We start from the raw sequence: 72,089 nt of genomic DNA on the forward strand, positions 1-72,089 counted from the left end.
GAGTTGGTTTTAGTTTCCTCATGCATTGATCAATATAGTATTGCTTTGAGCTTCTCTTGGATCGCTTGTTGATGAGTGTAGCTTGATGGTCCATAATGATCCTTGTATTATTGTCAAACCTGAAACATCATTATTCAACCAACTCAAGTTAGATTATCCTTTGTTTGTTATCACCAAAACTGATTGAAAAGCCCAGTTAAGCCAACAAAATGGAGCATAGCACCCAAAGAACAAATTCTCTCTCTCTCTCTCTCACTCTCACCCTCTTTCTCTCTAATGCAGGAAGGTCCGTGGGAAACTCCAAAAATGCCATCACCGGCGAGCTCCCTAACGACGACCCAATTCTCAAAACAATTCTCCCTGTCTATCTTACTCATCTGGAAAGAGAAACAGCCAGAAGGAACAGAATCAATTGCATAATAAAGGAAAACACCAAGCACCTGAACCAAAACATAATGCTCTGTTATTTGCAGGGGCGGCTGGGTCGGAGTTTGGTTTAAGTCCAGTCACTAGTTCTGAAGGTTGTTCTCCGGAAAGAGAGGGTGGTGGCCGGAGGTGCAGGTGGAGACGATGCGACTGCTCTTCCCTAAGATGGGAGTGATCTATTGATGTAAGCTGCTACCGTGAACAGAGATCAGAGCTAGACGTGCTGCTAGCCGGTGTTGTTTCCGCGGTGAAACAGAGAGGATGGAGTTTGAGTGCTCAGCTGAGTACCGTGGAGGCCTGTGAGGGTTCAGCAAGATGGAGATGTGTGGACGGAGGCAGAGAGAATCCCAGTATGGAGGGAGATTGAGAGCTGGGAGAAATATGGGATGCCCAGAAGGTGGTCGCGGCAGAGTGACGAGAGGGTGAGAGAAAAGAGATGTGCCGAAAAAGCTCTCCTGCGTGCGTGAATAGTGATTTCCTCCCTTCCCCATTTCCTATGCGCTGAGACTCTCCTTATAGAGAGTCCAGCCATTCATTTCGCGCCAAAAGGCTTGTTAACAGAGGAAAAATTCCCTGCGCGTGGCCAAAAAAAATCCCAACAGAAGAATCTTCCCCCCGTTTTGTTATTATTATTATTTTTTTATTGTCTCCCTCCGGATGTACCCCCGAGTGGTCATGGGTGACCTATTGTTTGAAGTGTACAAAAAAAGAATTCTAAAATAAATACATACATAACACGTATATATACATATGCACACATTTTCCTTCTTATATATATATAAAAAAAAAAATTTTGCTTTTTTTTTTGTCCAATGTTATTCCTCCCAAAATGAAAATTAAAACTTAGTCCCCGAACAATGAAGGACCCGGACTTGACTACTTTAAAAAAAAACATGACTCAATTGAAATTTAAGTGGATTTAATTAAAATACCGGGACTCAATTTAAGACATCGGGACTTAAATAAACATACCAGGACTCAAATAAAAATACCGGGACTCGATTAAAAATACCATAACTCAATTTAAAATATTAGGACTCAATTTAAAATATCGGGACTCAATTTAAAACATCGGAACTCAACTTGAGACACCGGGACTCAATTAAAAATACTAGGACTCAAATAAAAATACCGAAACTCGATCGGGACTCAATTTAAAACACCGGGACTCGGTTAAAAATATCGGGATTCAATTTAAATTATCGGGAGTCAATTTAAAATATCTGGACTCAGTTAAAGTCATCGGGCTAGGGTCCTCCAATTTTTGGGATTCGAAGACAACTTTTATTACACCGAGTCTCTTCAAGGTATTCTAGTTAAAATTGGGATGTCGACAGTTTTTAATATATGAATGTGAGTTATGCATGTGTGTGTGTGTGTGTGTGTATTTGAGTGTATATATAATATAAATGTGTGTATATGAGTATTAATATATGTATATATATAGTGTGTATTAATATATATGTATGTATTTGTGTATATATTTGTGATAAGTATATTATATATATGTGTGTATGTGTGCGTGAAGTATATTATATATGTGTATGGTGTGTGTATATTTTTTATAAGTATATTATATATATGTGTGCGTGTGTGTGAAGTATATTATATATGTGTATGGTGTGTATATATATATATATATATATATATATATATATATATATATATATATGTATGTATGTATGTGTGTATGTGTGTAGGTAAGCGTGTGTTTTACATGCGCATATGTTTAATTGTCTTCAATATGTATGCATTTTCATCTTATTTGAAAACCCAAAAAAATTAGAAAAATATTGAAAATCCCAAAAATATGAGTTTGTTGCTTGGTTCCCACATCCTATTTTTGGTTGATGATGTGATAAATGGAAGAATTCTAATGTATAGTGTTTTCTCTACCTTATCCCTAGATATGACCGAAGTCTCAACTTTCAAGAACTGATCATTTGAGAAAGATTTGGGCTCCGATCAATAGAATTAAACCGAATGAATCATTTTTAGTTTATTTAGCATTAGGGTCTTCTTTTTCTCAAAAAAAAATATTTTCAAAAATCTAACAAATATAATGTTTTTGTAGTATTTTATTGATTTTCAATAAGATCAATGATGAAACCCTAGAATTTCAAAACTTATGCATGTCACTACACATTTCAATTCAAACTCTCTCAATTTTCAAACTCACTCTTTTCATTCACTTTTTTCAAATATCAGTAATACAAGTCCGATCTCCTTTTCTAAAACTTTAGTTTTTGAAGTCGGTAATACAAGTCTAATTTTTTTTAAACCAACAATATTTATTTTCATCAATCACCATCACCATCATCATCTTTTTATAAAACATTTAGGGTTTTGAGACTATCCTTTTTAAGAACAATATTTTGGGCTTCTTAAAGTCAAGTTGGAGTTTTTGGATAGAGATTTCATCACTTGATGAAAAAAAAAAAAAAGGGAGTATTTTCTCTCTTTTATTCGTTTTTTTTTTTAATATTTATTTGAAAGCAACATCTACGTAATTGTGATAACCATTTTGTGAATAAGTGTCATTAGGGGTGCTGAGAAGTTTATTAATATTGAGATGATTAACCAATCACCTTCCCTATGCATAAATGTATTCCCCGACTCATTTTCTGGTTCTCACATACCTCTTACAGGGTTTTCTTTATTTTCCCTAGTTTTCAGAAAAGCAAGATGGTGACTCCGTTTTTTAAATGTTTTGACTCTTTTCCCCAAAACTCCTCTTTCTACCTCATTTGGGGACTGCCATTCCCACTTCGTCAGCACCAAAACATACTGTAATTTGTACTTAATCCACAATTTTATTTGTTTAGTGACAAATTTGCATGGTAAGAGTACACAAATTAAATTTATTTTGAAGATACAATAACCTTGCACATAAAAATGAGCTTAAAATTTGGAGAGTGTTGACTTAGTTAGGCTTACAAACTCTTGGTTTTGATGATAACAAAGTAAAAGTTATTTAATATATTTTCAAGTGATATGATTACAGGTAAAAATGATTTGCTCAAAATACATATACCCTTACAAGGATCAAGGAACAAGGAGAGGTTTATGAGAATACCAAAGATCTATAAATGAAAGCTCAAAAAGAAGTCTAAGAGATTGAAGAGCAGCATTGAAAGGACGAGCTCCAGCCTTACTCAAGGAGTGTTTGTGGTCTTGTTCCGCCTGGTAAAGGAACGGTAATAGTGAATCCTTTGGTGGTTTTGCCAAGGGCGAGGACGTAAGCTGTGTTGAAACTGAACCTCGTTAAAACCCTGTGTTCTTCTTTCTCTACTCTACTCTTTATTTTTTAGTAAAAGATATAATCTGTGTGGTTCCTTTAAAATTCAATTTTGAATGTTTGGTTGTTAAATAGACCGAAAGATAATTCGTTTTAGATTGATCAGCATTGATTGTGCAAATCGAAAAGGACTACGTTGGTTGATCATCCTTGACTTATTAATCTGAAAGTTTATTTAAAAGCTACACATTAGGAAGAAGAATAATTGTGATACAGAGCTTATAACAAGTTCAGCAAATTTTCACATATATACAGGGTTACTGTTACAAAGATTGAGTGATTGATCTTGTTGTGTTGATTGTGGGTGTATTTAAGTTTTGATTGTTGTCACAACTCAAAAAAACTAAGACTACAGGGAATAAAATTTTTAAAACTCAATTCATTCCCTCTCTTGGGAAGCTATTCCAATTTCAGAGAGTATAGAACTCAATGATTCAAAAATTTTAATATTAAAATACTATCTTGAGTTGGTGGATCAAAGGTGGGAAAAGGAAAAAGTAAGGCCCTATAGAGCATACAAAAACTTTGTAGGGCTCATAACTAAGCGACACACACTCACAGGCACAAGAGTTGCACCATGGGGTGCGCTCAATACCATCTTCTTCACATATTTTTCTAATTGGGGATCAATGATTCTTGCATCGCTTTTAATGATTCTTTGAGATTTTTAATTAGAATAACAATAAATTGTTTTCTTATCTTATAAAAAAAATTATTAAGAAAAATGATGACATTCAAAAACCAACCTTCCATGGTTGAATCCTTCATATTCAATGCATGTGAAGGATTTCTTCCAATTTTTTTGGGTTTTCTTGATCCCAAAAGGTGATCTAATAAATCTTCACAAAAAAAATAAAAAAAACGGCTTTGATTGAAAAAAAAAATTGAATAATAAATTTCCATGGTCAAAGGCTTTGGTGGCTTTCTTCATCTACTCAATCTAGTTCAAAATCACCACAAAAATTCAATTAGATGTATCCTAAAGTCAATTTAACAAAAATATTCTCAAAATTTGAAATTTGATGAAGAAATCTATGGAAAAAATTTGGAAACATTAATATATATTTTTTCCATGGTCAAAAGAAGAATGTTAAGTTACATATTCAATTTCACACAAGTCCCATATAACCTGATGTAACAATCCTATGCCCAACTTAAGTAAGGAATTGTCCGCTTTGACGCACTAGCCTCACGAGTATGTTCCATAAAAGGCGTCTCACTTAGTTGGTATCCAAACTCTTCTCATAAGTCAAGATCTCCCTAATACACATTCGATGTTGGACTGTGATAAGTGATTATGTTGATACAAAAATATGGTGACAAGAACTATTAAGATATTTATTCAACTTAATCTATATTTGTTCACAAAATTCTAAAATATTTGTTATAAACTATTCGATCATTCAGATGAACTAAATTAAAACTCTAATTTTCTTGTCTAAGCATCCATTTAATCTACCATGGTTTATCAATCCAATCCACTCTGCTAAGTATATGCACACATACAATTTGTTTTAAAAAAAAAATTACCATACTTCTCTTGCAGTGCATTTTTCCTAGTGTTTAGTGAACAAAGAAAAAAAAATCTTAGCTTAATTAGGCACTTAAAACAAAATTGCCACAAGTTAATCTATCCGTATGAAATGTTATTTATCATGAGAATTGAATGGCATGAGTAATACTCCATTGAAAGTGTAAATTTTGAAATTTGGATTCGCATTTGTGTGGATTTGGAGAAAATGTAATATAAAATTGTGTCCAATTTTTGTAAATCCACACAATTTTGAATTCAAAATTTGGAATTCAAATTGCTAAATAATGCATTGAAAATGTAAATTTTGAAATTTGGATTTGCATTTGTATGGATGTGGACAAAATGTAATATAAAATTATGTCCAATTTTTGTAAATCCACATAATTTTGAATTCAAAATTTGAAATTCTTACAGCCAAATACTACATAAATATTAATAAATTGAAATCTGAGGAAATCCTTATTATTTTGTTAATTATTTTATCCCGAACCCGAAGACTAATTAATAAAACTAACCAAAAGGCTTACAATTAATCTGAGCTGTCAATACAGGGTCAAATAGGGTTTTATACACACTTGGCTTTCAGCCCAAGTTGCCAAGTTGCAAAAATATATATGAATAAAAAATAAAATAAAAAACCTGCAAAAATCTGCCCCCATAAGTGAAAACAAAAGTCCACGCCCTCCTAAATTTTTAAAAATTTTAAAAATCTTTCAAATTATAACTTTTGCCCAATTTTTTTATGATAAATGAAATAAAGATATTAATGAAATCAATGTTTGAAGCCAACTGCCTACTTGAATGGTAACTTTAATTAGCTAATAACTTTCAATTTTTTTGTCATATCAATTTGTTTTTATTTGTTGATCTAACAAAAATTAATTAGATAAACCAAATTTATTGTTCCATTCCCCCATTTCTCTCATATTTGTTTTTTTAAAAAAAAATATATGATGTTAACTGCAACTTTCCACCGAACTAAGGCCGAACTCTACTCTCTATTCTTTTTTTGCTTACATACCAAATTTTAATTCTAATTAAAAACTCGTTAACTCCTAAGACTCGAATTTTAATATCTAACTATTGTCTATATATTACTTTTTACTTAAAAACTCATAATCCTAAGAAAAACTCAAAATTTTCAACTAAACAATCCTCATATAAAACAATTGTTATATAATGTCATATTCCACAATAAAAAAAAATACTATCTTTCTATGAAATGAAATGACCATTTATATCATTCCAACCAAAAATAAGTATACTCACAAATTTTGTGTGAAATATTGTAACACGAAATCGAAGAGCAAATATTCAAATTTTGATTAAATGAAAGAATATGTACTTTTTCTGTCTATATTCCTTGAATCATTATCTAGTTTATGTTGATTTGTACAACTATTTACCTAAAACTAGTGCCTTTTTTTGTTACTATTACATCACAGTTCTTACTTCGGAGGGTTACCAAGAAAGGATGGATAGAAGTTAGCGTTGATCATCCATTTCAATGGGTATATAGGTGAGTTTTAAAGAGAGAGATAAGAACCATCATAAGAAAGAGTTACATAAAACCCTAAATCTCCTAAAATTTTAATCATCGCACAAACCAAATAATGGTAGTTTATTTTGAATATTTTATTATAAGATTGGATAACTTGTAAAAGAAAACCAGACTCCTAAACAAATAACAAAACAGTTTCATTTGTATTTGACTAATCCATGAAAACTTTCACTTAAAACGTAATAGAGAAGCTTTTCAAGCCAACAATAAGTTGAGAAAATTGATTATTGAGGCGCCTGCTAAGCTAAGACAAGACTTTTTGTATTTATAATTGAGTTTGAATTTTATATACTAAGAGAACAGGCAAAGCTAATCTGGCCGCCGCATCAAACCCACCCTGAATAACCCTACTCCATAATTTGGACTCCAATCCACTGAACCAAAGTGGGGGTTAAATGAATACAGACATGCAAAAGCCTAGAAAGGCTATAGGAGGGATCTCTCTCTCTCTCTCTCTCTCTCTCTCTCTCTCTCTCTCTCTATATATATATATATATATATACATATATATATATCTCTCTCTCTCTCTCTCTCTCTCTCTCTCTATATATATATATATATAAAATATCTTATATACTTGCATGCATGCACAAGAACACCAAGATTTATTCTGTGGGCATGAAACATAAAGTCAACACATAGACAGTAACATTAAAATTTTCAAACTGATGCTGAATTGGGTTCATCTCAAAATGCATTTTACCATTCACTAAATTATGGCTCCAAACATGAACAGGCAGCGGCCAGGAGCTGCCTTGCATATACTATTTGATGGAAGGAAGCAAAACACATTATTTAGCATAGATCAGATCATTCACTCACCTATGGTGCATATTTAAACCAAAAAGTGTAGAGCGCCAATGGCCTGTACATATATATACCATACCACACTCCAGAAGGGATACTGCTAGTTGTGAGATGTATAGCCCAAAAAAACAAAAACCTGTGATATGGATAAATATATGACAAAAAAAGCATTTTCAGAGCCATAACACCAATCTCTAATCTGGAAGTCGCTCATAGTCCCCATTTTCTGGAGATTCCTGTGATCCATGAGCTGTTCTTCCTGCAAAACGACGAAAACATCCCATTTCAACCTCTCTCTGACATGCAAAAATGAAAATGGAAAAAAAATTAATAATAATAGTAATAAAAAGCAACACATTAGGGAATAATAGTTTTACCAGTGAACTCATAAGGGGCACTGCTTCTGCCGTCAATGCCACCTGTCCAACTGGTTGGATGTGAATGCGACATTTGCATGCCATGAGGTTCAACCATGAAATGACTTCCACCAATACTTTGATCATCATCGTTTCCCCTGATGGGGTTTCTTCCAGTGTGTTCAACAACTGGTTGGAAGTCTGCACTCGAAACTGATACCCCGCCAAACTGTGATGGCAACTTGCTGAGAGAAGCATCGCCTTTGACACCAGCACTAACATCCGTCTTGGCATCAATCAGAAATGTACCAACAATCACCTGTGACGACCATTAAACAGTAACTCATACAAAGTGCGGGAGTCAAGTTGCCCGCATAAAGATGGGGACAGAACAGGTGAAAATAAGGCAGCCATTGTCCGGCAATTAAAACTGAGGTGATCAAGCAAAAAACAACAAAATGTAATCGACGTGTTTGATGACTTTGGATAGATGAATGGTGCAGTTTAGTTCTTTGCTCTCTCTCACACACACAAGCACAAAAAAATACACAGAAAAACAAATGCCAAACCTCCAGCCACCACTTGCTTTCCCCTGTTTTAAATAGAAAGCCTTTTCAACTAGATTACAGTTTTGTTGGTACCTGTACTGGGCCTGCAGCTTTTAGGGGTCCACCAACCCCACCTCCAAGGACTTGGCCATCTGTGGTAGAAAGACATACGCTAAGCCCACCAGTTCTCCCCCCAAGCTCGGTGCGTACATAAGATCCTGACAGTGAAAGGATCTCAAACCGTCCCTAAATTAAGAGCATTCAGCACAAGATTATGTACTTAGAAATCAGATTTCTATTCATCAAGCCATCTTGGAGCAATAAGGATACGACCCATTCAAAGTTACAAGCATATGCATTTTCTGCTGGGATTTCTGTCCTTTACATGCACCATGATTGTTGGTTTATTTGGTTCTTTTTCTCCCCCACGCTAGGTGTATTGGGCAATCATTAATCCCATCAATCACAGAACTCGAAGAAAATAATGAACCATATATGGGGCATTCCTACGAAGTTTACTTGTCTACTCCTAATTCATTTAAAAAGAAAAATAAAACTGATCAATGAGAAGATGTTGAACTCATATATCTTGTCAATGATTCCTTAATGTATGGTAAAACATTTCCTTACCAATTCAATAGAGCTAAGTCATTCTCATCTCAAAAAAGTTCTTTGGCAAGCAATTTCCCAGTGTGTAATGTGTTATCTTTTCTTTCAGTGGGTCATTAATTCCCATACATGGTATGCAGTATTAGCATCAGAAAACACAATTGAATACCAACTAATTGGTATTTAGAATATACAGTTGTGTCCCTTTTTTCATAGTGCAAGATGAATCTTTCCTTCACTCCATCTGCACATATTCACTGCTCCTTCATGGGTGATTATTATTCCGTTTGTAAAACCTCTATTTCGTGTTCAATCCCAATAAATCTCAACTGTTTATGGCCCTTCTTAGCAATCATTGACAAGTCTTCTTCCCCCAACAGCATAAGTTATTTATAGATGGCCCTTCTTGAGAATCTAAAATAAATTTTTTTTCTGCTTCGTTCTAGTTCAAGGGTACAGTCTCCAATTGTAGCAGCTCATTCTTTTTGGGTCAATGTTCTGGACCTTAGCATTTCATTCTCTTTCAAGATGGTGTTCTGGACATTCCAGTAGGTACAAGCATCCCAGTTTCCCTGGGCTGGAATTGGTATTACACCCCACATTCCAGTTCAATGGGCTCACCCTAATGGATATATACCTTGAAGATGAACAACAATGCTACTTACAACTTGGATGCAGTTGTGCTTCCTGCCATAAAACAGATTATTTCCTTTTTTCCTAAATTCTTTATTTTCATTTTAGATTTATGTTTGCCACTCCCATTTAATTTTGACAGAGATTAATGAATGCAGTTGCAAAAAGAATTCACAAGGTTCACTACCTCAATTGTAACATTGCCTCCTGACATGGCTGGCTGTCGGAGTGAAGCATTCGAGATAGAACCAGATGCTGACAGAATACATAGTTCTCTTTTGCTCTGTTGCATGAAAAACATAATTTTCTGGGCCACGTCCTATTCAACATAGCCATATACTGTGTCAATGTACTCACAAATAAATGAACACGTGCTCCTATAAATATATCAAAAAGGCTTTTATAAGTGTGCTAAAATTGGCATCAAAAAGTGTGGGTAATAACAAACACATGCACATGCACAATTTATAATTTCAAAAGATTTGATTACGCTCGCTTGTTTGTCAAACAATCTAACAGAGAGTTAAAAATGGTTCCACCTCATTATTGATAAATAAAAAATAGTTTTGAATGAGTTATATTGAAAGCATATAAAGAACCATACTCAAATAAGTTGCTTGCCTACATATCTAGATTAAAGAGACATACACTGATGCAATCATGCAACAGAAAAGATATTTCAGCAGAAAGTTCAAATAAGATGGGTTTTCCATTTGCAAAGGATATGAGAAGATAATAATGCACAATCAGGACTTCATGCTGATTGTTTCCAGATACTGGAAGGTCCCTAACAAGAAAATACAGGAGACCTAATCAATATTCAGAAAATAATTCTTCAAGAACATTAATTTTTCCAACATTTTTTAATACAAAATACATGTTAAGTAATCCAACATGGTTCATTACGTTAACAAATCTTTCTACAGCTGGAGTAGTAAAGAAAACAAGATCCTTTGGATTGATTATATTATAATGCAGAAGATCTTGAAAGGAATGGGCAAAAACATCGAGAAAATATTTTTTTTCTGATAGATAAAGTAGTATGTATTGACAGGGCACAATTTTCTACCTCCAAACTTAATTCTGTTGTCCTTGCCTTCCACCCTCCTGTTTCGTTCCCTCCAAACATGCTCATGCATAAGGGAACATACCCCATATCCTCTTCAAACTAAAATGATTTCAATCCTTGTCCCTAAAAGTCCAGCTAAAAAGCAACTGGTTAGTGGTTACTGTTCTGAGGCATCCCTCAACTGACCTAGAGCAAAAGCCAAATGAAGCACCAGATTTCCCCAGTAAAATTGTAGTACAACAGGGATGACTTTTACACATGCAGGGCATATCCAATGCTTCCAACACCCCCCCCCCCCCTCCCCAAAAAAAATATTATCTCCTGCAAGAATTGTTTCCCAGGGGCATGTCAAGTGAAAAAAGCAACACTCCATGGGACTCTTGGTTTCCACACTGCCTTCCAAAGGGATTCCCTAATTCCATATGGCAAATAAAAGATAATTGAATTCAATGCTTAGCAGTAAACTTTGAGCTATTGCCTCCCCTCCATTTAAGTGAGTCAGTGTGTCCTTATTTCTGTTTACTCTCAGTATATACCATCTGTTCAGCAGTTCCCCTGCCTCAGTCCACTGACTCAGCTCCCAGTCCTGTGCCTGTTTTCCAAAAGTGATCTTCCAGGAAACCCCATTGTCTCCCACCCCCTAAAAAAAAAAATTCCACAATAGCATGTGTTATTGTAGCTTCTCTGTTAGTTTCTATGCAGTATAAACTCGGGGTCAACTCTCTATAGGCTGCGACTCCATACCAGATATCCAACCAAAACCGTATTCTATCACTATTCCTCCATATTTGTAATGTGCTATGTAAACTATATGGTCCCCCTAATTATACCCTACCACAAAATCCATGGGAAGATTGAACTCTTTTTCATCCACCCCATTTGCAATGCATCTTTTCCCTAAAAAACTTCACCAATAGCACTCTTTTCTAGAAGTAAACCTCCATAACCACTTCCCAAGAAGAGCTTGGTTCAATGCTTACAAATGGCCATGTGGGAACAGGAGAGTAGACTTTCTCCAAGCTAACTAGAAATTTCTCTCTTCTAACTAATTGAACAAAGGAAGTCTCTCTGCAGCTTCATCAAGCTTTTGGCAACTGACCCAAGGATTGTGAACGAGGACATAAAGTAAGTGTGTAGGCCAGCAAGCTTGCGTTTTATCACAGCAATTCAAACCCCCCTCCACCCAGGGCAGCATGACAGTTATTTTTCTGTCCCTGCCAACCTCTTCGAACTGTTTCACAACAGTCCCAAACAATCTTAGCCTTCTGACTAGCTCCTAAAGGCATTTAAACAAAAAAATAAAAAATAAAAAACAAACAAACAAACAAGATTGAGAGGCTGCCCACATTACCAAAAGATGCACATCCTGCTTTCAAATTACCAAACCCTCTGGCAGTGACTGCCTCAAACCTTTTTTTTTTTTGCTGAAATTGCCTCAAATCACACTAGCGCCCATTTTAGATACCTCAGTATTTTCTCTTTATTTCACCTGGAATAGAGAGAGAGAGAGAGAGAGAGAGAGAGAGAGAGAATAAAAGAAAATAAAAATAAGATAAAGGCATCATCTACAAAAAGCAATTGAGAAACCAGTAAATCTGTCTTGGCATTCAACCCAACTCTAAAGCCTTTCAAAGACCCTCTCACACTCCCTTGCCACCCCCAAAAAAAAGAAAGAAAAAAAAATGAACCAGGAATAGCCCCCATCATTTCCTAAATCTTTTAAACCAGTCCATAAGTTTCTTCTAATCCCATCATCTGTGGGTCCATAAATTCCAGTAAACCACCACCTTATTTTATTGTTCTTGAACTCCAATAGACAGGATGCTGAGTATTTCCCCATTCTCTCATCATCCAATTTATTCATGCCCAGCAGCCAAAGCACCACAAACCCCACCCCCCAACAAAAGGGGGACCCCTTTGTCATGAAAGAGCATTCCACCCTGCTTTTTTGTCTCCCCAAATATATATAACAAGTTGTGTAACGTCTCCTAGCTTTGTTTCCCAAAAACAAACTGCCTCTGCTACCATATTTTTAAACCTTTGATGGCCTTTATTTATATCAAGCTTGTTGAGGCTACCAACATACCAAGCAATCGTTTTGCACTTCATTGATAGCTCACAGTTTATTTCCTCATATGCTTCCTACACTGCCTCCCTATGGCCACCCCTACCTTTATAAATAACCAACAACTCCAACCTCTTAATTTCCATGCAAATGTGCTTGGGCTTCTTTTTGTACCTCTATCCTCACTGTTCTTCCATCCTCTTTCAACAGACATTCTTTTCATGACTCAATATAGATATTACCAAGTCAAATCCTGCTGTTTTTTTTCCCTTCTTCTTTCTATCTGTCACCCATCTTGAACGGTTCACATGTTGGGTCCTGCTTTCCCTTCATTCATTCCCTTCAAATATTCTCCCACCAGGTTCAAACATTGCCAGAGTTCGCACTTCAGAAGATCTTCAATGTTTGGAATCATATTTACAATTACAAGCTCGTTACCTTCCTCTATTTTGCTCAAGCTCCCTGCCAAGTGCCAAGTGCTCTGCTAAACTTCCACATTTTCTCACTTGATCAACCCAAAGCATGATCTCCCCAACAAATTCTAATCTTCCCTAACACTGCTTGTCACTTCTTCAAAGAATCCTTCCATCAGTTCCTTTACACCTCTAGATTTTTTTTGATAACAGACGAAGTTCATTCATAGAATGGGAATGTACAAATGGGAGAATAAGACATCTCCTTTCAAAACTCTGGGTTACCCTAGAAAACGTAAAAAGGGAAAACTAAAAACAGAACACTAGAAACAACCTAACATAATCAGCATGCCCTATCAATTCAACAAGGAAAGCCAATCATGCTGAATATCTGAAAAGAACGTCCCCTTGAAGTTCCAATTACCCACAAACCAAAGAGAAGCCAAATAGAGAATCTTCTCCCAAACCAATAAAAATAACGACTTCCAACTTCTTCCCTGAAAAATACGCACATCTCGTTCCATCCAGACCCCAAAATACAGCCAATAGGGCTCAATTATGTAACTCCTTACCTTCCTTTTTTCCTTCTAAAACCAACAATAGGAATTGCCAAAAACTCCTCAACTGTCTCTGGACGAGCCCAACATTCCCCAAAATAATTAAATAGCTTGTTCCAAATCCTCCAGGTGAATCACAATTCAAGAAAAGATGCGACGCAGTTTCGGAGCAATTAAAATGAAACACACATACATCCATAGAGAGAGCCTTTAACGGTCTACTAGTCTGTAACAATTTATTGGTGTTGATCCTATTAAGCACAACCAGCCAGAGAAAAGCTTTGATTTTAGAGGGGACTTGGGCTTTCCAATAGTTTTATAAAGAGGAAAATAAAAAACCAGTCAGTCAAGAACTCATAAAAAGATTTGCAGGGATAAAACCCTGAGGGATCCAAAGATCAAGAGCAGCTATCAGCTTCCAAAGAGTTCTTCACTCTAAAAAATGCTTTCGAATTCCCCTTCCATCTGTTAGACCCCCACTCCCCCCCCCCCCCCCTTTTTTCTCCACACAAGTCAGTTATCCTTTCCCAATTTGCTCCCTTTCTTCTCTTAGATCCTATCCTCAATGTAACAATATCATCTTTAGTCATTATATGGGCCATTTTTTTTTTCTTCTTCAAGCACTCCACATCTGATGGACCAGGCCTCCTTTTATTCTTCCAAAAAGCCACAAAATTAAAGTGATTTTTGATACCCAAGACTTTGGGCTGGCCTCCCCTTTAAACAGGCTAAAGGCTATCTCCCTTGCATGTAACCTTCATTTGTTTTGAAATTTGATTTAAGCCACCAGCCAACCTTATCACCATGAGTCATCTACTTTCTCATTCCCCATGAAAAGAATATAATGAACTGAAAGTCATGGCTTTTGTCGTGTCATTTAATAAGTGAGATTGTTTCTGGGATCCAATTTAGGTGGTTGAAGAATGAAGTCATGCTAAATTCTTCCTCCAAGTTAACAGGTGGAATCTTGCTTGCAAGATATTAACCCGAATAGTGCGGTCACCAAATGAAGCATCAGTACATAAACATAAAACCCCAGGGTATATACTGATGACACAAACTGAAATACAATACAAGATAGTCTCGTACCCCCTTTCTAGGTGTGGAATGAAGTCATGCTCAGGTGGAATCTTGCTTCTAGGATACTCAATGCACTCACCAAATGAAGCTTCCGTATGTCAACATAAAATCCAAGAGTTTATAACTTTATACCAATGTTTTAAAAGGAAAAGGTATAAAGCAGGGCGTTTTACCCTCCGGGAGGCGAGGCGTAAGCCTCGAGGCATTGAGGCATAAGCATTTTGGGACTGTATTTTTTAAAATAATTAATAAATAAAATAAATTTATATATAGTATAAAAATGAGAAAAAATTTAGAATAGTGGAGTAAAAAAATAAAAACATAATTCTTAAGTATCATATAGGCCAATTTTAGCTAACAAACTCAAACAATGCATGTTAAAAATAAGCATGAGCCATAACTTTACAAAAATAAGAGAAAAAGCCAAATTAAAGCATCACAATGTCTCATCATTCAAGATTCTAATTTGTAAGAATCTAAATCTAAATCAACAAAGTTCAGAGGGAACTATCAAGATCTTCATCAAAGTCCTCATCTTCATCAAACTCATCTATAGTAGGAGTTCTTCCACTTATGAATTCCTCCTCTCCCACTTCAACATCATCGCCTTCCTCAATTGTGACCAATGTTGGCCTCTTGCCTTTGTCTTAAGTGCTTAGATATTCAATAAAGCTATAGATTAGGAGTTAGGAGAAATGGAGAATTATAAATTAGTAGATTCAAAAATGACTATTGATATGTATGTACTCAAGTTCTCACAATAATCACTAATCTTCCTTTTGCTAGGAAGTATAGAATGCGAGCTACCAGAAGCTCGTGTTGCTTGAACATCATCTCCTTCAAAAGCTACCATGGGCAAAGATCTAATAGAATCAACTTCTAGGAGATTTTCATCATCAAACCAAGAAGTATCTTTTGAGAGGATAGTTTCTTCCTTCTCTGTGATCCATTCATCATTTGAAGCTACTTCCAGCACCAACATTAGATCAAAATTTTGTTTTCTTCTTAGAGCTCTCTCCCTTAGTTTGGTGTTGGACTTCACGTAAACTACAGCATTCAATATCTTGTGCTTTAATCTATTCCTCTTTTTCGTATGAATCTACAATTGAGTTTAAGCCATTTAAATTTTTAAAAATTAGAAGATATTTTCATATTTGAGTGAAACAATAATAACATGGCATTTGTAAGAACTAAGAACCTGCTCAAATGTGCTCCAATTCCTCTCACATCTACTAGCACTACATGTCAGGCTAAGAACACGAATAGCAAACTTCGTCAATTATGGGGTCTTTGTCCCAAAACGCTTCCACCAATCAACTACAAAAGAAAAAAACATGTTTAAGTTCCAAGTTATACGAAGAAACAAGGATAGAGTACTACTAATTTACTAAGTTTAACTGAAGTATTATTTTTACCTAGGCTTCTCAACATTTTGGAGTCAATAGCCACTCAAGTCCCGAAATCCCCTCGTGCATTATCAAACAAATCCAATTGGATGTCTGCAGCTAGCCTCTCCTCATATCTCAACATTCTATCCGTGCATTCAAACAGTCCTTTCTTCACTTCTCCACAATCAAAGAAGTTATCCTTATAACGCAATTGGGGATTTAACTACAGCATGTAAAGGGCGATGAAGTTGTGGAGTCCATCTATCATCTACTTTTCTCCAAATGGGTCCATACTTCTTGGCATTTCTAGAAAAAATTGCAGCAATTTTTCCCTTCACCGAATCCATCAACTCATAGAGAAACCCCATGGCTGGTCTTTCCTCAAAATCAACTTCCCTTAGAACATGCACAAGAGGAACAACACTCTTGATAACATAAGCCACGTGAGGCCAAAAATGTTGGTCAAACAAAACTATTGAGTGAGTCCTTATACCTTCATGCATTTTTGCTTATGTAGAAGTGCACCACATCTCCGAAGAGAACATAGATTGAAGGCCTTGCTTTTGTTTGTAAATGTTCTGAAGTGTCAAAAATGCAGTAGCAAAGCGCGTCACTGCAGGGTGGATGAGTTCTTTGTTGTTAGTGAAATGCTTCTTCATCATTGCAAGTACATAGGAATGATTATAAATAAACTTCACAACTTTCTTAGCCTTCAAGATTGTGGTTGCATGGATCCTCAATTTTGCAATATCATCCAACATGAGATCCAAACAATGTGCAGCACATGTAGTCCAATAGAGGTTCTCCCTCTTTTCCATAAGTTTTTTTCCACCATTTATCACGTTCTTCGCATTATCAGTTATCACCTGCACAACATTATCCTCACCAAATTCCTCAACCACCTCATCCATATACTTAAAACATTAAATCACCATTTTTTATAGAATCAAAAGCATCAATGGATTTTAAAAACGATGTACTAGTAGGACTATTCACAAGGAAATTAACCAAGACCCTTGAACACCCATCAGTCCATCCATCAACCATGATAGAACATCTATATTCCTTCCAAGCTTTTTTGTGGTCTTTCAACATGCCATCCATGTCTTTCACTTCATCTTTAAGGATCCATGTCCTCATCTCTTGCATAGATGGAAGCTTGAAACCTGGCCCGTAATTAGCAATACCATCCACCATAACACGCCAATATACGTCATCCATCAAATTAAATGGTAGAGCATCGTTGAACACACAACGGCCAACTTTCCTACATACTTCGTTTCTTTCTTCCTTCTTCCATTTTGAATTTAGAGTAGATTGTTTGGTCTGTGAAAATGAAAACTTATCCATTGGACCTTTAGCCATAGGATTAAGGCCAGTCCCACTGTTCTGCTAGACTGCTACTCAATATCTCCAACTAATGGAGACATAACACTCTAAGTCCCTCCTCCTGGACCCATCTCAATCTCTTCAAGAAGTTCATTTCTTTTACCCTTCTCTTTTTGGAATTTGTCGAGCAATCTTGCACTCATCTCTCACGTTTTGAGCAGCTTTTGGGCAAGGTTTCATTCCCTTCCTTGTACTTGCCAAATGATATTTAAATCTTGTGACAGTCCCACTACAAGTTTGATCACAAAATTTGCATCTAAAATATTTCTCCATCAAATTCTTTTGTATTTCCAAACAAAATCATTTTTTTGCCCCTTTGAATCACCATCAAACATGTTTTTGTTTATTGAACACGAACAATCAGCAGCTGCAGCAGGAAATTAGAACTGAAAATTGAAATCTGAAACAAACCAAAAGTGCTACAGCTACCTTCAATTTTAGAGATAGAGACAGTGGCAGAGAGCCTCGTGGGAGTCTGCTACGAACAACACTGGAGTGTGGAGAGAGTGAGAGTTGAATATTCGAGCAAAGGCCTCAGACTGAGATGAAATCTCGAAGCAGAGAGTTTGTAAAGGGTCGCTGTAGAGAGATGAGAGGTTCAAAGGAGTCGTCGGAGGCAGATCAAAGCTTAGAAGGGATCCTCAACTCGTTGGAGCGAGACGAGAAGCTTGGAGGAATTGTCGGAAGCAGTCGTCAAAGGGGGACGAGAAGCTTGGAGGAATCATTGGAAGCAGTCCTCGAGTCGTTGGGGAGGGAGAAGGAACTGGAGGAATCATCGAAGCTACGGAAGCTTCGTTGAGTTGTCAGAGAGGAAGAAGGCGCTGGAGGAATCGTCAGAGAGTTACGGAAGCTTCGTCAAGTCGTCGGAGAGGGAAAAGGAGCTAGAGGAATCGTCAAAGAGCTACGGAAGCTTTGTCGAGAGAGGGAGGAATGAAGCTTCGTCGAGGGGGTTTTGACGAGAGGTTCTGCGCTTGTTCCTTTTTTTTTATTTATATTTTAAATCAGGTCATCTAGAAATGCGTACACCTTCCAAATTGAGGTGTAAAATGAAAGTTTTTTTTCCCTGAGGCGTAGGCATTTGAGGCTTTACGCCTTTCCAATTATGCCTTAGGGCGTTTTAAGCCCAAAACGCCTCAAAGCGGGCCTTGCGAATTCCTTTTAAAACACTGGTTTATACTGATGACACAAACTGACAATGCAATACAAGATGGTCTCATACCCTTGTTGTGGATGTGTAATTTTTTTTAATTAAAAAAAATGATAAATATTATGAAGAAAGACACAACATGGAGAACAATGCGTCCTCTAACCAAACAGTAACAGAGTATAAAGCCCATGAAGCAAAGCATTTAGTCTTACTTGCATATTAGTGAAAGATACACCTCTAAAAAAATCATTACAGAGCACCATAGCAATAGAAGAAAAACCACCTTACTCCAAACCAAAGTTTTAAAAGGCAAAGAGCTAACGCAAATAGTTTTAACCCTAATGAGGAGAGGTGCAAATCTCAATGAATTAAGGCACAAGATTTTTGGGAATTTTATATGCATATAAAAATATATAAATGACTAGAAATTTATTAAAATAGGAAAAAGTAGGGAAATACAAACAAAATTCGGGGGAAAAAAGTTCAAAACAAGATTTGTAAACTTGTTGGTCGTTCTAAGCATACAAACTTAAATTTGTTCATGTAAACCATTCTAAATGATAAACCACTCACTTTGTCCAAACAAGACTTATACCCATTTATTCCTTCATTGTAAAGTCGCAAGATGAATGAGGACCAATCTGTTTTCGTTTTTTGGAGAGGATCGGGTGACTCCAAAATCAATTTTTCATTTTCTGATGATGAAGTTTTGGGGTCTCGGGAAATAAAACAGGAAAGATTTTTTTTGGGTCTGTGCAGTTTTTACAGTGCTGCAGGAACTCTGGCTTGAAAAAAGAATGCTAGAATTTTCAGAGAAAAAAAAGACTTGTCCATCTTTGCTTTGGGAGAAAATTATTTCTTATGTTGCTGTTTGGGCACACTCTTTTGGGGTTTTTTAGGGTCAACACTGGATGATGTCCAAAGAGAGTGCAAAAGTGCTTTATTTGTCTGTTAGTTCTCTGTTTTTACTGACAGGATTTACTATCCTCCCTTCATTGTAATTATTTCTTTAATCAATGGATTCAGTTTGTCATTTAGAAAAATTAAAAAAAATAAAAAATAAAAACAAAGTTCAAATTTTGTCCATGAACCAATATGTAATCCCAATTGTTTGGAAAGGTTTAGGGTCAAAAGTTCAGGGATTCAATTAATTTGAACGAACTTAATCTTTCCACACATGCATTTGACTAAATTTTTCTGTCCCTAATTTACCATCCCAATCTGATTTAAAACTCATAAACCCAAAATGCAGTAGCCTCAACTGTAAAATGCAAAAACTGCACATTTTGCACAAATGCATAAGCATTGCTATATTATGTGTCTGCTTTTTTCACAAATTTAGTATTTAGATTAAGCCTTAGGTTGTTGTAAGCGTGCTTTGTGTCACAGGCTGAACACTTCACACCTTGTGAAGGTCTGTGCTGCACTAGTTATAGCACTCTTGCTTAACTAGTCAGCCGAAAGTGTACCATGGTTTCACCACATGAACAAATTCTTAACCATCAAATACAAAATTAAGCAGAAATTGTAAACAAGCAAGAAGACAAGAGTCATGTGTTAAATAATAAAGCAACATAATTCATTCTTAATACCTCCATAGGCAGTGTGTGTTAGCGAGGGAGACAAGTAGTCTAAACAAGTTTACAAATGCTAGTGAGTTTTACAATAATTGATAACCCTCCTCTGAAGAGCTTTCTATGTTATTCTACCTCTGACACTAAAAAACATAAAACTGACTGAGGATTCAACATTTTACGCCAAGGTATTACCACGCTCAATGAATAAAACCTATACTACTATTTACATGATGGTCACCCATCCAAAGTACAATCACATGTAAGCATAATGCCTTGAACAAGCTCGAATGCTGACATTCTTCCCTACTTGTGAGATCAACGTCCTCAAAAACTTGGACTAAGTACTCAACTTTGTCCACGAATGGTTTTGTCTTCCGCTGACATCTAGCTCATTTCTTCATCTCTAAGGCCTTACCACTTCACCAAAAAATTGTGCTACTTCATCCTTGATGTGATTTTTGTTTGTCTAAAAGGATGACTTCAACTTCTCTTTGTCAAGTTGCGCCATCTTTAGTGGTGCTCTAGTTGATTTACTTCTGCTTGGATCTTCAGTGTCAACAATGAATAGGTTGAGGTAACTCATGTGAATCATAGGATTCATTTCATCCAAGCCAGAGGATCAACCTTGTAAAAGATCTTCCTGACTTAGCCAAGATGGGAATTGTTTTTTATATTTGCAAAATAATCTCCTACCTCGACCTCATAGTGACTAAATCTATTCAGGATGGAGCTTAATAGCAAGTGGGTACAGTCTTCTCCCTTGATCTGCTCACTTCTTCATTCACTTGGAACCTTTCTCCAAGTAAACTCGAGCGAACTCTGCATTTTGTCTCCATTCTTTGGTGAAGATGAATGCTCTTAGACTCTTCCCTTTGTATAGCTTGTCCACTATGTGAAGTAACAATGCACGTTGATCTGTTACAAGCTCAAAAAGACTCTTGTTAGTCATTGAGTTCTTTTGGGCATTGAAATAGAACTAACCCACATTGAATAGCAGCACCCAATTCTTCTAGTTAGCGGTGGCGAAATGATGCAAGTAATTTTTTAGAAGCCTACTGAATCTCTCCATATATCCATATGTTTGTATGTGGTAGCTCAAAGAAATGTGAAGCTATGAAGTGAGGATTTTGAAAAGCTCTATCCAGAAGTTCCTCATGAATCTTGTGTCTCAGTCACTAACAATGTCTTAGGAAAAACTCGAAAACTTAACCACATGTTTGAAAAACAAGTGTTATGTTTTCAATGCCAAACATTACTTCGGTGTAGGTATATGAAAAGCACCATACTTCATAAACCTATCTATAACCAACAAGTATAGACCACGCATTTCCGACTAGGGCGGTTGGTGATGAAGTTAAGTGAGACTCTCTCTTATGGTCTTGTTGATATTAGAAGAGGCTGCAGCAATTTTGTGATCTTCTTCCACTCGATCTAATCTTGTTGGCAACTGAGACAAGTTCGGGTATAGCCTCAACACGCATATGAGGCTAGTAATACCTCTGCTTCACCAATGCCAAAGTGTGATGCCATGCTAAATAGCCTACCCACATGGTGTCTTCCTCAGGTCTCTTAACTCGAGACACAAAGAATCGGTTACCATGTCTCATCAACAATCATCTTTTAATTAGAACTAGTGCACTTTGCCCTCTTCCACCAACATCATAAGGCTTTGTGCAACTCGAACATTGACAAGGTCCTCCTTAATGTGATCTCATGATAACTTTACTTACTATCAAATGTGTTACCAGCTATAAGGCCGCAAGCTCGGCCTTCCTGCTTGGTGCATCCACAACTCGGTTTGTCTTCACCACCTTGTGCTCAAGTGAGAAATCAAACTCCATCAAGAATGCTTGCTAATGGGCCTGCTTAGGTGATAACATAGGCTACCTAAAGAAATGATTGGCAATCAAGCTATTTGTTTTAACCATAAACTTTGATCCAAGTAGGTAATCCCGCCAAGTGAAGACAATGTATCACTGCTAACATCTCCTTTTTTTGAACACTTTCTTGAACTATGTACTTAACACTTAGCTTCACAAAGCTTGCGGCTCTCTTAGGCAATAAAATGCCCATTCATAAAGCCCTTCAATGTACAGACAGATGCATAATTCGATGCATCTGTCTTTACATCTAAAGGCTTCATGATGTCTAGAAGAGCAAGTACTCGATCTTGAATCATAGCTTCCTACAAGTTGTCAAAGGCTCCCTGGCACCCTCCGTCCAGTTCCATCTATGACCCTTATTTAGCAAATTTACCCATGGGGCAATTCTCTTTGAATACCACTCTATCAACTTTCAATAATAGTTGGTGGTCCAAGAAAGCAATGTAGTTCCTTCACTACCATCAAGATGTCTTGAATAACTCTCACTTTCCCCATATCCATCCGGATGCAACCGTGTTCAACCACAAGACCAAGTAATTTGATGCTCCTTTGAGTGAAAGAGCACCTTTCTCTTTTCAAGTAAAGGTTATTCTCCTTCAGCCTATCGAACACCTTTAGTAACTGCTTTTCATGTTCCACCAGAGTGGAACTAGAGACAACAATGTCAATAAGGTATACCACAACAAACTTGTCGAGGTACTCCTTAAACACCTAAGTCATCAATGTACTGAATGTTGCTAGTGCATTCATCAAACCAACAGGCATTACCAAGAATTCATATGCCCTGTATCATGTCACGCAATTAGTCTTCCGCTCATCATCATCTGCTATCCTCATCCTATAGTAGCATATGACTGTAAGTCAAGTTTGGTGAAGTACTTGGCATGATTTAGCTAATTAAACAAATAAAGGAATGAGATACTTGTTGCACACAATCACTTTGTTGAGCACACAATAGTCCACAAATATCCACATGCTCCCATTAGGTTTCCTCTGAAACAACACCAGTGCTCCAAACAGTGCTTTACAATGACATATATAGCTCGCTTACAATAACTCGTTAAAGTTGCTTCCTCAACTCTGCTAACTCTAGAAGCGCCATCAGATATGGACTTTTGGCAGAAGGCTTCACACACTATCATGGAGGCAAGTTGTGCAATAGCTTGTCCAACATCATGACTTTCTATTCATCAAACGCAGCTTGAATGGCAGTACGCACCCACACTTGGTCTACCTCTTCATTCACCACCTTCTTGGCCACATATGCCTATTCACTACTTCTCAATCCCTTCTTAAGTTGCATGGCTAAGAGGAACTCCTCATCGTTTCTTTTCTTCAAAACGGCTTGCACCATGCAGAGGTGATCTCCTATTAAAAGGAACCAGCAAATAGCATTGGTACCACCTTAGTCATTCTCAAGAATCCCATTCCATGTATCACTGGGGATGATTCCATCAGCACAACTATGAATTCACATGTCCTACCGACTATCCAAGCATCATAGTCACTTGCTTGGCTACCTTCACAGTAGGTTGAGCCGCAAACTTAACTACTTTCATGCATCATAAATCCTTCTTCAAGTTCAAGTTCTCTCTACACTTTTGCCTGTGAGACAAAATTATGAGTAACCCTAGTATCCACCATAGCATGAGTCTCTTCCCATTTATCCGCAAATCCACAAACGTTAATCCTTTCACTTTAATAACTTCTAATTCTTTTGTGTACCTCTCTAATGTATACAATAACTGCATTACACCTATCCTTGAGGTTTCCTCCTCATCCTCATATATCCTTGCGCCCTCTCTGCAATGGAAACTTGCAAGGCATTAAGTGATGACTTTTGTGGGCAATCAACAACTCTGCGAGGGCATCAACATAAGAAGCATGACAGCTTACCCTTACCATAAGATGCATTGAAAGATTGAGAAGATGAAGCTTCCTTTAAGGTTGATGCCTTGGTGTCGGCTCCCTAACTTTTGGGTTTGACCTTGAAAGACTTTCTGCTATTTCCACCCAATATGCCACTCTTTGGACATTGCGGAACTCTGTCCACGCACAGTCAACCAAGCATTCTATGGCAACCAATGCAAGAGGCAAGCCTTCAAGTCTTTGTATGACATGTCCTAAATAACTAACATCAAAGAAGAGAATCATCTCATATACTCCTTGACTCTACCAATAGTGTTTGAGATCTCACAATTTCCACCAAGCATACTCAACATTTGTACTCAACATTTTCAGGAAAAAACTAGGCCTTGAGCTCTCTCTTCAAGTCTACCCAACTATAATTACATGCCATCCATTCTGAATCCCATTGTTCCTGGTATGCCACCATAGTGTAGCACCACCACTCAAGTACACTGTCACCACGGATACTTTTTCCTCTTATGAGTCAATTCTCACAGCACGAAAGTATTGTTCCGTGTCAATAAGAAGTTCTCTAAGTCCTTAGCATTATGAGCATCCCCATACGACCGGATTCTAGCACCCTTGTTCTTCCATAGTCTACCCCCATAGAGTAGGAATTCCCAACAACATAAACCATCAGGTTTTCTTGGCAGGAAGATCCCTTATCTAGGTTTGTAAAGCTTCTACCACAGCGCATAAGACCTTTGAGATTTCCACAACAATATCTTGTTTGATATTGTTGTGATCCCTCCAATGCATCAACACATTAAGCAAATTTGGTCATCTCCACGATCACATAATTATGTTGGCCTGCGCCTTCAGCACCTCAATTCTCTCAATATTGGTTGGCAAGTCTCTTTACTTCACATAGTCCCACAATGTGAAGGCAATCAAATTCTTGAAGCAATTAACTAAGCTCTAATAACAACTGTCACGGGCCAAACACTTCACATCTTGTGAAGTGTGTCGATATGACACTATTTATATCACTCGTTCTTAACTAGTCAGCCGAAAGTATACTGCAGTTTCTCCATTTGAACAAATTCTTAGTCATCGAGTACAAAGTTAAGCAGAAGCTGTAAACAAGTAAGCAAGTAGACAAGAGTCACATGGTAAATAGTAAAGCAACATAATTCATTATTAAAGTCTCATTGGCAATGTTTGTTTAGCAAGGTAGGAGAGTAGGCTAAACACGTTTACAAGTGTTAGTGAGTTTTACAATGACTAATGAACACACACCCTCTCTTAAAGAGATTTCTACGCAATTCTAACTCTGGCACTAGGAAACATAAAACTGATGAGTCATACTCAGCACTCTTGCTAGAGATATAACTACTCTTTGGCACAATGAACAAAGAAAGGTTCTCAAACTCTCTTAACATTCAAATCCCAAATTAAATAAAAATCCAAGAAAGAGAATCCCTCACGAATAAAAGAGGGAACGTCACATCATTGTAGCAAGAAGAAAGATGATATAATTGAGCAAAGGAATGGGATAATGAAAACACCCCCACCTCACAATGCAAACATCTTCCTGAAACCTAGTACGATTACCTTACCCGATTGAAACTTTGTTCTAGTGGCAAAAAAAAAAAAAGGAAGGGTAAACTTGTGAAGTAAACCACTAAGGACTCTAACGAACCTAAGTTAGCATTTCGCCTATTCTCTTCCAACTTTCCTAGCCAAATTTACTTTCCATAACTTTGAGCCAAAGGGAATTTAACTTCAAAGGAAAGGCCATAACGTTAGCCCAAATGATAAGAGTTTTTAGACACCATATAACCAAAAATGAGCCTCTCAAGCTTTTGCACTACCCTCTAGGAATCCTAGAAATAGATAAAAATTATAGAGGAATTAGGAAAGCTAACCTCAATTAATATAATTCTACCCCTAAAGAGAATAAATCCCTTTCCAAACAATTCAACCGCTAGGCCTAGGTAAACCATTGGATCTCAAAAAGCTAAAAAGCAAGGCTTTCCTCCCAAACTCTTAAATAAGTCAAAGGCCATCCTAAAACACTACCTACAGCTAGGTAGGGAGGTCAGCTCCAAACCTTCTTATAAATATGATTAATTAGCTCAACGCCCCTCTTCTCCAAATTAATTCTACAACTAGAGCCCACCTAAAAAATCCATAGAATAGTAAGGATGTTAACAAAAGGGCCAAGGTCATCTGAAAAAATAATGGAGTCATAAGAAAACAATAAATGTGAAACTATCAACCCCTCCCTTCCCACCTTAACCCTCACAACACCTATCCACAACCCTATCTAACATCCTACTTAATGGATCCATCACAAGGCCAAATAAGAATGGGGATAAAAGGTCCCCTTGTTTAACCCCCTATATGACCTTAACCACTCTTTAGTTTTCCTGTTAACTATCATTGCAAAATAAGCATTACATAAACACCCCCAATTCAATTCCTCCACTTATCTCCAAACCCTCTCCTCCTAAGCACCCTATCCAAGATCCACCAACTCACTCTATCATAAAAAAGGGTGTTCCTAGAGCACAAGGATCCCCACTTTGTGAGATAGGAGGAGGATTGTTACAGTGTACGCAGCCTTACCTCTGCTTTTATGTAGAGAGGTTGTTTCTTTGGACTCAAACATGTGATTAACCAATCACAAAGGAGCAACCGGTCACTTTATCATAAGCCTTCTCAAAATCTAATTTGAAAATGAAAAACATCTCCACCACCCCTTTTAGGAACGAAAATAACATCCGCAATCCCCCCCCCCCCCAAAAAAAAAGAAAAAAAGGGAAAAAAAAAAAACAACAAGAGTAGTCTAAGCCAAAGAAATAAGTGTCGATAAAAATGGAACTCAAACTTATTATCAAGAGCTATGATCTCATATATGTTAGATGCAACTAATTGGCCAAAACTCTAACACCTTAATCAACCTACTTTGCTTAGGCATTAAGGTGATAAAGGTAGAATTAACACTCTTCCCCCAACTTTACAACCTCATTAAAACCTCCATCGGTACATCCAACATTCCTAAAAAAAGCTACATTAAACACATTCAATCCTCAAGCCTTACCACTCTTCTCTAAACTAAACAACACCGCCCTGACCACCTCCACCTTAAAAGGCCTCTCCAACCAAGATATTTGTGTCCTTGAATTAGGACTCCACCCCAACCTCTCAGTCATTGACATTTCTAAATCTTCCTCAGTACACAAATATTAAAGAAATTGGCTGCTTCTTCTACTATCAACTAAACAATACTTACTACCTCCCTACTTCTCTCAACTCCATTTTCCTCATATAGTTACGTTTCATTTGCCCATTCACCACTTTCTAAAAGAACTTTGAGTTACAATCCCACTCCCCTGCCCACTTATACTTAGTTTTTTGCCTCCAACTCCTTACCCACTTCAATATTAATATATTATACTCTCTTACTCGTCCTTTGAACTAACTTGCCCAACACCCTCCTCAATTAAAAGCCCCTCTTCTTCCCTATCCAGCACATTCAACTCACTCAAATTACTCACTTTTTTTTAACTCTTAACATCTCCAAACACCTCGAAGTTCCACTTCTTTAACACCTCTTTAACCCCCTTCAGCTTCTTCATAAACCTAAAACCTTCCAAAATACATCACAACTGCCCCCCCACCCCAAGTCTCCTTAACTAAATGACAAATGCCAAATGATGCATCCACATGTTCTCGAATTGAAAAGTACGACCCTACTTATTCTTTATAGACTCTATCCAAACAGGATAATGGTTTGAAACGTGTCTAGCTAGAATTTGTAAGACCAAGAAAGCATCCTCCCACTCATTGCAAAAATGGAAGCAATTTAGCTGACTAACTACCACCTTTCACCACTACTAACAAAGTAAACATAGCAGTCTGCAAAGGTATATCTCGCAGCCCACACTCCCTAATGAACCTGTCAAAAAACCGCATGCTAGAAGAAAACCTGTCACCCCTTTTTTTTTACTCTCTTTTGAACTTTTTCTAGGAACCTAACTACATTAAAGTCACTCCCAACTACCCACCTAGGGTCATGGTCTTAAATTTCTATAAATTTTTTGAAATTTCCATCAAAATTTCCGCTTTCTATCACCCTTGAAATCGAAATAGACTCAATTTCCATTCAACTAAACTTCCACCAAAATTTATAGAGACCATCCAAAAGTTATTAAAATTTAGAGATCTCAATTTTTTAAAAGGATCGCCTCAAGACAAGGCATGCCTAGAATGGCTTGAGGCTCAATCTAAACTACCAAACCCAAAAAGTACAATGCATTGGACACTAAGCTTTACAAAAATATACGAAAGGCACACCTTTTGCACCTTTTTGATTGAGGCTTTTGCATTTTGGTTTGGTGAATCTCAAGTCAAAGGCACACATTCTGCACCTTTTTGATCGAGGCTTATGCATTTTGGGTTTTTGAATCTCAAGTTAGATTTGGCTAGAAAATATTAACTATATGTTTATATGAAAGGCATATCATAATATGAGTTGATTTCTATAACCCTTAAACCTCAACCTTTCTAAAATAATTGAGAGTTGCATTTTAGATCTTGAAAATAATTTGGACTTTGTAATGTTATAGCTATCTCATGACATGATTTACTAAATGAATTCAAGTTAGTATATTTTGAATGGCCTCAAAGTTGTTTACAAATTATGATTTATTTAATTTTTTAAAATTTAATTTGTAATTTTTCCTCATGTCACAAAATTATCTAAAAAGAACATTCTTAAAAGTGCACTTTGACACAACACAATATTTTTAAAAGACTTACGCCTTGCCTTCTTATAGGTTCTGATCCTTATTCCCCAAATACCTGTTCTTTTCGTAAATTGACAAAAAAGGATTCATGTAGCCGACCCCACCTAATGAAAATTAAGGCTTGGTTTATTGTTGTACCTGTTCTTTGTGTATTTTATTTATAACATTCTAGTGCTAAATCATGTATCATTCTGTATAGTATATTGATAGTTACTAAAGCTCCATAAAAGAATTCCACAATTATTCTATACTTTATTACTAATTTCATCAGTTTTTAAAATCAAAATCAAAACTGAAATCAACATTGAAATTTCCATCAAAATTTTCGTACTTTTGAAGCCTCGAGACTTAGTTGATATTCAAATTTAAGACTTTCCCTACAACAACACAAGGCATATAGTCATGCACAACCCCCAACTCCTCCCAAAGTTGGGACCTAAAGATAGGCCTAGAGCATAGAATGTAGATCGGGATGGGTGGCTTGTCAAAGGGACTTAGGAAGGACATTGTAAGGATTGGGCTTCCATACCTTCTTAAGGGTCGACAGGAGGCATTCTTGTGTTGCGGAACATTCAATCTATTTCTAGAGTGGATAGTCGTAATGTCTTGGGCCCAACTTCAGTGAGGTATTGTCCACTTTGGCCCACTAACCTTACAGATTTTTCCTATAAAGGTGCCTCATATAGTTGGAGCCCAAACCATCCTCATAAGTCGAAGATTTCCCTAATAAACATCCAAAGTAGGACTTTGACATTCCCCCATCTAATCTCTAACGTCCTCATCAAAGTGCCCCTACTTGGTCCCACATGATAGTACCCACAGGGTGGCTCTAATACCAAATATAATGGTCTTAGGCCTAACTTTGATAAGGTATCGTCTGCTTTGGCTCACTAGTCTCATGGATTTTTCCTATAAAAGGCACCTCACATAGTTGGAACCCAAACCATCCTTACAAGTCCAATATTTTCCTAGTACACATCCAATGTGGGATTTTGACAATAATCTAGAATGCTTTTTCTGTCTCTTTATCTTGATAGAAGTAAAAGGTCAAGGTCCATGGTGCGTGCCTTTAGTGTATGGTCCTTCTAGACCAACCCTTACAGGTTCTTTTCGTGACAAGCTTTATTCTATTTTTGGCTTTCACACCCCTAATTGGATAGTTGGGGGTGATTTAAATGTTGTGGCATTTACTCAACAAAAGAAGGGCCCGGGTAGGTTTATTGCTGGTCGGTAGACCTGGAAAAATGGGTCATGACCTGACGGGTCACTCGTGACCCGCCCGATTAAGACGGGTTTGGGTCTATGAAAGTCAACCCGTTTATAAACAAGTCAACCCATAACCCACCCGTTTATAAACGGGTCAAACCAGATTCGAGTTGGGTCACCTGCCGAGTGACCCGTTTATTTACCTATATATACCTAACACCCATTTAAAAAAAAACCCTAATCTCTTATCTCTTATTCTCTTAGTCTTACCACTGCCCTCTGCCCAGACTCCCAGCATTGCACGCCGCACCCCAAGCAGCCCAGCACTGTAGAGTGCAGCAACAGCACTCCATCGCCGTCCCTCTCACTCCACCGTCACCGTCGCCGCACGCTGTCCCCCTCCCTCTCACTCTCATTCTCCCTCAGTCCCTTTCCCTATCACGATCTCACCCTCAGGTAGTCAGGCCTCAGTTTCTCTCACATGTTAGCAATTTTTCATGGTTAATTGCATAACTAGATGAAGCCCAGATTCATCACATATTATATTATATCTCGGTTATTTCTTCCAAAATGATTCATTGGTTATTTTCAACTACAGCATGTGGTTCTTCTGAGTTCCTATGATGCCAAAATAAATTTCATATTCCACCATTGTCAGTGCCTGTGCAAAAGATGGGTAAGTGAAAAGAAAAAAAGAAATAAAGCAAGGAAATATATAATTTTTTTATGCCAAAATAAATTTCATATTCCACCTCTTATCTGCATTTTTTTTATTTACATTTGACGTTTTTTTAAAAGATTTAATAAATAAAATGAGTGCTTTTCTTTAAAAAAATTAAAATATATAATTTTTTTAAACGGGTAACACATGACCCGCCCGATTAATAAATGGGCAGGTTAGGGTTTACATGGTTGTGACCTGTTTAACATTGACCCATTTTTGACCCGCTCGGACCAGGCCCGTGAACCCGTTTTGCCACCCCTACTGGTCTGCTACAATGCATAATCTTGACACATTTATTAGAATGTGTGGTTTAACAAATCTTCCTTTAGATAATGCTAATTTTACATGGTTGATGAGAGAAGCTACGGCGGGATGGCAAGCAGGCTTGATTGATTCTTGTTGTGCAACGGGTGGGAGGATGAGTTGCCTAGTCTCCCATATTGTTTTACCTAGACCTACTTTTGACCACTTCCCTATCATGACGGAATTGAGGAAGGTTTCTCAGGGTCCCACCCTCTACTAGTTTAAAAATATGTGGATAGACCATGATTCCTTCCAACCTCTACTAAGGAACTCTTGGAGTGAGGATGTGGAGAGGACACGGGAAGGGTTTAGGTCCACGAAGAAATTGAAGAGGTTGAAAAAGAAGTTGAAAGAGTGGAATAAAGAGGTGTTTAGAGATTTAAGGTTTAGAAAGGCTAGTGTTTTAGGCAAGTTGGATGAGCTAGTTAGGAAGGACAAAGGTATTTTTGAAAAATGAATTGGAAGAAGTGATTTTCAAGGAAATGAGAATTTGAGGGGCAAAAGACAAAGTTTAAATCGGTTTGAGACTGTGATGCTAATTCTAGAGTTCTTTGTATAATAGCTAATGGGAAAATGAGGAAGAAATTGATGAGGGAGTTAGATGTGGGAAGGGGGGAGATTATTTCTGATCATAGTCAAATCGTAACGAAGATTAGTGAATTTTATTCTAATATGAATTTCGAGGAGGATATCAGTAGACCAATGGTTGAAGGTTTAGAATAGGATCCTTTGTCTGGTGACAAGGTAGCTTGGTTGGAAAGACATTTTGAGAAAGAGGAAGCAAGGGTCACTGTCTTTGGGATGGAGAGGGATAAAGCTCTAGGGCTGGATGGGTTCAATCTGGCTTTCTTTCAAGATTATTAGGAGGTGGTCAAGGGTGAATTGCTTAAGATTTTTAGTGAATTTTACACGAGTGGGATTTTAGGCAAGAGTATTAACTTCATTTTCATAACTTTGGTGCCGAAGAAGAGTAGATCCATTAAGATTTTTGACTAATAGAACTATTAGTTTAGTTTCTAGTGGTTATAACATTATCACTAAAGTTTTAGCTAACATGTTGAGTGCGGTGCTTGATAAACCTATCTATAAGGCTCAAAGTGCATTTGTGGGGATAGACAAATTGTGGATGCCATTTTGGTTGCTAAATGAGGCTGTTGTGAATATTCGAAGAAGGGAGAAGCAAGGGCTCATCTTTAAGTTGGATTTGGAGAAAGCTCACAATAAAGTGAGTTGGAATTTCTCGGATAAGATTTTTGTGAGGAAGGGGTTTGGAGAGAGATGGCATCAATGAATAAGAAGTTTCTTGCTTGAAGTGAGCTAATTCAATTTTAGTGAATGGTAAGCCAAAATAATGGTTTAGGGGCTGCAAGGGGAATTAGACAAGGTGACCCTCTCTCCCCGTTTTTGGTTTGTTTAGTGGCTAATGTTTTGAGTAGATTGGGGATAGGGCTATGGATAGAGGTTTAATGCAAGGGCTGGAAGTGGGGAGGGAGGAGGTGATGGTTTTGCACCTTCAGTTTGTTGATGATACCATCCTCCCCCCCCCCCCCCCCTCCCTTTTTCTCTCTCTCAGGCCAAATAAGGGGGCGGGGGCAACTAGCATAGCAACCCTCCCCAGTGGGAGCTTTTACCATAAAGGCTCCCCCTGCTGCAGAATGTTCGATTTAAGCCATAGCTCCTCAGCCTAAAGGTCGGGCCCCTCATCGTAGCACCAAAGTGCCAGTGATCCAGAAGTAGAAGATCCACTAGTGTGGATCCCCACAAAACCCCACCACATGCACTGCAATCAGGTAGTACTTTCACAAGCAATACTACTACTTCTTGTACGACTATACACCTTCCTTTTTGAATATTTTGGATCTTCTCCATATTTTGAGAGGGTTTATGGGCTTAAGATTAATATGGGGAAGAGCGTTATTGCGGCTATTAATGTGCTTGTTGCATGTGTTAGTTGCCTTTGGAGGTTGGGGTGCAGTGTTTTGGATTGGCTGCTGCCCTATTTAAGGATTCCATTAAGCAGTAATCCTAAATTTATTAGTTTTTGGGATCTTGTTGTGGAGAGGTTGTCTAAGTGCTTAGATGGGTGGAAGGGTGCTCCTTTTTTTCTCTCGGATTGCTAGCAAGATTGAGAAAATAATGAGGGACTTCCTATGGTCAAGTGTAAGGGGCTTTAGGGATCATTTGGTGAGATGGAAGGTGGTGTGCATATCTAAACAAGAGGGTGGTTTGGGTCCTGGAATGGTGTCTAAAAACACGGCTCACCTAGCTAAATGGCTTTGGCGGTTCCTAATAGAGAATTCTTCCCTATGGCATAGAAAGTATGGATTAGACAACAATGGGTGGGATACTAATTTGGGATCTAGATGTTTTTCATAAAGTCCCCAAAAAAAATAATCTCTCAGATTTATCCCCATTTCATTCCCCATACTAAATTCCTATTGGGAAAGGGTTGTAACATCCATTTCTAGAAAGATCTTTAATTGGGGAATGTAGTTTTGTCCTCCTTTTTTCCTTGTCTCTTTCACTAGAGACAGGGAAGGAAGCTTGATTTCTTCTTTTGTTGTTGATCCAAGTTGTCTTTTACCTTCTTCGGATTTTCACTTTCAGGGGTATTTGAATGATATGGAGACAGAAGAGTTATCTTCTTTGCTAGTCTTGTTGAATAAGTGTCAGGTTTCTTTGGAAGATGATAGTCAGTCCTAATATTTGGATCCTTTGGAGGTATATTCTTGCATATCTGATTTTTTTACCAGCTCTAATTCTTCTTTTCCTCCCTTCAATTCCATCTGGAAGGCCAAAGTCCCCACTAAATCAAGGCTTTTCTTTGGTTAGTAGCACTTAATAGAATCAATACCAATAACTTGTTGCATATTAGGAGACCTCTGATGGCCCTCTCTCCAGATGTTCATATACTTTGTTTTGACTGCTTGGAACCTGAATTGCATCTTTTTGTACATTGTGATTTTGTCTGAAAGGTATGGAATAAGTTATTTGGTTTTTTCAGTGAATGTTGGGTTTGTCCAGAGATAGTAGAGGAGTCTTTGGCAGTTTCTTTTGTCAGTTTTGGCAGGAAAAAATAAAGGGGCAACGCTTTTGAAAAGTGATTTTTTTAAAGGCTGTGGATGGAACACAATGCACATATTTTTCCAGCGTAGTCATCATCATATTTGTTGGTCCAGGAGAAGATTCATTATTTGGCCTCTCTTTGGTGTGTGGGTCATGGTAAGTTTAAGGGGGTGAGCTTTTCGGATATTCAACACAATTAGCAATATTTGTTGGATTGTTAGGGTGGACTGGTTTTGATTTGTTTTTTTTGCTTTTTGGTTATCTTTTCTGTTTTTTTCTGGATTTTTTCAGATTTTTCTAAGGAGATGTCTCATTCTCCTGGTTGTACATTCTTAATCTATTAATAAAATTCTTCTTTTGCGATCAAAAAAAATGAGAAAAAGAAATGGGAAGCACATATCCTTCCCCCTCCTGTGTAGTATCATCCCAAAAAAGGATCTAAGGATCCATTGCTGACAACACAATTTCCCTAAAGTTATCAAAGAATAAATCTGACAATACTCTTCCAAAAAATCTTCAAAGAACATCTTAAACCCCCATTAGTATCCCAGCCACTAGTATGTAAGCCGGATTTACTTTTCATAATTTAATGCAAAGGGAGTTCTCAAAAGGATGCCACAGCCATTTACCCAATAAGGCAGTGTTCTTAGATACCAAATTTCCAAGATCCAACCTCCCTCCAATTTAGATCTAGAAACAATCTCATGATCAACAAATGATCTTCTCCCAACCACTGATCAAAGGAAATCTCTCATTGCTTTGACTATTTTTTTAGCTACCCCTAGCGGAATTCCAAAAATGGATTAATAATTGAGAGATACAAGAGAGCAAGCTGGGATAAAGGGTGATACGGCCACCTAAAGAAAAAAAAGAAAGAAAAAAGCACCCTTTCACCCATAAAAACCCTTAGCCATCCTCTCCATCACAAGATCCAAAAAACACAAACACCTTTTTCAAATGGAACTCTTAAATAAGACAAGGGCTACTCAAGAATACAACATCCAGCTAAGAAAGCTGGTTCCAAGGACTTATCACTACTAAGATTAACAATAGCAAACCCCACTCTTTCCCGAATTTATTTTTAAAGCTGAAGCATTCTCAAAAAACTGAAGACTTGAGAGAACATTCAAAAAAGACTCAAAATATCAGTATGGTCTGTTGCAAACTGGAGATGAAACAACCAGGGTCTTAAATTTTGATTTCAACTAAAATTTCGAAGCTTCAAAAATATGGAAATTTCAATTTGTATGTCAATTTTGATTTTGGGTATTAAAAATGATGGAAATTTGTAGTAAATACTGGAACTCTTTTGCAAAACTTTAGAAATTGTTAATAGACATAATAATGCAAGTTTTATAACTAATATTTTATAAATTAAATACATCAATGAATGGTATGTTGTGCATGAGGTGCAGACACTAATATAATATTCATATTAAACATATTCCATAATATAATAAATCAGTTAAGTATTATTTAGTATAAAACAAAGATAATTTAGACATAAATAGCTAAATAAAATGCTGTTGCTAATATCAAAGTTCAATTTTTCATATAATCTAAAAAACCCTTGTATCTTTGGTTTCAATATAAGAAAAAGATAAATTAAGAGAGAAATTTCACTTTGCATTTAAATCTCACATTTAAATTCCAAGGAAATTCCATTCTATAGTTGAAATTTCAAAAAGTTCTACCAAAATTTTGAGCTTTCAATAAATTTCAGATGATTTGTTGAAATTTGACAAAAATTTTGTAAGACGAAAATCGACTACCATTTTGATTTCAAGGGTGACAGAAAGTGGAAATTTTGAGAATGCCTAAGAAACCTTCCTAGATTCCATCATGGAAAGTGGTAAGAAGTAAGCCTAGGAAAAACAATATAGAGAGACTAGGGAAATCATCCTCCCACTCAATGTAGAACAAGAATCTGCCAAGCCTACTTGCCACTGCCCTAGCTCCTTCCACCAACCACATAAAATTAGCATTATCTAGAGGAGGATCACGCAAACCATGATCCCTAATATACATCAAAAATTATGCATAGTAGCAGCAACCCTACCTCCCCCCTTCTTCTCTCGAGGAAACCTAATGACATTAAAATTACCTCTCACTATCCAATTCATGGATGCAAAAGCCAAAAACATAACAAAACTCGTCCCAAAAAGAACTCCTACAGCTGGTCTAGAAGGGATATACTTCAAAGACACCCACCATTGACCCTGACCTTTCACTTCTACCAAGACACACAGAGAGAGAGAAAAACCACCAGACTATCCACTTTAGAAATAGAGCATCTGTTTCGCACAAGAATACTACCCACCAAACCCCAAGAAGGTATGAAAGCCCAAACAACATCCTTGCCAAATTCTCCCATTCCCTTACATTTCCAAGCTTATTCCCCTGAATCAAAACAATATCAGTGAATATCAAAGCAAAACCTCCCTGAATAAACCTTTATTTTTAAAGTTCCCTGAGCCTTTAAAATTCCAACTAACAATCTTCATAAACTCACTTGTTTCCTCCCTTCCCTTCACCCTTCCCTCCCCCATAATTGATAAAAGAGCCCAGATTCTTTTTAACTCTTTTTGAACCTTCTTCTTTTTCTGCTCAGTCGCTCTAGGACTCATTCCCAATCTCAACTTGACCTTAACAGGACTAACTAATTTTAAACCCATGACATCAAGGAGTTTATTTGGGCTTCAAAAGAAAAAAGAATATTGACAAAGTGCAATGTATCATGAGTAGGCTCACGAATAGGGGACAAAGACCTCTCATCAATCAAATCTTTCATCTTGTTTGAGTTGTGTATAATAGCATCTATACTCCCTTGCAGAATGTCAAAAAACATTTGAGCAAACTCTTCCCCAAACTAAAGCATATATCGTGTTAAGTCTCGCATCACCCCAATAATTCCTCTCCCTTGCTCTCAAAAAATGTCCCTCTAAGAGTTGTGCCAAGGCATCTTCTTCGTCCAACTCTAAGTCATCTCTCAATTGATCAACCAACAATTCCCTATCAGAACTGCAAAGCTGCTCTAGTCATCTTCCATATCAAAACCTCCTCTTCATCACTGTTGTTCAAAATATCTTTAGCTCTCTACACAACCACCCCTTTGACTAGTTCGCAAATCCCTTCCTCTATGCTGAGTGCATTAACCTCCTCCCTTTTAATTATAAGGAATCTCTAAAAGTTGTTTCTATTTCCACAACATCTGAATTTAGAGATGGCCAAAAGCCACTAACAGAAGAACTATTACCTTCTTGTTGTTTGATGTAGCTTTAACCCAAATTCTCCTTATTTAAATTCATATCTCTCGGGCATTGTATATTTGAATCCTCTCCATTTAGTCTTTCTTGAGAACTTTGCCGACATCCCTTACTATATTTCCCCCAATCTTTACCCCACCAACACCATCCACCAAGCAACTAGAAAAAGAGCCCAAATGTTTTGGCTCATTTCCTCAGCACTACATGGTCTCGGGTCCACCTCCTAGGTAGAGTTGGTGCCCAATAAGTTTTTACCCTTCTCAACACATTTACTAGCCACCCTTTTTGGCCCATAATGGAGAGGGCTCATGTCCTCGTACCTCCATTTGCACCATTAGAAAAGCAAAGTAATTCAAACTTAACTACCAACCGTGGAGACTCATTCCATTGGGGAGGAAAGATCCCCCTTTCTCTGAAAGCTCGGCCTACACTCCTCCTGAAGATCCTCCTTGCTGAAAAAGCTCTAACAATGTCGGCAAAGGGGCAATTTTTTGAAAGTGTCAAGACTACACTTGACTTCTTTGACTATTCCTTGTGATGAATGATGTTTGAAGAGCCACAATATGCATAACTCATGCAATAGTTTACTCCATCACCTTTGTTGTTGATCGACAACTTCATATGAGCTTCCAAAAACTTTTGCCATCCTTCATTCTACTTACCCTCTAGAGTACGAAGGGCTTGCCTTTGATCTCCATGAGAGCACTTGTTGATACATAGAAATTTTCCCTTCTAATTCCTGCACAAACTTAATTGAACCCAACCACCTCTTTCACTGAGAAACATGTCCCCCAAGTTCATAGTTGTTGCCCCTCAACAACCAGAACAAATCACCTCCAAGGATCTCAGAATCCACCACAAGTCCTCATTATTCAGCAAGATAAAAGACACATGTCTCACTGCAAATTCTGAGAGAAGGAACGCCATATGATCAAGGTGATTTGCATTAAATATTTTTCTCTCAATCTTCACATAGAATGGCCACCCAGATCTGCAGATCCGCAAGCATGTTCCATGCACTATATCTGGTTCAAGAGGCGACTAGGAAACAAGAAGAACCTTTAAGAGGCTCTTTTTTATTGTTGACTAAATGGTCTTCAAGAAAGAGCCACCGACAGCTTCCAGACTCAAAGTCGAAAGCAGGATGGAAATTCGAGAGGTTTGAGGGTCAGGATGGGAGGCTTCATTTGTGCTAAGGCTTCAATTTTCCTATAACAAACTTGAAAACTTGAGGCTGAGAGGTGGGCAACAACGAAATGGGTATAGTCGGCCACATCCAGCAACCATTTTACCTCTTCAACATGGCCATCCAGCATCCTTCTCATTCATCCAATATGATTGCAGCTTTCTCCTCTATTTCAAATAGAACCTGCACTTTCTTAACCTTATTATCTACAAAGACTTCCACTTTCCATTTTTCAAAACTCCTTTTAAATGTTTGAGAGGCCCTTCGACACTTTTGTCAAAGACAATAAAAACAAAAACCAGAAACAAAAACTAAAAACTGAAAAAGGGCAACCTATTTGGTTAATATTTCTAAAACTAAAATAAATTAAAACTTGATTGAGAAAATGTTCATTCTTGTCCCTTTTTCAATAAGCAAAGAAATTTATTAGGAGGAGGAGGATAAAAAATCCTCCCTTTACATCAAAAGAAACTAGTTACAAAGATCACAGCCTAAACCCAAAAACCAAACTCAATGTAGTAGAGCCAAGTCAACCAATCCCACTGCAGCTCTTCCAAAGAAAGACGATAAAAAAATTAACTGTTTGCTGACGCCCACAACTATGCATGATAAACCACACTACTCCAAAACAAATTGTTAGCAATAGCCAGACCTTGAATATTCTAGCGTTTCTCTCCAACCAAACACACCAAATAATAGCCATAACAGTGCATTGCCATAAAATTTTCCTATCCTTTACCAAAACCCCTAAACACAATGGTACAAAATGCCTTCAATGGGGAGGGACAAAACCAGTTTTCACCAAATATATCAAATAATTTATTCCATATAGCAACCATTAAAGGACAATGAAGAAACAGATGTGCACAAGTCTCTCCATTCCTCAAAGGACACAAATGTTAGGTGACATGTTCACTTTTGTCCTTGAATCAAATAACAATTAAAAAATATGATTAAAATACTAAAAAATAAAAATAAAAAATAAAAAAGAACACAAATTAAAAATATGATAATAAAAATTGAAATTATTAAAATTATTTTACTTAATCATTGTATTTCAAAACTCAATTTTTAGTGCTATAAGAAAAATCTTATTGTAGATGACATGACAATTGAAAAATAGTAAAAATATATATATACTTTTTAATGACTTTCATTATTTTTAAAAAATTTTGATGGATTAATTTAATCCACAAAAGTTAATTCTGGAAATCAGACATTCTTTTTAAGAAAAGAGAGACAACCCACATGAATAAAAGAAAAATAGCAATCATTCTTCAAACAACAACAAAAGCAAAGCACAAGAATTGTTGAAAGAATTTTCTATCAGCTGAGGCAAGCACAAGAATTGATAAAAGAATCACCTATCAGCTGAGTTTTCACCAGATGAAGCCTGATACGTTGTCCAATGGATGAGAAATGGGAGATTTCATATTAGAGCAAGTTCCCTCCTGAAATTGCTCTTCTTTTTCTTGGGGCAGATGAATTGGCGTTTGGAGAAGAAGTAGAGGACGAGAAGATGATTACAGCCATGACAAATCGAATCTACAAATCTTCCAGGGAGAATATGAAGTGTACAAAAAGCAGAAGAAATGCGAGGTAGTTTTCTTTCAGACAGACTTTGTGAGATTCCTGGTTCAAACACTTCTGTTCACTACAACCACCACCACACCTGCCCAGAACTCCCCTTCAATTAACCAAATTCTTGATAGAAATTTATGCCGTTTAATTGAGAGTTGAACATCCTTGAAAGTGTTCCAAGACAGAGAGGCAAAGCAAGAAAAGCCTTCAAAAGCACACACACACACATATATATATATATATATAGAGAGAGAGAGAGAGAAGCTTCATTGATTATTTCTAGTTTTCTACTAAAATCCAACCGCCTCTCTCCCTTCTCAATTAATCAAGGACGCAAGTTTGCGTAGTTCCCTACTCAATCTAGAAGGTTTTCTCCTATCTCCTATACCCACTTCTCCAATCCTAACAGCTTTCCAGTAATTCACCATACTAAGTTCTAACTCATCATTCATCAAGAAGATTTTGAGTCTCTTGGTCGCCCTTCTCTTCACCCAGACGGTCAAAAGCATGGACCCCCCCCCCCCCTCTTTGCTCAACTCCCTATGTCACATATGAGAATTAAGAGAAGTAATAAAATGCTTAGGAGTGAGAACAAGCCTATAGTCTTCACTCAACATCTTGCGTTTAAAATTGGTTCTTCACCAACAAATGGGCTCATGCTTGAGTTTTGGACTACAAAATATTTTTACTTGGAAGTTGTTTCTGAGAAGTTGCATTTGAGCCTAGGTTTCCAAGGGAGCACCCATTAAAGTTATTGTGCTCTAAATTAGTGGAGAAAAAATTTTAAGCAGGTTTGACAAGACACATAAGAAGACATAAAGTTCAAACCATTTAAAGCGAGAGGAAACAAAACACTTGCAAACTCCATAAGCACTGTGAAATATATCACATATCTAAATTCAAAAGTTTTATCTTCGAAACACAATAAAACGGAAACGAGTACCACATGCAAGTTACAAATGCAAATTTTGGAAGCCACATCCAATGTTTCTCATCCAAAAAAGCTCCCAGAGGTTGGGAATTCTATCTCAGAAGACCTATTAACTGATTCAAACCCTACTCTACAGTTAACCCTATCCAATATATAAACCCTAGCAGTCACTACCATCTTCATGAGATTTCCAGAACCAAAACAGAACCATACATTACATTAAGGTGAGAATACTCATCAGGGAATTCAAGCATTTAAAATTGTACAGCAAATCTTGAGGGCAAAAAGTAAAAATTTACACATGAATATGATGAAACCAGATTAGGAAATATGCAAGTGATAGCATGGATATCCATATCATCATACATATGCTGCACACTTGAACCTGTTTCTTTAGATACGTAGTGAAGAATATTAAAAGCTACCAACAAGAATAAGAGGACATACTTCTCCAGCAGAAACATTGATAATATGGGGTGTAAAACCTTGCCCTGCATTGCCTGCATCAAGTAGTCAAATGTAGGACCACATAAGCATATAAACATGTACTCAAAACTCAATAGAAACTCAAAGCAACTCAGAACTTATTCATATTATAACAACAAACAAGATAACTCTTATTATATTGAATTCGTATGAGTGTGTAAGTGTATCATAAACCACCATGACATTGAGGAAAAAAATGACATAAAGTGAATATAATAAGGGTTAAAACTTACAAAATAAATAGCAGAAATTAAAATCATGAGATATGGTACTCTTCACAGACCAGATAAAAGAACAGGTGGTCTGAACTCAGAAAATCAAAAAAGATATGATCATATCCTATAAGAAAAAGATACACTGGAATTATATTGATGAAATCTATTCATATTATCACCGCTAGCTGCTTGATCTGAACGCAATTCAAGGCTATGGAGACCTCTGATATTTCTATTAAGAACAAGTACTAGAATCTGAAACACCTCACATCTCCCATATTGATCAAAGAAACCGGCTCTTTCCTAGGTTTTCCCAATGGCATATTGCTTTAAAATTTTCAAATACTTTACTCATTTATCATTCATCTCTACAATTTTGCTTAGACTCACTCAAATATTAAAATAGAATGTCTTCCCAATGTTCCCACCAAACCCTTTTTGTCCTCCATAACTGCCATGATACAGAACAACTAATTTTGTGGCTCTATGGTCAGCAACATGGAGCTGCAGAAAAATATCTAGACTTACTATTCGACCATTAATTTCTTAAAGTTCCATCATCCTCAATCAATCCACATTTTTGGGTAGTCAAATCAAACTTACTAAATTGGTAATCAAAAGTCACACGTCCAAGTCAATGACCTTAAAATAGCATCATCTTGATGTTTTGTCTTATTGAAATTCCACTCCCTGTACCATATACTAAAAGAAGGCCATCATGGAATTACAGTCTAGTCAAGTAGGGGCTGGGAGGACCAGAGGGGCGATCTAAACATGGTCCCATCCAGAAATTGCTTAAATTGGACACTCACAGAACTTGTGCTTGTGTAGTTGTACTTGATTGCCGAGGCTTTTGCCACTGCACTAGGTGACGATAAACATGCGTTGTGAGTGTGCTTATTAAAAAATATATAAATAATAATGCTGTTTCATAGAACAAAATTTTTGGCAACCAATAGATGCCATGCTTCAGAGTTCAGACAATTAACTTCAGATTAGGGTGTTCAGACATGGGAGCAAAAAGATCACATAATACAAGAATACAAGCATGGTTGAGCATGATAACAATATCTCTGTGTATCATCTGTAGCAGATACGCCTACACAAAGGAACTGCATCCATGCCATGTCCATGTCAAATACCAACGCTTCTCAGGCACTCCCTAATAGAAGTGCATATGCATGTACCTTATATTTTTAATTCAAAACACTTCTTTGATACTTCTTAAACAGTTGCTTTCCAGATGCCCTTCAGAAACAATAATGAAATATTGTTGCACAGATTTCCTTTATACAGAAAGAAGAACCACTAAAAAAGGTCAGCTTAAAACTTATATTTAAATTGGCTATTTGCAAAATAAAATAAGGGATATAATAAATTTTCTACAGGGGAAGATGAAAAAGAAGAAACATACACAGACAGACATTTTATGTACTAGTCATTTTTCGAATGTGCAAAGATAGGAACTAATTAATTTGACATTTTTTTTATCTATAGAGTATTTTTAGTCAATGATTATTATCTTTTGAAGTTAAGTTTTCTGTTCACCTTAATGATATCATAAGCTGTACAAGAGTTTTATAAGGTGTAAAAAGGTTTATTTATTCAACATTTTTCGGATGCATCTTGTCTATTTTAAATTATTAACCCTTGCTTTCATTTTGTTTTGTGAATCAAACAAACTTCTTTTTTTATTTGTGCAATTGAGCTTTTGGTGAATAGCCATAACATTTGACAACAATTAGATGTTTCTTGAACTTACAGTATTACCAAACAATACCAAAATTTCAAATGTGAAAAATCTTTTACAGTTATGCAATAGAAACGAAGTCCTTCGCAACTACTACAGTAAGCAAATCAAAACCCGGAAAACAATTTTGTGTTTCACATCTTAACCTATCAACAATATATAGTTCCATGAAGTGTTATATTATTTTTTTTAAACTTAATTCCTCTTAAGAATGTTTTGACTTATTTTTAAAAGATATAGATTTTTTTGCCACAAAAGGATCACATTTGTACTTTTATACATACTGTAGATATAAATATGGATGACAGCAATTAGATATTTGTTGAATTTCAAATGGTATATTAAGCTTGAGTTGGGCTCACCCAAGTTTAAATTCAACTTGTGCTCTAAGCAAGCAAGAACAACACAAGGCGAAGCTTGATCTAATTAATATTAACAGTAAGATGTCTATAATGAAGATAAGACTAATTTCAGTAAATAATATCATAATAATATTCCTATTAGCACATTCAAAGTCAAACCAACAGTAAACAGACCACATATTACTAAATTATTTACCAAACTTTATTTAAACTTCATTTCTTTTTTAGATTTTAGAAGTTGCCTCTAGTTCCACCCTCCCCCCTTCAATCAACAACCAAAAATAATAATAATAAATAAAAAACACTAAACTAAATGTGAAAAAATAACTAGGGCATAAGAAAAAAAAACTCCGACTTTCACTACACACACACACACACACTTCAATAGCATCTGCTTGAAAAGGGAGAGCTTTTGGTCTGTTCCTACACACTTTCATCTCTCCTATGCTGTTCTTTATTTTATTTTTATTCTTATTTTTTAAATCCAGGCCAATAAACTCTCATTCAATTAAGCTGGCTTTAGAAATGAAGATTAAAGGAGGCAAAATAGTAAACATCTAACTGCTTAAACCTACTTACCCCACAGCACACATTGTTTATTCCCAACCTCCATGATATTTTTTAGAATGTTATGTGGAAAATGACCACGCAGGTTCTTGTTGCTCATACATGAGTTTTAACAATATATGCATTAGTTATAAAAACAATTCTAAGCATTCTTTCTCAATCCAATTTGCGTCAAAATCCCATATTAAAAGGAATTTTGGCATCACCAGAGAGATCGAAAACATATTCATTACAGATAATAAAGACAAAATAGAAAGAAAGATAACATTTAAGATCCAGGCGCCAATATCATGTCATAGACATATGGCTTAGGCTGATTAATCCTGTTTTAAATAAGAATACTCAATTCATACATAATTATGCTCAAGAGAAGCACTAAAGAACACATAACAAACAGTTAAACCATTAAGAAAGAAAACGGCATTAGACAATGAACCAAGACAATCAAAAAAATTAAAAATTAAAACCCAAAACAATATTAACAAATAAATAAAAAGTTCAAGAAAGGAACTATAATTTCTTAATGCACCAAAACTTTCCTAAGTTCAACAATTCATCCCTGGAAAAAAAAAGGGGCACGTGAAAGGGTGCTTCACAAACAGATCAACAATTCCCTGAAAAAACGGAGGGGTAAACATAAGGGGGCTTCACAAATATATCAAGCACAAACACTGATGAAGCAAGAACTCTTTCTTTTTTCTATTATTGCCGTTCTGCAATAATAGGCATTATTTATTCTGGTCAGGGAAGCTTTTGTTTTCCCCATGGGACATGGGGGAGAACATTACAAATAACTAAGATGCAAAATGCTTCCTCATTCTAAAATCCAAAAACAAAAGCATAAAAAATCCTTCAATGGTCAAGAAATTCACAACCAACCCCTCCATATGAACATTATTTAAAGATCCATCAAGCAAAGAGATCTAAAAACACGACTCCACTGAAACAAATAAGTCGAAAAAGGATAGCCCACTATTCACTAAAGCCCTCGTAAATTTAAGAAATTGAAGTAACCTCAAATTCAAGACACTGGAAACTACATTACTCAAAAATGGTTTTTGGAACTTCTCCATAACCCAACCCGTCAAGAACAAACAAATAAGAATCCTAGGAAAAGTACAAATGCGAACACAGGTAAAATCAAGGGTAAAGCAAGAACTGAAGAACTCAATACCACTCAAACGCGAACAGGAGGAAAAAAAAATTAATAATAATAATAATAATAATAATAATAATAGGATTACACACAATTCGTTAAAACTCTCCAAAAAACTCAGAAAATTCGCATCAGACAGAAACAACAATTCAAATTTTTAAAAGCGAACGAGAGAGAGAAAGCTTTAGGATAAAACAACAAAATTTCCTCAGCGGAATAAAAATTTAAACTTTTTATGTCAAATCAACGAGAATTGAAAAACAGAACACCGCCGAAACAAAAACAGAGAAGAAATTGTAGGCACTGCAATGAAATTTGAAACGCCCTAAATTCAAGCAATCCAAAACAAAACAAAACAAAAAAACCTCCGAGAAACAAAAATTCCTCACACGCCACACCCACCGAGCGCAGGAAGCTGAGATTTCTTTGAAGACCCGCTGGAAGACGAAACAGAACCGCCAGCGGCAGCACCGAACGATTGGTCCCTCCTCGTGGGCGAAAACGACGACAGGTGAACGGCAGAGGAAGGAGGAGGAGACGACGCCGCTTTCGTCCCACCCTGCTCGGAGGTTCCATACTTCCTGGGCCTCCCTCTCTTCCTCTTGCCGGGCTCCGAAGCGGCGGGGGCAGAGTGAGGGTACGCGGCGGCGTTGGGTTGGATACCATTAGGAGGCGGCGGCCGCGGCGGCTGGACAGGCGCGGCGGTGGGGCTCTGATGCTGCGGCGGCGGCGGTGGCGGTGCCTGCTGCTGCGGCGGTTGCTGGTAGTAAGAGCTGAGTGAACTTCCGTTGGGCTCCATTAGATTGCAGAGAAAGGGGTCTATGAGAGATGGAATATTTTTTTCCATTTTTTTTTTCCTTTGGAAAGATCTGATTTTCTCCCAAAGGAAATGAATTTTTTTATTTAGTTTTAAAATTTTTATAATATATATTTGTACTTTTATATATGCAAATAGGAACCTCAAACGTCTGATTGGATGATTGGACTTTATCTTGACCATCCTTTTGACTTTTCAACTGATCGTACGGACAGTAGCGTCGCTCTAGTTTGCTTTGCACGTTCTATATTTTATATTAAAGTATAATCATATACATAATATTTTAACAAACACGAATTAAATAATCTAAGAGAATGTTTTTTATTGTATTTTTTTTTTATTGTCCACTCAAGTCAAGTCAGTTTTCATAGGGCTTCAAATTAGGTTGAATTAAAAAAATTTTAAAAAAAAAACAAGCCTGAAAAAAATTCAATTAAAAAATTTTAATTTTTTGTTCAATTATATTTTGGCTCGGACCATATTCTATAACTAGATATACCAAACCTAAGCGAAAAAATTTTCATTTTTTTTTTACCTAGTTGTATTTTGGCTCATGCGATTAACGAATCAAATCGATATATTATAAACACATAAAAATATAAATTATATATTTAATATTTTAAATAAGAGAGTTTTCTTAACAGTTCAAATTGCAGTAATTTGGTTTCAATTTATATGTTCTTTTTATAAAATATAACTTTTGCTTAAATAGCAAATCGAAGAGGTATGGTTCGACTGATTGAATCACCCCTAATCTCACTTCAAATTCTATTTTAGTTTTAGATTATACCTTTATAGAGTAATCACATCGTATAATTAATTAGAATAACACCTATAGAAATTTTTGTATTGGTATTAAACTATTAATGTCACTACTAAGAATGATTCTAAACTCTCTAAGGTAGTTTCTTGTAAAATATTAAGGCTTATCTTGAGCTATTAAGACGGTGTTCGTTTGATCTGTTTGCCTCTAAATAAAGATTGTATTTGAACTAATTCCTAAATAAGTAAATAATCTAAAAGTAGAGCATTTGATTATAAGTCTTAATTTTCTTAAAATTCATCTGACTTTATCATGCTTAGAAACATTAATTATAATTATACAAATATTAATTTTACGACATAGGTCAATCGTTGATTTATTGAGGGAGTTGTAGGCTAGTTACGTCCTCCCTCGGTTTGATTCCACCTAAGAGAGTTAAAGGGACTTGTCCAAGTTTGGGGTTTCAAGTTATTAAAATAATAAATAATTTATTTTATTTTAATATATAAAATAATTGTATGACAAATCAAAAATCGTACCACAAATACCCTAGTCATATAGAGGTATTAGAAAAATTCCTTAAATACCCATGTCCACTCCGCTCCACTTCCGGCATCTGTCTGTTTTCTCTATACATATGTTCCACTCGATATGAGTCACATACTATAACAAAAACTCTTACCAATAGGTGTTGCTATCAATCAACTAGCACTATCAATTACCTTATCATTATTATTAGTATCTTCAAACTCTTCACCAACCTATTTCATTTATGTCTTTTATATACTTTCCCCTCATTAATTAGTTCATGCATACGCATATTTATACCTAATAATAAATTATAATGTTTTTATTTTTAAATTATTAAATAATATGTGACAATAAAAATACTACTTATATTAAATTAAAATTTTAATTTATATAATTACCTCTTAATTTTATTCAACAAATATTCATCCACATTGTCTTGTAACCATTTTTTTCTTTCTTCCAAATCTTCTTGAGAATGCCCAAGAGCTAAAGGGCCACAAGTGGCATGGGCTAATGCAGTTTTGCTTAAGAGACATATTCCAAAGCATGCATTCATTACTACTTAGTTGGCCATTCTTAAATATTCTTCTACTTGCCTTTTCTATCAAAAGGACTCTGAAAGCAAAGATCATTTTTTTAGCTGTAAAGTGATTCCTACAATATACTCTTAGGGTTTTGCCATCTGATGCCTGACAAGGCCTTCCTGTTTTTGAATTACTGAGCTGTCCAAGATCATTGTTATGACATTTTATAATTCATTCCTCTCTAGTTGCCTTGGCCAGCTTGATTTACCATGTAAGAAGAGAAAAATCTTTTGTTTGAGAGGAAGAGGGAGATTCATAATAAACATTTTCTTCATATAGAATTAGGAACCATCTAAAGAGATTAGGTGTATCGCATTTACCAAGTTAATTAGGAGAAAATGTTAGATGCGCCAGGCGTACCGGCCTATTAATACACCAAGCCAATAAAAAGTTAACACCCGTGTCAAGAGTGGCTCCTGTGCTAGGAAGTTGAAATCAAACCAAGAAAGCCACTTTGACGTGGCAACAGAGAATTCGTCGTCATATACAGCCGGTGCACCTAATGATGATGTCTATGCCACGATAGGAATTAAAGTCATACAATTAAGAGAAATATGTTGTGATGTGGGTTCCGAGTCACTTTAGGGATTTCAAACATTAATATACCATTTTATAATTTGGGATTCTAAATCATACGTGGAAAAATGATTTTACAATATATTTTTAATTTTAACTTACCATTTATATTTTCTAAAATTTTGAAAAAAAGCAAGTCATTCAAAAAAAATATTTTTATTGTTCAATTGTCATATATTGCTCTAAGTACTAAAAAGTGTGAACTGTAGTTTGGTATGCATCCCAATACTCAATTATGTGGGTCCTACACCAAAGAGCGATTCATTTACGTAAGATGTGGAACCCACCAATCACAAAATGACACATTAGCATTTGAATTCATACAAGTTATAGATATAACTAGTGTTGTTCCCAAACATGTGGATCCGGCACTTCTTTAGTAAAAACAAATATTAATATAACATTTTGTGATCAGGGAGCTCCAAATCTTGCATGAATTAAGGAACTGTTCCTTAAAAGTATTTCTCTCTCAATAGCAAATATTGTTTGAAAGTACTAAAAATTGAGTTTAAAAATATAATAATAAAGATAATAATCATAACTAATTCCTATTTTATTTGAATATTACATAGCATGAATTATTTTGCATTTTTATTATCTTAATCATATTTTTTATTGTTACTTAATTTAAGGATAGTCTCGTAGGAGACATCCTAGTGATCAAAACTTTGAACATTCTTGTTGATGTCTTAGGTTCGAATCTTAGGAGGGACGAGAAGGAATATGAGATGTGAGATGGGCTATCTCCCATTATATATCTCAAGTCTACTATGTGCTTACAATTAAAAAAAAATATTTTTGTTAAGAACAAAATGAGCATACCTTTGATTAGATATTTAACTTGTTCTAGGTAAATCTTATTAGTTGTTCGAAAAAAAAAAAATTTTTTTATTTAAATTTCTAATGTTGTTTCCATACTTTTTGGCACCAATGCCAAATGGCCCCTAACAAATTGAAAGAAAAAATTCTTCATAAAAATCTTGATCATTGACTTGAGTGCAAGAGGCATATGAGTGCAATTATTTTTTCAAAGAATTTTGTATATGCACTTTTTATAGGGGGCTGAATTATACCCATATTGAGTCTTGCAAATAAAGAATTTTGGATCACCAAGTTGAGTTTTGCAAAAAAAAAAATTTTTTTAAAAAGGCCTCTACAGTGTTTGGGTCAATAAAAAATGTTGCAAAGGCTTAAGAACTGAGATTAGTAATATAACACCCCGGACTCGTCACGTGGGCCCGGAGTATTATGAGACCAAACACGCGTCTCTAATACCATTCACGTAACGAAATTAATTAAATAACTTCAAACAAAATACCAGAGTCCTATATTTACATATGTCAACCCATAAAAAGGTACATCCAAATACCATATTACATAACCAAATCAAAATATCTATTAAACATAAAACTAAATACATATCTATTCTGGTATCCACTCATAAGAAAAACTAACCTTGCCCTAGAGCTATCTAAGCTTGATCACCTGGAAGACCTGAAAAGATTAAATAATCGATGGGGTGAGACACCTCTCAATAAAAAAGAAATAAGTTACAACAGTGTGTGGTTGAAGTGCTTAATATATAATTAAAATATACATACAGTTGTATTCCACTATCCATAGCAGCCAAGTAAACACATTCATAAACATACCATCGTCAATTTCTCTGTCACCCAATCACATACGCATATACATAATTATATTTACTGATAATTCCCGAGAATAGGGAAGTCTACCCGCCCATACAAGTAGATTCTCTCTGCTCTAGTACTAACACCATGACACTCACCTTTCTCAGTAAGCCCTCGGGTTATATATCCGGGTAAAGTCTCCGAGAACAGGGAAGGTGTGACAACCTGCTTATTTTCCACATTCAAAATATATATATAATAAGATCAAAATCACCGATCTCAGAAGATCATAGTCCACCTGGACCCGTGGGTACCAGGGATATATCAGAACATATAGCAGAAGCTTAAGCAGCAGGAAACATACAATCACATACATCTCATCATATCATACATCACAATACCAGAGTTACTACAATCACTGTATCTCAGAATATACATCCCAAAAATCATATCTAGGGACATTCCATACAAAATATATCTGTCCCTACAAAACTTACCCTTCAAAAAGGGCAGATAAACAGCACTATATCAGTGGGGCTTTTCTCGCTCTCCTATCTGGGGCTCCTAAAAAGTTTATAAAATTTAGGGGTGAGACACCTCTTAGTAAGGGAAATAAACTAATACTAGTGTGTGGCAACATGAGTATTCCGTGCTATACACATATCATACATAACATATTCAGTAATTGTTTTGTCAAATTTGGGAAAACATATATCAAACATGGCAGAACATACTGCATTTTCATAACATATCTCATCTCATATAATAATAATAACATAAAAACATCTCTGGTAGGTTAGCTGGCTGTTGTCATGTATTACCCCCACATGACTGGGTTGTGTGGCACGAAGGCGGGACCTGACAATGGTTGGCTGACCACTGCCAAGTCAACAGTACAGTCTGTAAGTCCGATGGGTCTGCCTGACTTGGTCCGTACACCAGGGGCGATCACACACTTCTTAAAAACCATATCGACCATCCAATCTCACCCCACTTCGTACAGCGGCGTTAACACAGATATCATGATCATAAAGACCATGGACACATAGCAACGGTACCGTGCAAGTGTTAGCCTAAACCAAGCCAACCAGGTTCTGATATCATATAACATATACTGAAAATGTGATACATGAATATTTCATATCATTAATTTTCACATCGATCATATCATTTTGCATATATACGTATATCATGAAAATCATCGGCCCGCACGCCGGTATTACACATTTTATCATAGCTCTGCCCGTACACCGGCAAATCATAGCACAGCCTGTATGCAGGCAAATCACATCATAGCACAGCCTGTACGCCGGCAAACATATCATATATATAAAAATCCCGGCCCATACGCCGGTTTCCCATTATAAAAATCCGTATCATAATCCCATTCCAGAAAAACAGTATCTCCTAACATTTTATACTCATCCCACACTGAACAGATTTTCCACATATTTAACATACCATCATGTTAACCGTATTTCCCAATATAAATCATATATAAATACAGTCATTTCCCTGAAATCAAATTCTATAATAATATACATACATTTTTTATAAAATGCTAGCTTAGTTTATCCCCTTACCTGATTCCTGAAAAACCCTTAAGAAAATCTGCCCTGCACACGTAGGGTTCTCAACTCAACACCCTGGAAACAACATTTCCCAAAATTGAAGTTCAGTATTTCTAAGCGTATAACACTTTTCTCAACTATCAAAAATCCAAATATTGAGTAGAAAGTCTTACCCTGGATTTGGGAAGGTTTCCACCTTACTTTCACCAATGATCCGCTCCGGCAGATTTGGAGAGAACTTCCCCAGGAGTGTCGTGGTGACTTCGGATTGTCGATCCGATGAAGATCTAGCCCAAAATCGACGAAAAAGAGAGAGAGAACCGAAGGGGAGGGAGAGAGGAGAGAGTTGGCTTCTTAGAGAAGTTAAAAATCGGATTTTTGATATTTATAGACAGGGGATTTGATCGACGAGCTACGTTATTCGTTGACGAATCCTTCAATAATTTCGTCGACGAAATTCGGTTGGCTCAAACCTCTCTCGATATTTCTTCATTGACGAGTCCCCTGTATTCGTCGACGAAGTCGACTTCCTCCTTCTGTAATTGTCTCCATTTCCCTTCCTCTTTATTATTTAAATCCCATTATTATTCGGGTCGTTACAGAAGGTCACCTAGTCATACAAGTGGCTTCTCTCTACTCTAGTATCTACAAATAATTACCAAAGTACTCGCCTTCCTCAGCAAGCCCTTAGGAGAAGTATTATACTTTACCATAAATACTTATGTAATTAAACTTACACACAACCAATGCCAATCATTTCACAGAGTTCCACACATATACACACACCACAATCAATCCACATATGATATACACATTATCCACTCTCACCCACACAAGGTCCATATTCACATAAAACGCGACATCCACACAAGATTCTAGTACACACAACATACATGTCCACATAGGATTGGTCCACACAAGACTAATCAACCACACAAGTTACACAGTCCACACGGGACTAATTATCACACAGATTACAACACAAACCACCCTATTCATGGTAAATAGGTAAACAAACTCCTTATACCATTGCCAATGTTTAACCCCCCAATATAAACGTCCATATAACGACCTCCTCATACCACTGCCAACACTATATGGCAATTTACATGAACCACAACACAAATCAAAAGCAATTCCAACCACTCAAACACATCCACACATCTACCATAGTATACACAATCAAACAGTATCCATAACCAATCAATATTTCCAACCAAACAGAAATCATAGCCCAAACAGTATTCACAATCACAATAAATTATCATCCCACAGTACTCACAACCATTTAATTTTCAAAGCTATTTTTGTGCCACAAAATTTTTCCCAATATATATATATATATATATATATATATATATAAATAGTATTTTCAATACCTACACGATTCAGAAAATTTACCTAAATATGTATAATTTATACCCAAGATTAGTTGATTTAAAATTAATAAAAATGTTGTTATAAAATATTTCCTCTTACCTGCTCATCGGGATAACTGCCTAAACCGAACAAAACGAGACCCTGTATTCCCAAAATCCCAACTTTCTCAAATCTCAGAAAATACCCATTTAATACTTCCTAGGCTCCAAATAATTATATTTGTTAAGAAAATTTCAAAATAACTCACTTACCCTGATTTTGAGATAATTCTCCAAAACCCTAAATCAACGATCTGCTTTGGTAGCTTTGTAGAAAACGGTCCCACGAATCCCGTGGTGGTTCTAGATCGTCAAACCAGGTAAAATGCAGTCCAGAATCGAAGAGAGAAGGCAGAGGGACCATTTTTTAGAGAGAGAAAGTGAAGAACCCCAATTTTTCTCGCTGAAAATGAAGGCAAACTCTATTTATAGGCAAGGTCTCATCGACGAGACACGTGAACTCGTCGACAAGACACGTGGACTCGTTGACGAGTCCTAATACACCGTTTGTGGACAAAACCGGAAGCTCGTCGATGAAATTCAGAAATAAGAAAACCTCTCTCGGTAAACCCTCATCGACGAGACGTGCATACTCGGCGACAAGGCTCAAAAGATTGCTCGTCGATGAGAAAATCCAGTTCGTCGACGAGTGCCTGCTTATTTCCTTTTTAAAATTTATTTTCCCTTTTCTTCTATTTCGCCTTTTTCATTTTATTATCTCCCTTATTATTTGAAATAGTTAAAATTTTTCAAGTTGTTACAAGCAAGTTAGGATAGACATATTTTTCTCCAAGGTCATTCTTCTATAGACAGACGATTTCTCATAGAGGTTATAAATGGTTTTCTCAAGCGATTACTTTGAGCAAGAAAAATGGATCTTAACTATTAGTAGAGGGCTTTGAGCCATGTCATTTGATTTGGGGGCAAGTTTTATATCTAGGTTGCATTTTTTATATTCTAGGTGGCCTATGGCTCTGTCAAAATAACCCACATTCATTACCCTCTTCGTAATTCAATTTTTTTTTGTCCAACCTATGAAATTAGGATCTCTTTGAATTTTATCATTCTCAAAGTATTCTATTACAACCTCGCATGTTACGTTTGGGAGCATTAATCTTAAGTTTTGAATTTAGATTTGGGTGAATTGGATAAATTTCAATATAATTTTGTATTGCATCTTATTTAAATTTATAAATATCTAAATCTAAGACCTCTCTCTGTTAGGTGACTTAGGGCCTTCTTAACCCCAAAAGTTAGTTCAAGGGGTGAGGTTTTCTCTCACACTTAATAACTGACCACTAGCTCCTTCCACAACCAATGTGGGATAACCCAACAATCTCCCCCTCATACATCAAGGTCTCTCCCGGCAAGGCAACCATTGGGGTCTCCCTCGATATGGCACACTAGGGAGAATGTTGGTGAATTAGGCTTTGATACCAGTGTTAGGTGGTTTAGGGTCTTCTCAACCCCAAAAGTTAGCTCAAGGAATAAGGTTTTCTCTCACACTTAATAATTGACCAACAACCCCTTCCATAACCGATGTGGGATAACCCAACAATCCCAAACAAAGAATTAGTATTTTCACTTCATAGTGAAATCTTTATATTCTTTCTCATTTTCTTTCATATCCAAATTGTCCCAAGTCCTAACCACCATGGGAGTAGAATCTCTTATCTTATTATCCCCTCTAAACACATATGGTTGTTGTTTTCAATTGGAAAAAAAAAATTATTTGTTTTTATTTCTTCATATTCTAGGCCAAAGCTTCATCAAGCTTATTCAATGGGCACTTAAGTATATAATTTTTCTTGTACACATCTTAGAGTTTTATGTTTGTGGAAATATTAAGGTATTTAGTATTATGATGAAATAGTTCATTGTGGTTAGGGATGGCAAAAAGGGTCAAACCCTGACGGGTGATCTGTGACTCGTCCATTTAAACTGGGTTTAAGTTTAATTTAAGCTGACCCGTTTATAAGCAGGTCAACCCAGACCTAATGATTACGTGCTTAAACTGCGTAATTAGGCGTTTTAATTTGTGCATTTGCTTATATTTTTAATTAAATACCTGATTATGCTCAATATTTTAACACGATGTCCTATTTATAATATTTGGGTTTTATTGAGCAATTTATGAATTTTTGGCATTTTTTTATCGCAAAAAAATTATTGAGAGCTAAAATCGCCATTAGTTCGTAATTCGTGCATAAATTTTTTGTTTGAGCTTTGATTGAGATAATTTGAAATTTTAGAGAAAGATGAGAAGATTAGCTACAACTTCCATGTTTTGAGTTTTGAGAGAAACGGGCTCCAGAAGAGCCAAAATCACTCTTATTCGCCAAGAAACAAAAAGAAGAAGAAGAAAAAAAAAATATATATATATATATATATATATATATAATAAGCTAATGTGACCCGGCCATGTAGCCGGGTCGAATCCACTTGGTCCGAGCATTGCTGGCTGGTAGGGCTTCTCCCCCTCCCCTATTTATTTTCTCCTCTTCTTTAGGGAGACCCGCGCACCATTTCTCTTCTCAGCCTCCCTCTCTTTTCTTCCTCTCTCTCCCTCTCCTTCTCTCCCTTTTCTCTCTTGGTTCTCTTCTCCTTTCCATACCTGCTTCTCCCTCTCGGCTTCTCTCCCTTATCTTCTCTCTTCCTTCAGCTTACTCCCTATACTCGCTGCTCCTCCTCTCCCAACTACCCGAGTATTCCATCTAATGTCGTGTTTCCAGACCACATACCTGAGAAGCTCCCCAACTCTAGTTGTTGTTCTGCTACACCCTGGGAACCCCCTCTGCTGTTGGTTGCTGCTCCAGCCACCACCCACTGCAGACCCGAACTAGGCCACAACCACCGTGAGCCAGCCACTAGCCACCCAAGCTTGTTGCTGCCAGCTTCCCGTGAAATGTCTCTTCTAGCCACACCCGAAGGTGCTCCACCATTGCTGTTGAAGCCACCAGCCATAGCCACCCCACTGCAGCTACTCCCTCTTCCACGACTTGCATATCTCTCTCTCTCTCTTTTTTTTTTTTTATTGTCACTTGAATATTGTTAATTTTTTTAATTGAAGTTTATTTGAAATTTTAGATGTTGAATATTGTTAAGGTGTTTTATTATTATTTCAGTTTATTTATTTATTTATTTTCTTAAGTAAATTTAGCAGTAGATTTAATTAGTGAGTCGAGTTATTTAATTAATTAAGTTAAGTCCGGTTTGGTTCTAAAAAAAAAGAGAATAAACTACAAAAACAAAAAAAAAGTGTTTTTGTTTTTAGGAATTAAGTTATTTGTTCTTTTTAAAATTTAATTTTTGTTGAAACTCAATTTACTTTAGGGTCAATCTTATTAAAGTTCGCTATGTGTTTGATTGAGTTTCCATTATTGCATATTTTAATTACGTGTTAAAGTTACAGTTTTTAGTTTCTATTCCGAAGTTTAACGCATGTTTCGATGTCTGCCTGATTAGACATAGGTTTTCCATTCTTGTTACTTAATTCAGTATATGTTAGGATTAGAGTTTAAATTGCATGCTTGTTTAATTTGTCAAAAGAAATCTCAAAAATCCTGAAAATCCCGAATCTGAACTGAGTTCAGTAACTTTTTATTTTCGATTAAAGAAATGTAAAATTTGATATTAAACCGCATTCCCTGAGGAGACGATCTGGCCTTTGGGCTGAATATTACACGACAGAACTCTTATATTTGGGATAGCTTCCAAGCTGCTCATTTTTCGAGTAAGTCAAGTTTTTGGTGCCGTTGCTAGGGAATGCTAGTTTTAATTTCAAATTTTGTGTGTTTTCCAATTGTTTTTGATTTTTTATTAAAAAAATATAAAAAATAAAATAAAAATCAAATAATCAAATAATAATAATAATAATAATAATAATAATAATAAAATAGAAAATTTTGAAAAAAAATGATCATGCTTGATTACTGCTGTGTTAGTGGATTTCTACTGTTTGCATTGATGTTTAATGCCCTAGGTTCGAGATAATTTGGATAGACTGTCTAAAATTTCACCTAGCACAAGTAGGGACACACAGAGCACAGAATCTGATTGTTCTCTTGTTACTTTTACGAGTGATTCTGAAATTGATTTGAACAATCCGTTTGACCAATTTTTTAAGGAAGTCATGGTTGCACCTGGACCACGTACATTTTAGGATTTTCTGTAGCCGACACGCACATCTACACCTTCGTGCATTGTGTTGCCATAAGATGCACCGAGTTTCACGGGATGGATTCTGAGAGTCCATACCAAAACTTGACAGATTTTGAGTTAGTCTACACCACTTTCATTAATAGGGTTGGAACTGATGAATATATCAAACTTTGCTTGTTTTCCTTTTCTTTGAAAGATAAGACAAAAATCTGGTTTAATTCTCTGTGACCTAACTCTATTACTTGCTGGGCTGAAATGCAGCGTGAGTTCTTACATAAGTTCTTTCCTTTTCAGACAACACAGTACCTACAAGAGCAAATCAACCAATTCATGCAAAAAGGTGACGAGACATTCCAGGCTTGCTGGGAGAGATCGAAAGACCTAATGAACATATGCCCACACCACAGATTCGAATCTTGGAGGTTAGTGAATTATTTTTATACTGCTCTAACCCCTGTGTATAAACAATTTGTCCAGATTATGTGCAACGAGGAGTTCTTCCGCAATAAACCAGATGAGGCTTTATCATTCTTCAATTATTTAGCTGAGAGCACCCAACAATTAAACACACATCATGAACGGGCACCGATAACAACACAACCTCTTCGAGCGATCAATGGTGGAGGCAGATATGAGGTTAAAGAGGAAACTAGCTTACAGGCTCTTGTTGCTGCATTGTCTAAGAAACTGGAAGTTATGGAATTAGAAAAAGAAAAAACTGAGGACTACTCTATCTGTGAGACCTCAGACCAAAGAATTCGAGATTGTCAATTACTACCAGTATGGCAAGAGAGTAGATCTGATCGGGTGCCATCGGCGAATTGGGTCAATAAAACGCAGAATCAGCTGTTCTCAAACACTTATAGCCCAAGATGGAGGAATCACCCGAACCTCTCATGGAGAAATGATCAGCGCAGTCCATCCTCCTTGCGGTATCAGTAAGTTCTTCAACCTTATGCACCGCCTCCGCAACCGACATATCACCCAATTGCAGCTCCTCAACCGCAGTATCAATTGCAACATATTTTTCAGAGGTACGCACCACAGGGATTCCAATCAACTCTAGCTCCTATTCCAGCAAAGAAATCCCCTGATGATAGCATAGCGCAGATGGTGAACATGCTCCAGAAATTCATACAACTTCATGCTATGACCACCGGAGAATTGAGAGATGCCGTGAATAAGATAAGTATACAACTGAATACCCTGGAAAAAGGAAAATTGCCTACACAACCTTAGCCGAATCCCCAGGTATATAGACAGCAACCGATGCACAATGTTTCAGGGGATGCTTTTGAGTCAACTAAGGCAGTTATTACCTTGCCCATTCTGAAATGCCCACTAATCAACAAATAGTTGCTCCAGCACCTGTAGTGACAATTATGACAGATAAGGGAAAAGAAAAATCAGATGAAGCCAACTCAAGTTTAACAAAGTTAGATAATAGCCGGTTAAGGAGTATCAACCTGTGGTACCCTATCCTCAGCGGCTGACATCTAGTCAAAAGAATAAGTATCACACTGAAATCCAAGAAATATTCAAACAGGTGAAGATCAATATTCCACTTCTAGATGTCATACAGCAAATCCCTATATATGCAAAATTTCTAAAAGACCTATGCACAGTAAAAAGGAAATTGAACATGAAGAAAAAGGCTTCTTGACTGAGCAGGTTAGCGCATTGATATTAAGTTAGACTCCACAAAAACTTAGAGACCTTGGTTCTCCCACCATTTTGATCATGATTGGTGAATCTCGTATCGGGAGAGCTCTACTTGATTTGGGGAGTAGTGTGAACTTGCTCCTGTTTTCGATATATGAACAGCTGGGTTTAGGTGAGCTGAAGAGCACTACTACGATGCTACAGTTGGTAGATAGATCTATCAAAGCTCCACGAGGCATTGTTGAGGATGCATTGGTTCAGGTTGAAAAATTTTATTACCCTGTGGATTTTGTTGTTCTGGACATGTAACAGCCTGTTTCCACCATATATCAGACTCTTGTCATTCTTGTGCGACCATTCCTTGCTACTTCTAATGCTCTGATTAATTTTCAAAACGGAGTACTTAAGCTCACGTTTGGGAACATGACATTGGAAATGTACGTATTTAGTGGTCACAAGATGTCAAGTGGGTGCAATGATGCAGAAACACATGCAGTTGATGTAAAAGATAATTTGGATATTTCAAAGCTACTGTCAGTACTTGATGTTGATAGCGCGTTTGAAAATGACTCTTTTGAACAGCTTGAGGAATTTGATGAAAAATTGCCAGGATTGGAGGGGCAGATTCCAGAGATAGATGGCACCCCTCACATGTTGGATGCAAGTTACACAAGTAGTTGGCATAAGCCTACAATTGAGGCCATCGACCTGCCATAAATTATGAAGTCATCAGAAGAAGAAACTCCAACACTCGAACTGAAACCATTGCCTGAAGAGCTGAAATACGTTTTTCTGGGTCCAATAGATAGCACATTCCCTGTGGTAATTTCTTCTCACCTTACTCTTAAACAGGAAATTGCAGGTACTAAGGAAGCATCGTGGAGTGATAGGATGGACCATTACAGACATCAAAGGTATCGACCCCTCGATTTGCACTCACAACATCTTCCTTGAAGGAGACGCTAAACTAGTTTGAGATGCACAATGGAGGCTGAATCCAACCATGAAAGAGGTGGTAAAGAATGAAGTGCTGAAATTATTAGCTGCCGATATCATCTACCCGATCTTCGACAACAAATGGGTAAGCTCGACACAAGTAGTTCCAAAAAAATCTAGTTTGACTGTTATTGAAAATGTTAATGGAGAATTGATCCCATCTAGGAAAGTAACGGGTTGGAGAATGTGCATTGATTATCGTAAATTGAATTCGGTTAGCCGAAAAGATCACTTCCCGTTACCTTTCTTAGATTAGATTTATTGTTTCTTGGATGGATTTTCTGGTTATTATCAATTTGCTGTAGCACTTGAGGACCAAGAGAAGACTACCTTCACTTGTCCCTTTAGTACCTTCACCTTTTGTAGAATGCCATTTGGTCTATGCAATGCACCTGCTACTTTCCAGCATTGTATGATGAGTATTTTCTCTGATATGTTAGATGATATGTGTGAACTTTTCATGGATGATTTTTCTATGTTTGGTAAGTATTTTGATATTTTTTCAAAAAATTTGACTGCTATTTTGAAAAAATGTGAGGAAAAGAATTTGCTTTTGAATTGAGAAAAATATCAATTTATGGTAAGTAGTGGTTTAGTACTTGGTCATTTAGTTTCTGAGCGTGGTATAGAGGTTGACAGGGCCAAAGTAGAGCTAATTTCCCAGTTACCTGTCCCTAAGACAATTAGGGATATCCGTTCTTTCCTTGGTCATGCCGACTTTTATAGGAGTTTTATTCAGGGTTTTAGTAGCATTGCTAAACCGTTATGTACTTTATTGTGGAATGAAATTGAATTTTTGTGGACTGTTGAATGTCAACAGGCATTTGAAACGCTAAAGAAACACTTGACTATTGCACCTATCATGCAACCTCCTCAGTGGGACTTGCCATTTGAAATCATGACTGATGCTAGTGACTATGCCCTTGGTGCTGTTCTAGGTCAAAAAATTGATAACAAACCGTTTGTCATTTATTATGTGAGTCGAACTTTGAATGATGCTCAGAAAAATTATACCACCGCTCAGAAGGAATTGTTAACTGTTGTATTTGCCTTATAAAAATTTAGTTCTTATGTCATTGGATCGCCTATTATTATTTTTACCGATCACTCTGTTCTGACATATTTGTTAGCAAAGAAGGATGCTAAACCCAGGTTGATCGGATAGATTCTACTTCTCCAGGAATTTGACATCACTATTCAAAATAAAAAGGGCGTATAAAATGTTGTAGCTAACCAACTCTCTCGTTTGCAGCTACCTGAGGTGCTTGTATCTCCCTTTCCCTTAAATGATGATTTTCTTGATGAGCGTCTTTTTGCAGTGTCATGCGCTCCATGTTTTGCCGATATTGTGAACAACCTTGTCACCGACCGAATGCTAGAACATTGATTCACTCAGGATAAGTGTAAGTTCCTTGCCGAGGTAAGACCTTATTATTTTGATAATTCGTACCTGTTTAAATATCGCTCTGATTAGTTGGTGCGTAGATATGTTTCTAATGATGAATTCACTTCGATGATACATTTTTGTCATAGTGGGGCATGTGGAGGCCACCTTGCTGCAAAGAAAACCGTTTCAAAAATTTTGCAAAGTGAACTCTACTAGCCTACTATGTTCAAAGATGTTGATAATTTTTGTAAAACTTGTGATCCCTATTAGAAGTTAGGAAAAATCACTACAAAGAATGAAATGCCTATGTCCCTCATTTTGATTATTGAAAATTTTGACTGTTGGGGAATTGACTTTATGGGTCCATTCCCAAACTCTTTTGGGCATTCCTACATTTTAGGTGTTGTGGACTATGTTTCAAAATGGGTGGAAGTTATACCTTGTAGAACTAATGGCCATAGGGTTGTTATCCGTTTTTTCAAGGAATTATTTGCATGCTTTGGCATGCCCAAGGCGATCATTAGTGATGGAGGGTTGCATTTTTGTAACAAACTTTTTGAAAAACTCGTGCAAAAGTATGGAGTGACCCATAAAGTCTCTACTCCCTACCACCCTCAAACTAATGGTCAAGCTGAGTTGGCCAATAGAGAGATCAAACTTATACTTGAGAAAAATGTGCGTCCTAATCGAAAGGACTGGTCCGAAAAACTTGTGGATGCACTCTGGGCCTACCGAACGACTTTCAAGACAAGCTTAGGGATGTCCCTCTACAGGTTAGTTTATGGTAAAGCATGTCATTTACCTGTTGAAATTCAGCATCGCACTTTATGGGCTATAAAATAGATTAACTTTTCACTTGATGATGCCAAGGGTTTAAGGAAATTGCAAGTATGTGAGCTTGAAAAGTCTAGGAGGGAAGCTTACGACAATGCTTGCTTAGCCAAGGAGCGGATGAAGTTGCTACATGACAGGAAAATCAAAGACAAATAACTTTTCCTTTCTCAGCAAACGCTTCTCTATGATTCCAGATTGCATGTGTTTCCTAGGAAACTGAAGTCTCGATGGGGTGGCCCGTACGTCGTTGAAAAAGTTCATTCTCATGGCGTGGTAAAGATTGTAGATCCAAAGAATGGCAACCGCTTCGTAGTCAATGGACAGAGTCTAAAGCCCTTCATGACTCCATTCGATCCCAATAAAGAGGTCTTGCTTCTACAAGACCCTAGGGGAGTAATCTGACCTTTCTATTTTACTATTTTTATTTTTCCTTTTTCTTCTTTTTCATTTTATTTGTTTCATTTGCATTTTTTTTTTCTAGTTGCATTAGTTGGTAGTGATGTTCTATTAGTTGTTCACCTGTGTACAATTTTTCTATTTCCCCTATGCGTTCACATTAAGGACAATGTTCCACCTTAGTTGGGGGAGGGGGGTGAGTATTTGCATATGACATTGTGCACATATACTTGCTGGGTTTTATATAAAAAAAAATTAAAAAAAGAAAGAAAGAAAGAAAGAGCATTGAGGATAAACGATTATGTCATGATTAACACTCACTTATACCCTTCACATACTTGCATATAACCTAAAAATTACACACTTGAGTCATTTATGTGTAGTTTCTCTTTATCTGACTTTGTAACTCCATGAAGAATTGATTGGTAGTACACTTGTATTGATTTGACTATATAATTTCTTATATTTACATGACATCTCATGAGATTGAATAGACACGTTCACGTGATTCATTGCCCTTAGGGTTCCCTATGAGCATTGAGAGAACACCCGTGGAGACTATGACACCTTGTGAGATATCCTTGAGTTATTTATCGTCCCTTTTGAGTGTTAACATCAAATCATAGTTCATGAAACTTAATTCTCCTTTCTTCTGGACGATTCTTTGTATACTAGTCTCTGTTTTTGATTTGGTAGCCTAGAGGTGACATCTAGTTGAGAGATAGAAACCTAGGTCTTGTAGCTTACTCAAGATGTGAAGGCTAAGCCACCCCTAGAGATAGACTTTATTCATGGACTACTGTTCGAGCTTAATTCCCATTGATGGTATGAAGACAACAAAAGAAGTGTAATGATTGTCCTAATTGACCAAGAAAAGACAATAATTGAAGAATGAGTAGAAGAAAGAATAAGAAATAGAAATGCACATGAAATGAAATGCTAATGCCTGCTCCACAAAAATACCACAAAAAAGTCAAGGACACGACACATGTTCTCCACATATGAAGATTCTTCAACCGTTTAATGCCTCAGATGTATTTACATCAAGTTTGTGAATGAGTTGATCTAGGGTGGTCTCGGTTGGATATGGTGAGTAGGTGAGAAGATGTTAGGGTGAAGGACCCGACACCTCATAAATAGGCTAGATCCTTCGTAGACTAATCCACTCCATATACTTAGCATTTGTTCCTTTCAATATGTGGGATGTTTGATCGCGACACTCCTCCTCACATATGACGAGTGAACCCCTTCCTTTTGAGTGTTTTTGAGGGTATACTAGTTAGGCCGAGTCAAAACGACCGTTCTATAGGTATCCATTGGTATCTTTGGTGCAATGAGTCACACACATCACACACACCTCAAGATTTTGCCTATTTATACTCGAACTTATATGACTGCATGAATTCTAAATTGTACTGCTGGTTAACTTCATGTGAGTATACTGTTCTTAATTGTTGTATAAATGATGAAACTTGCATGAGTGACGTGCTTCGGGGTTGTATGCATTGAATACGAACGAGCTTGTGTGAAATTCAGTTATATTTCTATATGTGAAATTGTATGGTTGTGTTGCATGGGCATTAATTACATGTTTGCTGGAGTTAGTAATTGTGGATACCGCCCTAAAATTCATTTATGTTATTTGCAAGAGACTAGCAAAACGTTAGTTGGGGGGGGGGGTGTGCTTACGCGCTTAAACTGCATAATTAGGCATTTTAATTCGTGCATTTGGACTTATATTTTTAATTAAATATATGATTATGCTCAATATTTTAATACGGTGTCCTATTTATAATATTTGGGTTTTATTGAGTAATTTATGAATTTTTGGCATTTTTTTATCGCAGAAAAATTATCAGGAGCTAAAACTGGCATTAGTTCGTAATTCGCGTATAATTTTTTTGTTCGAGCTCTAATTGAAATGATTTGAAATTCTGGATAAAGATAAGAAGATTATCTACGACTTCTGTGTTTTGAGTTTTGAGAGAAACGAGCTCCAGAATAGTCAAAATCACCCTTGTTTGTAAAGAAACAAAAAAAGAAGAAAAAAGAAATATATATATATATATATATATATATCAAATAAGCTGATGTGACCCGACCATGCAGCCAGGTCAGATCCCCTTGGTCCGGGCCTCGCTGGATGGTAGGGTTTCTCCCCCACCCCTATTTATTTTCTCCTCTTCTCTAAGGAGACCCGCACACCCTTTCCCTTCTCAGCCTCCCTCTCTTTTCTTCTTCTCTCTCCCTCTCCTTATCTCCCTCTTCTCTCTCGGTTCTCTTCTCCTTTCCCTCCCTGCTTCTCCCTCTCAGCTTCTCTTCTTTATCTTCTCTCTTCCTCCAGCTTACTCCCCATACTCCTCTGCTGCTCCTCCACTCCCAGCCACCCGCATATTCCATCTACTGCCGTGTTGCCAAACCACATACTCGAGAAGCTCCCCAACTCCAGCTGCGGTTCTGCTACACCCCGGGAACCCCCTCTGCTGCTGGTTGCTACTTCAGCCACCACCCGCTACAGACCCAAACCAAGCCACAACCACTGTGAACCAGCCACCAGCCACCCATGTAACAACCCGAAATTTTTCTTCACAAGTTTCGTCGATGAATACTGGGGATTCATCGACGAGCGCATAAGGGACTTCGTCAACGAAGCCACTTCTTGTCGATGAGAAAGTACTGAGAGAGGTTTTGAGCAGACTGAATTTTGTCAACAAGGAGAGGATTTCGTCGATGAAATTATTGAAGGACTCCTCGACGAGATGACATGGCTCGTCGACGAATCCAGTCCTATAAATAGTTAAAACTCGGATTTTTATCCATTTTCAGCGCTCCTCTTTCTCTCCTTTCTCTCTCTACGACCCTCTCTCACTTCTCTTTTTGTTTTCGGGCCTGTTTCTTGCCGAATCAAAGATCTGAGGCTACCACAACGCACCTGGCGAAGTTCTTTGTAAGTCTGCCGGAACTCATCATTGGAAAAGTTGAGTTGGATTTCGTTCCAATCTTAGGATAAGACATTTTATTCAGTATTTGTCTTTCCCTCAGTTATAAGAAATGTTGTAAGTAAGAAAATACAGATATTTTGTTCTGGGGGATTGTGTTTTCAGGATGTTGAGTTAGGAACCCTACGGGTATAGAGCTAGAATTTTATAAGGGCTTTTCAAAGTTAAGGTAAGGGAAATATACTATGCTAGGAGTTTTCATAAAGTTATCAGAGATTTCATAGACATATATTTATACTAGTTTGTTATATAGTTTTTACAGAATATGAGTTTAAATGCTTGTGTGGCTTGAGTAGATTTTCATGTGATGAAGAATTTATACAGCTTTTATAATGTATTATACTATACTGAATACACAGATATAGATAGTATATACAATTTATATAGCTTTTCCTAGTATATGGAGTTATACATAATATACAGATATAGATATATATTCACAGAGATTATACAGAGAAATTTACATTCATATACAGTTTTTATATGAATAGTTTCATGAAACAGATATATATATATATATATATATATACACATATACATGTATACAATTTTATTTAGATCAGTATATGTATCACAGCTTTATACAGAATAGTATATACAGAGTTATAGTATGTCATGTTTCCTATTACCATAACATACAGAGTATACAGAATGAGTATATAGATAGAGTATACAGAGAGATAATTAGAAGTAGCATCAAGATGCTATAGATACAGTATACAGAGATTACAGTATTTACAGTACAGAAAGATAGTGTTATGGTAATTTTGGAAACATGATGAAAACAGTAAAAGAGTATATATGTATATATATATATATATAGTATCAGATCCCTGTGGAAAGATTACAGACAGATATAGTACAGATATAGATTATAGAGCATGGTACCATTGCTATATATAGATAGAGTGCAATCACATATCTCAGATAGTGTGTGGGTACCGTCAGCCGTGCTCGGAGAGGATGCAGCTCCCTAGTTCACTAGGTGGAGGGGGCCGATTTTGACGAGGTAGTAGTCAGTCTCGAGCCTAGGAGTAGACGCAGTTTGGCCGGGATGAGGTAGTGTAGAGTATATTGACTTATCTAGAGGGCCGACCAGATGAAGTCTCGCCTACGGGTCGCACAACCCTGTCATGAGGGGTCAAATCATAACATACAGAGTCCCAAGGATAAAGCACAGTTATGTATATGTATATAGTTTTACAGTATATGATGAGTATAGTATGATATTATCAGTATGAAAAGTAGAAAATACAGACGATACAGTATAGTTTAAATTGATAAAGAAAGATATGCTTTACAGATTATTTGTTGCATTACAGTTCAGTTATTATTTAAAAGTATCCTTAACTTAGTAGCCACACACTAGTAATAACATATTTCCACTTGATGAGAGTTGACTCACCCCATTCCTTTAACAATTTTCAGGTGAGCTTGTTAGGTGAGCAGATCAGGCTTGCGGATAGAGAGTATTTTGATTACCTTAGTTATAGGGTGAGTTTTTGACAGAGTTGTGTATATTTTTGGGTAGATGATGCTAGAGGGTTATTTTTGTATGGTTATAGTTTGTATATACTGGATTCTGGTATTGTATAGTATATATGTGAATGGTTGTATGATTTTTGTTTCCACTGCTTAGGTATGGATGTAGATATACATATATATATATATATATATATATAAATGGTAAGAATTTTGAGGATGTTACATTTTGGTATCAGAGCCTAGGTTGCTAGGTTCTGTAAACTTTAGAGTGCAGTGGAAAATAATACCAGAATATAAGAAAAATATTTGAGGTTTTATTCTGTGATCTGGATACAGGATTTTGTGATTGTTTTTGTGTTTTTCCTAGGGTGACGATTTTAGGAAAATCATAGTAAACTATCGATGAGTCATGTGTTTGGGTTACAAGAGTGGATTTTGGGATTACGATCAGGAGGGATAGTTAATAGAGGATTTGGAGTTTTAGTTGAATAAGTTGGGTCTGTAGGAAAATAAAATTTTGAAACAGTGTGCTATGTGTTTACAGGATGGACCCAGGGGGCAATAGCGCTCACGCTAGTGGGGATGATGGTGCTGGTCCTTCTGGCACAGCAGGCGGGGGTTCAGATGTTGTGCTACTTAGTGTGGCTCAGCAAGTTATGACTGAGATAGCGCGAAGTTCTAAAGGGCAGGGAGGTCCATCCTCAGCTCAGGGATGTACCATAAAGAAATTTATGAAGATGAATCTGTTGGCTTTTTTGAAGAGACTGATCCTACAGTTGCGGAGAACTGGGTGCAAGAGGTAGAGAAGATTCTTACAGTACTTCATTGCACTGATGAGCAGAGAGTTTTATATGCTACGTATAGACTGATGGGGGACGCCGAGAGATGGTGGTCAGCCATCAGACTGTTAGAGGAGTAGAGGGCGATACCAGTGCAGATGGCCTGGACTCGATTCAGGGACATGTTATTTAATAGATATTATCCTGCTTCAGTGAGAGATGCTCGAGTATAGGAGTTTCTGAGTCTGTCCTAGAGGTCGTTGACTGTCCCACAGTATGCGGTGAGATTTATTGAGCTCTCTCGTTTCTGCCCATATGTTGTCCTCGATGAAGCAAAGAAGGCTAGAATGTTTGAGAGAAACTTGAAGCGTGATATTTACAGGCAGGCGGCAGTACTGAGGATCCAGGATTTCTCAGAGTTGGTTGATAGGGCCACTATAGCGGATCTAGAGAGACGGAGACACAGAGTCGGAGGAAGAGGACTGCGCTCTTGAGTTTTCTGGCAGGTCCCAACTGAGGCCCATGGAGAGGAGGTAGATTTGGCAGAGGTCAGAGACAGATGGTAGAGCACAGGGGATTTCAGGGCAGACAGCTTCCTGCCGTTTGTCCTAAATGTGGACAGAGACGTCCGGGTAAGTGCCGACTGGGGGAAAATGTTTGTTATTGATACAGGAGGCTCGGTCATATGGCTTGATCATGTCAGATGCCGTCGAATTATGTACAGGCTCCCAGACCATTTCGAGGTGGATATCAGGCACCCCACAGTGGTCAGCAGAGGAACACTACGCCGGCGAGGGTCTATGTGTTGACACTGGGAGACGCTGAGATGGCTGGAGACGTGGTCACAGGTACTCTTACTACTTTCCCATATAGAATGATTGTTTTGTTTGATATAGGTGCCACCCACTCTTTTATATCGACGGGATATGTGAAAATAGCTAGAATAGAGACACAATCATTAGATATAATTTTGTTTGTGGGTAGGCCGATGGGATCTGTGATTAGATGCAGTAGGGTACTTCGGAATTTTCCAGTAGGTATTCAAGAGAGAGTGCTTTTAGCCGATCTTACTGTCCTAGATATACATGGATTTGATGTGATACTGGTTATGGATTGGTTAGCAATTTATCATGCTAGTATAGATTGCCATCAGAAAGAAGTAATTTTCAGACCCCCGGGTAAGCTAGAATTTAGATTTACGGGTTCACACGTGCCTGCTTCGCCACAGCTAGTGTTGGTTATTCAGGTGAGAAGGCTGCTACAGGATGGTTGTCAGGGGTATGTTGCATACATAAAGGAATTGCCAAAATAAGTATTGAGACAAGCTGATATACTAGTAGTGAGAGAGTTTCCAGATGTATTTCCGGAAGAATTACCTGGTTTGTCGCCTGATCATAAGATTGAGTTCACTATAGACTTTGTTACCTGGATCTGCACCAGTATCTAAAGCACCGTACCGTATGGCTCCAGTTGAGTTGAAAGAATTGAAAGATCAGCTACAGGAATTGCTGGATAAAGGTTTCATCAAGCCTAGTGTGTCGCCTTGGGAAGTGCCAGTTCTATTTGTGAAAAAAAAAAGATGGAACCATGATATTATGCATTGATTATAGGGAGATAAACAAACTGATAGTTAAGAATAAATATCCTCTCCCTAGGATCGATGATTTATTTGACCAGCTCCAGGGGACCCAAGTTTATATTAAGATTGATTTGCGGTCAGGTTACCATCAGGTGAAAGTTAAAGCAGAGGACATTTCGAAGACCGCTTTTCGTACCAGGTATGGACATTATGAGTTTTTGGTGATGCCATTTGGATTTACTAATGCACCAACAGTTTTCATGGATTTGATGAATTGGGTGTTCCACCAGTATTTGGACCAGTTTGTGGTTGTGTTCATTGACGATATACTGGTCTACTCGAGGAGTTTTGAGGAGCACGAGCATTATTTGAGGCTAGTATTACAAGTATTAAGAGAAATAAAATTATATTCAAAATTCAAGAAATGTGAGTTCTGGTTGCGGTCGGTTATTTTTCTCGGCCATGTGATCTCAGAAGCAAGAGTATTAGTTGATCGTAGTAAAATAGAGGCAGTGGTGAATTGAGAAAAGCCGGGAAATGTTCAGGAAGTCAAGAGCTTTTTGGGGTTAGTGGGTTATTACCAGCATTTTGTGGATGGTTTCTCCAGGCTATCATATCCATTAACACGACTTACGAGAAAAAAATGTGAAATTTGAATGGACTGATGACTGTGAGCAGAGTTTTCAAGAGTTAAAGCAGCAGTTAGTTTCAGCTCTATTACTGGCTATTCCATCAGGGGAGGATGGTTTGGTAATATATAGTGATGCCTCTTTGAAAGGGCTTGGATGCATGTTGATGCAGCACGGCAGAGTCATTGCTTATGCGTTTAGACACCTTAAAGAATATGAGAAGAATTATCCTGTCCTTGATTTAGAGCCTGCTGCAGTGGTGTATGCTCTCAAGATTTGGAGGCATTATTTATATGGTGGAAAGTGCGAGATTTTCACGAGTCATAAGAGTTTGAAGTATTTCTTTACTCAGAAAGAGTTGAATATGAGCCAAAGAAGGTGGCTAGAACTTATTAAAGACTATGATTGCACGATTAGTTACCACCCAGGAAAAGCAAATGTAGTAGTAGATGCTTTGAGCAGGAAATCAGTGGGATCCGTACTAGCAGTTATGGAGATTTAGCACTCAATTCTGGTGGATTTGGAGAGACTCAGTATAGAATTGGTGGAGGAGAGTCCTCAGGCAATTATTGTCAGTCTAGTGGTTCAGCCTACACTATACGAGAGGATTAAAGCAGTTTAGGGTAATGATGCAGAGTTGGCAACAGTGATGGCTAGAGTACATGATGGTCAAGGTGAGGAGTTCAGCATATCAGATGATGGAGCTCTGCGATTCTGTACTAAACTATGTGTTCCTACAGATACTGAGATCAAGAGAACTATACTGGAGGAGGCTTACAGATCCCTATACACGATCCATCCCGGCAGTACAAAAATGTACAGGGACCTGCGTGAGTACTTTTGGTGGAGTGGAATAAAAAGGGAGATAGCTGAGTTTGTTCATAAATGCTTGACGTGTCAACAGGTTAAAGCTGAGCACCAGAGGCCAGCAGGGAAGTTGCAGCCGTTGTTTATTTCGGAGTGGAAGTGGGACCACGTTTCTATGGATTTTGTTACGGGGTTACCACCAATTCGATAGGGACTAAATGCGATTTGGGTGGTAGTAGATCGTCTGACAAAAACCGCTTATTTCATTCCTATTAAAATTGGTTATTTCATGGACAGATTGGTAGAGATATATGTTCAGGAGATAGTTCGTGCTCGTGGAGTACCAGTATCCATAGTCTCAGACCGAGATTCTCGGTTTATTTCACGATTTTGGAAAAGTTTTCAGGAGGCTATGGGTACGCAGTTAGCTTTTAGCACTGCTTTTCATCCCCAGACAGATGGTTAGACTGAGAGGACAATTCAGACATTAGAGGATATGCTTCGTGCTTGTGTGCTTGATTTTGGGGACAGTTGGATCCAATTTGTGTCGTTAGTTGAATTTGCTTACAATAATAACTATCAGGCTAGTATCGGTATGGCTCCATACGAGGCATTAAATGGCAGGAGATGTCGTTCTCCTCTTATCTGGGATGAAGTAGGTGAAAAGCAAGTTTTGGGTCTAG

The 72,089-nt window shown here is 37.0% G+C and overlaps 1 protein-coding gene across 2 annotated transcripts; it reads right to left on the reverse strand.

Moving 5' to 3' along the window:
• Nucleotides 1–7,495: 7,495 nt before the first annotated feature.
• LOC131154206 (AT-hook motif nuclear-localized protein 14) lies at nt 7,496–46,700 on the reverse strand. 2 transcript variants are annotated; one of them, XM_058106820.1, is made up of 6 exons: nt 46,204–46,700; nt 41,713–41,765; nt 9,960–10,091; nt 8,624–8,776; nt 8,004–8,301; nt 7,496–7,885 (listed from the first exon to the last, which is right to left on the reverse strand). In XM_058106820.1, the coding sequence occupies exons 1-6, from the start codon at nt 46,646–46,648 to the stop codon at nt 7,821–7,823; spliced, it is 1,146 nt and encodes a 381-aa protein (XP_057962803.1). In that variant the 5' UTR covers nt 46,649–46,700; the 3' UTR covers nt 7,496–7,820. The 2 variants fall into 2 exon arrangements, with proteins under 2 accessions (XP_057962803.1, XP_057962804.1); XM_058106821.1 differs by having other exon boundaries at nt 46,191–46,695.
• Between the last annotated feature and the right edge of the window lie 25,389 nt (nt 46,701–72,089).

This window comes from Malania oleifera, chromosome 4, assembly GCF_029873635.1.
Source record: "Malania oleifera isolate guangnan ecotype guangnan chromosome 4, ASM2987363v1, whole genome shotgun sequence".
Classification (NCBI taxonomy): domain Eukaryota; kingdom Viridiplantae; phylum Streptophyta; class Magnoliopsida; order Santalales; family Ximeniaceae; genus Malania; species Malania oleifera.

Coding starts and splice junctions, on each gene's coding strand:
- LOC131154206 (XM_058106820.1), bottom strand. CDS start 46,648: ATGGAAAAAAATATTCCATCTCTCATAGACCCCTTTCTCTGCAATCTA. Junction 8,777..9,959: donor GAGGCAATGTTACAATTGAG/GTAGTGAACCTT, acceptor CTCTTAATTTAG/GGACGGTTTGAGATCCTTTC. Junction 7,886..8,003: donor TGCCCCTTATGAGTTCACTG/GTAAAACTATTA, acceptor GTCGTTTTGCAG/GAAGAACAGCTCATGGATCA.